At 40.9% G+C, this 72089-nt stretch overlaps 1 protein-coding gene across 3 annotated transcripts; it reads right to left on the reverse strand.

Annotated features, from left to right (window-relative positions):
* Positions 1-4397: 4397 nt before the first annotated feature.
* Positions 4398-41126, reverse strand: acox1 (acyl-CoA oxidase 1, palmitoyl). Of its 3 annotated transcripts, none has more exons than XM_039661669.2 (14): positions 40914-41126; positions 40212-40371; positions 37347-37507; positions 34806-34913; positions 34560-34679; positions 33301-33416; positions 32569-32738; positions 32208-32370; positions 31874-32064; positions 28531-28707; positions 28269-28374; positions 7501-7644; positions 5224-5430; positions 4398-5055 (listed from the first exon to the last, which is right to left on the reverse strand). In XM_039661669.2, the coding sequence occupies exons 1-14, from the start codon at positions 41020-41022 to the stop codon at positions 5005-5007; spliced, it is 1983 nt and encodes a 660-aa protein (XP_039517603.1). In that variant the 5' UTR covers positions 41023-41126; the 3' UTR covers positions 4398-5004. The 3 variants fall into 3 exon arrangements, with proteins under 3 accessions (XP_039517603.1, XP_039517602.1, XP_088990116.1); XM_039661668.2 differs by lacking the exon at positions 37347-37507 and adding an exon at positions 38825-38985; XM_089133990.1 differs by lacking the exon at positions 37347-37507 and having other exon boundaries at positions 40914-41054.
* Between the last annotated feature and the right edge of the window lie 30963 nt (positions 41127-72089).

Consider the following 72089-nt stretch of genomic DNA (forward strand, 5'->3'; position numbering starts at 1 on the left):
GTGCGTTGGATATTTACGCTTTTGCAAAAGCGTCCTATATGGCGCTTTGGGATGAGAACGGGCTCGATCATATAACACCGATTGTATCATCTCTACACTGGTTACCTATTAAGTTCCGTATCAATTACAAACTACTACTACTAACCTACAAAGCCCTAAATGGTTTAGCTCCTATGTACTTAACGGACCTTCTTTCGCCCTACAATCCACCGCGTTCCGTAAGATCACTAAATTCAAGGCTTCTGGTCATTCCTAGGATATCGAAGTCCACTAAAGGAGGGAGGGCGTTCTCGCATTTAGTTCCAAAACTCTGGAATAGCCTTCCCGATACAGTCCGAGGCTCTGACTCGCTGACACAGTTTAAAACTAGATTAAAGGCGCATCTCTTTAGTCAAGCATTCACATAATGCTTACCTTTTAGTCCTCTGTTATGCCATACGGAACCGTTTGCCACTGATACGCATTTCCGCGACAGTGGGGCTCGACAGCCTTAGTCAAACGGATCGGCGCGTATGGTTGGGTTGCGGAGAGTTCAGGTTACGGAGAGTTTGTGAGATAGTGGTTTCTAACACCGACTCCCGTATAATGGACATCATTATGAACATCAGCTATGCTAATTATTTCCCATCTGCCTTTCTGCTGTTATCTCGGGACGCTTGTCCCGAGAAAAATGGCGTTCGTCAGGTCCAGTTTTGTCTCCAGCCTCTCACGGGGATTTCGGATGCCCCAACGCCTGTGATGAGAGGACCAACGCCTGTGAAGAAACGACTCAACGCCTGCGATATGTTATGGCGCCGTTTTATACATAAACAATATTTATATTTAATATTTATATATAAACAATATGAATGTAAGCCAGAGGAGAACTGGCCCCCGACTGAGCCTGGGTTCTCCCAAGGTTTTTTCTCCATCCAATCTGATGGAGTTTTGGTTCCTTGCCACTGTCGCCTTGCTTTTGGCTTGCTTTTGGCTTGCTCAGTTGGGGTTATTTAGTGTTTAGCAATATTATTGATCTGTGTTGTACTACTTTCATGTTATCACTGTGAAGCTGCTTTGATACAATCTGTATTGTGAAAAGCGCTATATAAATAAATGTGACTTGACTTTTTGTTTGTTTTTGACTTAAACTTTGTTTAAGTCAAAAACTTTGTGTGTGGGGTGTGTGGTGTTGGGTGTGCGTGTGTGTGGGGTGTGTGTGGTGTTGGGTTGTGCGGTGTGTGTTCGTGTGTGTGGGGTGTGCCTTGTTTGATGTGAATGTGTGGGGCATTTGGTGTGTGTGGTGTGCATGTGTGTGCGTGTGGGGTGTGCGGTGTTGAGTATGCATTTGGGGTGTGTGGTGTGCAAAAGGTGCTTGGCCCCGCAATCACTGCTTGCAGTTATATTTGCTAGTCATGTATTTCTAGTCATTTCATTAACATGTGTGCCATGTGCCATATTCGTTGGCGATTGAGAGAAAATAATTATACTGTACTATTAAAATATCTACATTGAAAGAATGAAATTAATCACATAATTTTATAGTTCTCAACCTGGGTAATGTTTAGAGGTTACATCTAAATGCAATAAACAATTGGCCACTTATGGCAAAACTGAACCAGGAGCTAAACCTATCATTGATGCATGGCATAATGTTTTTCTTTCAACATATTGGACTATATAAAGAAATGACTATATAAAGTTTCCTTTTTTATTCCTCCTTTCATATTGTTTAATTATTGATGATATGTCACTCCCCCTTCCCTGTCAGTATGTTTGAGTGGATTTTATTTTATTTAAAGACAATAAAGAGTTGATCACATCACAAAAAACATTACAAAAAAACTGAACCAGGAGAACCATACATGGTTGAATGTAAAAATTATGGTTAAAATAATTAAATATAAAATATTTAGATGCGGATATAAATTGATTGATAAAAACAATGAAATTAAAGTTACTTAAAAAGATGGGAAACTCTGGCCTAAAGGCACTCACTTTCTATGATCTATGTACAAAAGTCTATGTGATTTCTATGTACAAAATAAAAAAATAGCCTTCACACTGTTACACAATTCTAGGTGTAATATTTATTTTTTGTATTATTGTTAAATAAAATTTAAATTGAATAAAATATAGAATTTTTCTGTGACTTATTTGTTCTTTTGTGTCTTGGTTTGGGTAAGATTAGGCTGGGATATGGCTCAGTTTTGGGGTTTGAAAGGGTGGTGTTGATATGGTTAACTTAGAATTGGTACCAATAATAAAACTAACTTTGTTTTGCAATCGTAGCAACCCAACACTTCAAGTACTGAAGCTGCTAGATCGTGAGCTCGTTTTTTCCCTGTGACATCCTCAAACTTTAAAAAAAAACCTTTTCTTTACTCCGATGTCAGTACATACCGGAGAAGAAATGACAGCTGTGCAGAGTTGCTGCAATCGGTGGTCTCATTCACCATAACTGCGACAAACTTGGTGTTGGTAATCTCTTTTTTGATGGAATCATTTAGCACCTCAGCAACAGCATTTATTAGATCGTTTTGGATTTTCCCCGATGTTCCCATAAAAATGATGGCCGTGGCAAAGTGGTGTCGCAAGTCAGCATAGAATTCTGATAGCAGAGACAACTTCAAGTAACCTTCAAGTAATTACCTAATTAATCGACTCATTCCCCTCGTCATGTCCACTAAAAGACAATTCTTGCTATCCCAAAAAGATGACACAATCAATTAGGCGTTTTAGTATACTACTATATGTCCCGGCTTTTATTCATTCTCTCGTTGTGCAGGCTTGTCTCTCGTCTCCGATGGTCATCCAAGCGGACCCTATTTCAATGATGTATTAGATTAAAAATGCTTATACTCGATAATTTAACATCTTATTTCAAATGAAGTACTATTATTCACTGTTTTATTTAACTGTTTAAGACAGTATATTGGGGTGTTTTAGATTACAATGCTTATAGTGAATTCAACATTTTGTTGAATTCACAATGATCAAGCACAATGATTTTGATTTCTTAAAACTATTTGTACCATTTCTTGCTCAGAAAGACTTTAGAATCGGCAACATTATCCAAATGCATTACTATCTCCTCATTAAGCTCAACATGTTAAAGTACTTTTTAAATTTAACATCTTATTTAATTCATATCTTATTTAAATCACTATTTATTTATATGCTTTATTCAAGCACAATGGTTTTCATTTATTAAAAAAGAATTTGCAACAAGTGACTAGCCAGGTAGACATACTGTATAACGCACACCTCATTAAGTTAAACACAATATTAAAAAGTACTTGTAAATACTTAATAAACTTTTTTGTCATCAATGCTATTTCTTTAAACGCTTTTCATTCTCTCCCGCAGACATTGCCGATCCATCCGAAATCATATCCGCGGATCGTCTGTTCATAATTTCATCATTCTGTAGATATTATTTTCAATAATAAAAACGTATTATTACTAAACACACCGGAACCACGCTGGGCCAAAAGGTCATAAACCCCCTATTTCCACCCTCATATCCTGTCATAAACACCTGTCAAAACCGAAATCATTATAAATCATTTTTTGACACAAGCTACCATATAATGTCTACTGACGCATAATTTGATAAAAAATCAAAAGTCTTCAATTCTGTATTACTAGTGTTTAGTAAAGAGCTAGAAGTGAAAAAAAAATACATTCTCTAAAAACATTCTTGGGTAAGTTTCAAGAAAAATCCTCCTCGCTCATCCAAAAACAAACTCCAGCAAATAAATTTTTCAGACACGACTGGAACTTAAAACGGCACAGGCTTCTGATATAGAACAGATTTTTGATATATAACAGATCTCTGCCTTTCAATTTAAAAGTATATTTTTGAATTTGTTGCACTTTTAAACACTTTGTTTGGAAGTTTTAGATTGTTACTTCATGCTGAGGACAGGTTCCCAAGTATAGAACATGTATTTAAAATAATACTAACAAAATGATTTAAAATTAATGCAATAAGTCTCCTGAGTATCCAGATTTCCATTAGATATATCCTTTAGATGTAACATTTTAAGGATTTTTATTTTAATTAATATATTTATTTATTTATTTTTAACATAAAGAGGACTTCTGTGTGTAGGACAGAAGGAAAGACAATACATTTTACAGTAGACCCAAGCTGTGCACTGTGCATTACCCTTAATAGGATAGTTCACCGAAAAATGAATATTTTGTCACACTTCACTTAGCATCATGATGTTCCAAAGCTAGATTTGAGATGAGATTTGTTTTAGCACGAGGAATACAACTTTCAGAGTTTACCATATTCTCTTAATGCATGTGTTTATAATTCATTTAACGTAAATATTCTAATTGTAATTAGAAATGAAAATTCCACTACCTAAATTCATGAATTAAAAATACTCTGCAAATTTACACAACTGTAAATGCTATAATTTTCCTTTATTAATGTAGCATAAGAATTGAAATAACAACAGTGTGAAAAAAATATAATCACAGATTCACTTCTATGTAAATGGTGGAAATCATTGCAATAGAACTACCAATACATTGATTTTGATTCTCGCTACAAAATTAAAAATTAAAACATTCCTGTCTATGGGTCTTATTAAGGCATGATTTTAAAGAGGATGTCTGAACTCAAATATTTACCGTAATTATTCAGTTAATAGCAGTCAGACTCAAGTTATTCAGTTAACATCACATCCTCTAGAGAGACAATTTAAGCAAATATTACATAAAAAACAAATAATCTATACAATTACAAAAAGTAATGAATGTGGATTCACTTCAATTATCATTTATTTTAATGCATAGAGAACCTACTTCTCTAAATAATTAGAATGCAGAATGGAACCATACCCATTTAAAATGAATCAAAAACAAAAAATAATCTCATCTCTGAGAGCAGAATCCTTACATGGGATGAATAGATTTTCTACAGTAGATGGCAAGGAAATCTAGGGCTGGTGAGAGCAAACGGCATTAATTGTGTTGGACACTCTTCCCTTTCTCCCATAAATGCACTGCTTACAATTTGGACTGTAGGGGCTTCAAGTACTTGTGGTATGACTCATGCACCTTAAGAAAAAAAAAAATGTATATGAGGTTCTTGTAATCTAATTTTCCAAAATAAAGTTAACTTACACAACACAATTTGCCATTACATTCTTCACCAGACATGATTATGATACATACTCATTTCTAAAATAACATTTTTCACAGATATCCAATGCACTATATACTCACCTCAGTATGGTTCAGAGGCGATTTCTTGGCCCACTCAAACATGTGCTCATAGACATTGCCATCATATCGCCCCAGAACAGAATTAAGCATCTCATCGCGGTAATCAAAGGCATCAACCAGAGCCACTGCATTGGGCCTTAGCTGAGAGAGGAGATCCTTCAGTCTCTGTGAGATCTGAGTCAGCTGAGGAACACTTAGCAGACCAGCCTGACAAAGAAGAAAAATATGATCAGGAACAGCTGTTACACCTAGAAGAGATATGCTAAACTGCTGGTATAGGAACAGCTGTCTCAATGTCCAGTGGCATACTGCAAATCTGTGGGACAACCCTGTGAACCACAAGACAGGGCCCAACCCTGTCAGCATTGTGTTATACAATTAGACAAAAATGCATTTATATCTTAGAGTCATCAAAAGTTTTTTGTCTGTTTTACCAGAATAGAAAGACTGTAAATGTGTTTATCTGCTTCAAATGAATGTTGTCAACTTTTTGGAGCACACTAGAATAAACAAACAATGCTCAAAGTTAGAACAGTTGGAATGCGTTTAAAAGATAAAAGCTCTAAAACTCCACGGTCATTGCTTTAGTTTTAGAGAAATCAATTTCAAAACCTCACCACCAGTTTGTTTGTCACAATACCAGTAATAATAACAACAATAATAGTTAAAGCTTAATTAGCACATATTTGTGCTAAAAGAAAAAGAAAAAAAGAAGAGTACAATACCAGGGGCCTATACCATGCAGCCGGTTTAGTGTAGCCTAATTGTTCAAAATCAGCCCGCCTGAGCTTTCATTTTCTCAAAGGCAGAGAAAGATAGCCACGCTCGGTTTACACTGATTGAAATTTCTAGCCACTGGGGGACCATACAGGCTAAAGGAACTCATATTAATGTTACAAAACCTCAGAAAGTGAAAATTTCATGTCAGGGGATGTTTAAGCACATGCTCCATGAACTCAGGATCAAAGCCTGAGTTGGAGAAAGTTGGTGATCAGTTTTATGGTACCAACAAAGCCTGTTCGGATTGGTTTAGATTTGTCAACTCAAGTTTGTCAACTTAGTTTGTTCAATTACCATTATGGTACAGGCCCCAGGGCTGTCAAACTCAGCTCCTGGAGGGCCACAATACAGAGTTGAGTTCCAACCCTGTTGAAACACACATACCTGTAGTTTTCAAATAACCCTGAATCAGGCAAGTTTTATTTATTTTTATTATTACAGGGATGCAAACACATGTAATTTATGGAATTACAGTAATGAGAAAAAAAAAGGTAGAAATTAAAAGTACATACTGTAATTCGAAGAAATAAGTGAGTGGCTAATCCTGCCTCTCTCTAGCATCAGCCACAGGTTTTCAGCCTTTCAGCTGAAATTGCAATCAGCAGTGTGTGAAAGGTACAAGGCTGAAATCTATTCTGTTTTGAATGTGTGGTTTACAGATTCGACAGCAATGTGTGTAAGCATTTGGACAAAGTGCTGTAAATCCACAGTGTTGTGCAGGTTATGGTTAAAGTCATGGGATAAGTGCGTAGATTTTTGAAAACTGTGTTTAAGCAATGAAAAACGAACTAGAGTTCGGTCCACATGAACTGAGCTGCGCAGACTGGAGTTTGAGTTCTTGCACATGTAGCTCAAGTTGTGCTCACTGTTGTTTAGCAATCGAAAAAAGTCAAAAAAGATAAATTCCTGACATTTACAATGCACATTAGCTTATAGTAAAATTTGTCTTTCGTTGCTATGCAACCGTGCACTGCGCTATTCAGAACGACAAAAGTTATTTAGTAGCTAATGGATTTCCACGACTGAAAAACCCTTGCTGTAGCTCTCCCACAAAATTTATTTACAGAGAAGATAAAAACACCCGGGTGTTTGGGTTGCATACCCATCCTTCACTTTGACTGAGCTTTTAATGTTATTACGAAAAGGTGAAGCTGATTGGTTGGTTCTTGTCACATGACCTGTGGTGGCCGCTTGTGGCATTCTGAAAAGTCAAGGTGTTTTCATCTCGCCCCACCTGGAAAAAAGAGCTTGTCGCTTCAATGATGAGCCCGCTTGCCGCACACCTACATTTGGAATAATGAACTTGAACGTGGAAAAGACACGATTATGCTGTTTGCATCCCTGGTTGTTAATGAATAAATCTTAACATTTCACAACATCTAAATTTCGATTAAATTAACTCTGCAGTCTCAGGTACAGTTTAATCAAAAGGTTACTCTAGGTTGATCAAAATATATGAACTAAATATGTCTTATAATATACTGTATGGTCTAGAACCTGTAAAAAGTCTCCAGTGTTCTGCGCGACTCCATGAAGGGCATAAAGCAGAGCCAAAGTGCTGAGCACAGAGTGGACAGCCGTATCCCCAATCTCACTCAGTTTAGCTTCAAACAGCTTCACTACCACATAATGACAATGAGCCTGTGGAGAGAGAATGAAAAGGAATTAGTCAAAACCAAAATCTTTAAAACAATCATTTCTGCAACGCTGAATCTGTACAAATCATCTATTATGAAATGATTTAATGGGTTTTGTATACTGAAGCAGTACATTAACTCTTCTGTTTAAAGGGATACTTCAGGATTTAGCATTAAGCTTTGTATTGGTAGGAAACCTGTAGTATTTTCAAATTACCGTGCTTTCCACTCTCATTATCCCCCTGAGACGAGAGATTTATGTATTTTTTTGTCTGGAAAAAATCCTCCAAATCATCATTTTGCGTCATCTGAGGATTTTTTGGCCAGAGGCTAAAGACTACAGTCAGTAGTAAGGGCTGTCCTGCATGTTCTCAACCCACCCATAGAGGGTGGGATCTCACTCACAGAATGTACACATAGTGTCAGCTAGTGTTGTCAAAAAACTCGGTACTTCGGTACCAAGTCGGTACTAAAAAAAAAAAATGTTACGGTACCAGCTTTTCTAGGTACCGAATACCAGGTTCATCCAGTTCTAGACGCGCTGTCTGAAAGGTGCACAGTCGCGTCCTCTTCATAACGCTGATATGGCTCTCTCTCTGAATCCACTTGTTTACACGTGTAACCTAGGTGAAGTTGAGCATTTTTTTAATGTAGTTTAAATATGGTACATACTATTTATGTTATGTTTGATGTAATTCACAGATATCAATATATGTGGACTGTTTCTTTAAAATTCAGTTTTGTTATTTTGTTTGGTTGAAATGTACTTGCTGGACAATGTGGCTTTTACAAGCAAGTTTGATCATTTCTTTTGGTTATTGGATAAGGGATTTCTAAAGCCCACCTCCTAGAGAGCTATTCGTGATGGTGATTGGTGGTTGCGAGAGAAAAAAAATTACAGGCTGAGTGAGGAGGTAAAAAGAAAAAAAAATCCAGATCGGACTGATTCGCCTAAATGGTGTTTGTTTGACTAACTAACCGTTAGTAAGTGATTTGTGACTAATTTATTTGACTGTTTAGGAGTAAGGTGTGAAAAAACTAATGTTTTGTTGATTTAAAAACGAAGACAGCATCTTTCAATTTTGCCGCGATGGGTGAGAGAGAGTGATATATGATCTCTTGGGACGAGACGGCAGTTTAGCGCTGCGTTTCTGAGGCAACTCGTTATAAAGACAGTCGTTTTAAAGCATGATGACTAACCAGATAGCGCTCTGAATCACCGTGAGGTTAAGAGTTCCTCTGGCTACGTGGGACACGCGGAGCCACAGACCATTTCACAAGAGCAGCCCAGAGCCAAAAACGGACAGCTTTGGGACTTACAGGTATTATTTATTTTATTGTTTGCTCTTTTAGAGTGAAGGGGCCAATTTTGAGTTTGCTTTAAAGGCCACAACACACCCAAGCAATGCTACAGGCCTGCAACGTGGGGGAAAACATGCACGTGAGACTGTGTGAAAATGTGTGTGTGTGTGTGTGTGTGTGTGGGCCCACGACTATTTTTGGTTTATCTGAGTAAGATGATCCCGTTGTCATTTGTTGATTTGAAGGGTTAATTTATGTAATTAAAATCAAACTACATAGGCAACTTGCCATTTGGAATATTGAAGTGATTTAATTTGTGACATTTTGGAGAGTGTTTTTATACTCTAGGGAAGTTGAAATTCTTCGTATTTGCATATTTTTTATTTTTATTCTATATTCAACGGACCTTTAATAAACTTTGTAGTTGTTTATAGTGAAAGAACAGAGTAATTTCATTATTTTGGGTTTGTGATTTAAATCGTGGTAGTAGTGTTGTTACATACTCATATTGAGGGTTTTATTTCTGTGCTTCAAATCAGTAAGAGGTTCGACTATTGTTAGTTGAGTTTAAAACAAGTTCCCAAAATTAGTCGAGAGACACAAAAATAAAAGAACCCGTGTGATCACTCTAAATATCTCCGGAAAGAAGAAACTTTTGTCTGAGTAGGGTGTTACATAAAATGGTGGCCCGTACGGGGAACTCAAATTTATTTTGTTGGTATCTTAACTAGTTTACCTCTTGCTGACTGTTTTGCAATTTAAGATGGATTCGTCTGGCTCTTGTGATTTCCAAGCAGAACTCACTAATTGGTGTGAAGAGGATCTGATTGATAAGACTCATGCCATATTGTTGGTAGGAGTGTCAACAGAGGTGGAAGTGGCACATATTGAGGATGTCACACAATCTGTAAAAGCTTGGGGAAAAGTGCGAGTAAGAGCTACCAAGGAAAGTTCCAGCCCATTTAAACAACTGGTGTTATGCGAGTGTCGTGAGATCATTAACCCTGAGCTTGTTCCCACTGAACTGTTGTCTTACGCACTTTTTCCGGCACTGTGTCTACACCTCAAGGGGAAGAAACATTGGAGGGCTGGGTTGATCAAGCCCGTATGATCATTGCTGAGTGAGTTTTCAGAAAAAGAGAAAAGACGAAGGGTAGTAGAGAGCCTAAAAGGGTCTGCACTCGAGATCATTAAGGCAGTACGATTCTCTAATCCTGAAGCTAGTGTTTTACAGGAGAGGATTTGTATTTTGCCTTTCGCCTTTTAAGACAATGCCCTGGGGAAGCCTTATCAGATTTTCTGCGTAGAGTAGACAAAGCACTAAACAAAGTTGTGCAGAAAGGTGGAGTGTCTCCACAAATGTTGGATCGAGTTAGGGTTGAGCAACTAATTCGAGGGGCTGTTGAGTCAGACCTAATGCTTCTGCAGCTGAGGCTTAGAGAGAGGAAAAATCACCCACCAAACTTTTTGACACTTTTGAATGAGGTCAGAGAAGCTGAGGAAAATAAAGCTGCAAGGCAGAAAATAAAAGCCACTGTAAAGTCTGTTCAGGGTCATGACGAAGGGAAACTTAGCTTTTCTGTGGTGAAAGAGTTAAAAGCAGACATCAAAGATCTGAGAGCCAGGCTAGTACAAGGGTCCCCAAATGTTTCAGCTGCTTCTGTGCTGCTGGAGTCTGGGTCTACTTCTTCAAAGACACATGTAGATACCCACCGTGATTTGGAGGTGCAATCTCTGAAAGATCAAATAAAGCAATTGCAGCAGAAGATTAGTGTTATGAGTGTAACTCATAGCCAGTCGCCTGAGCAAGTTCAGAGGCCATCCAACTCTTGGTCTATGACACCCAAAGGCAGGTTTAGACAGATCCAGGAAGACTTCTTCTGCTATCGATGCGGAGAAGATGGACACATCGCAACTAGGTGCCAAGCCCCTTAAAATTCGACAAAAGTGATCCAAAAGCTTGTTCGTTCACTAAAGAAGGCTAAAAGTGAAAGAAGTGAAACGGCAAATGACTGCAATAAGGCAGGAAAACCTGATTGTTTTTCAAAGAAAAGTCAGATTGATGCCTTAGAAATAGCATGTCTCCCTAAAGGATTGGTGGGACCTACCTCTACAGTGTCCCTGAAGCTCAATGGACACCCATGTAGAGCTCTTTTGGACAGTGGATCCCAAGTCACTATTGTGTTTGACTCTTGGTATTCTAAATACTTGCTTGATGTGCCAATTCAACCACTTCATGGATTATCTATATGGGGACTCAGTTCATCTAATTATCCTTACAAGGGATATATTGTGGTTGACGCTTCTTTCCCCACCTCCGGTACCAACGTGGAGGAAACCATTTCCATTCTAGCCTTGGTCTGTCCAGAGCCCCAAGGACCCCAATTAGTCCCAGTGATAATTTGGACAAATGCCAGTTTTTTCACAAGGTTGGCGGCGCTAACAGAAGAGACTGGTTCTTCCAGCATTGCTCACAGCTTTAGGATCAGTTCGCCTTATCAGGAGTTGTGTTGTCTGCAAAAACCTAAATCAAAAGAGAGTGCTGACTGTTCACAGGGAAGAGTAAAGTGGGTGGGACCCGGTTCTCTGACAGTACCTTCAAAAGGGGAGCTCCAAGCAATATGTCAAGTAGAGTGTGAGAAGCCCATACAAAAGGACATTTTCCTTGTGGAAACTTCTGCAGATGATCAGTTGCCTTCCTGACTGTTCATTCCCCCTGTGGTTTTACCTTTTCAAGAGGAAAATTTGAATCAACTTCGAGTACCAATACACAATGAGACCTCTAGAGACATCTTTCTTCCACCTGGGACTATAGTAGCGCAAGTGTAATCAACTGATACAGTGACTATTGCTCAGAAGAGTAACAATGTCCTTACCACTATTAATCCAGAATTGTTTCATTTTGGAAACTCCAGTGTTCCAGAAGAATGGAAGAAAAGGTTAAGTCAGAAATTGTCGGACAAAGGAAATGTGTTTTCCTTGGAGCAGAGGTCTCAAACTCGCGGCCCGCGGGCCGCAAATGATATTTTGTGGCCCCCTACTTGATTTTAAAGTTTAATGTTAGTGCGGCCCGCCATTGCGTTTGCCGCGTTTTTTTTATTATTAATATTTTTATCCCGTTTGGGCTACCATATATAGTCTCGTGACAGCTTACGGTGGGTTTGTTGTCAGTTGTCATAGACAACCACGAAGTACAAATATACTGCGCCTGGAAAAAATGAGCGCGTCGCTTCAATTATGAGGGCGCTTGATGCGCGCCTACATCTGAAACGTACGTACTTGAGCGTGCAAAATATGTGAGCGCGATATGTGAACAAGGCGAGCTACCACCACCAAATCAGGCCACAGCTCGCGAGCGACGTGTTGGATACCCCTGCTCTAAAACAATGTGAGAATAATCATTTTGAGCTTGTAATATGCGTTGTGTCTGAACGCGTTCAATGAAAGATATAGTTCATGATCTCGTTCATATTTTGGGCGAACGTGAACTGAACGTAGCCTACTGTATTACTGCCTGATGAAAGTTACAGTGAACTCGTTCATTCTAGTAGTGTCTGTGAACCGAGGAGCGAGGAGGCGTCGTAAGATCATTTAAAAGGCTTTTATGAGGTCGGTGAGGATGGGAAAATCTTACTGTGCAAACTTTGCCCGTCGACAAAATTATTGTTATCTGTGGTTGTATATGGGCTGTGGCAATAATAATACCATAATAATAAAAAAGAAGCTCGCAGCAACATATGGAAAAAAAGAACTAACTAGTCCATTTTAAAATTTGTGAACTGAACTTTGAACTAGTTCATGTAATGAACTTGGTCCAACAGGTTGATAAGAAGGTTTGCTTTGATATGTGCAAAGTCAGTAATTTTAGTAAAAAAGAGACAATATACATGTGTAGAAATAATTATTTGTATTTCAAAAGCAGTAATTGTTTTTCTAAGTATAATAAAAGGAAATATGCCTTTAGGAAAAAAAAGAAAAAAAACATTCAATATAATAGTGTTGTATAAAGAAAATAAAAAGCAAATTTGACTATCATCACGAAGATGTTGTGAAGAAGGATGTTCAAACAGTTCAGGAACAGTTCAAAAGAAACGTTAATAATAAAGATTGAGAAGATTGGATCAGTTGTGCTCCATTTTTGGAATACTTAAATACAATTTTTTTTTTTTTTTTTTGGAATACTTGATGCGGCCCGGCCTGACCCAGACTCTATCTCCAGCGGCCCCCAGTTAATTTGAGTTTGAGACCCCTGCCTTGGAGGAATGGGACGTAGGACTTGCCAAAGGGGTCGAACATCACATAAACCTGCATGATCCCAGACCTTTTAGAGAGAGGTCTCGTCGCCTTGCACCTGCAGACATTGAGGACGTTCGACGGCACATAAAATATCTACTTGCTGCAGGTATTATTACAGAATCGAGGAGCCCTTATGCATCTCCCATTGTTATAGCTCGCAAGAAGAATGGGACAGTGAGGATGTGTATTGATTATAGGACACTTAACCAACGAACAATTCCTGACCAGTACACCACCCCAATGATTGATGATGCCCTTGATTGTCTTGTGGGAAGCAAATGGTTCTCTGTCCTTGACCTTCGCAGTGGCTACTACCAGATAAAGATGGCAGAAGAAAGCAAAGAAAAGACCGCATTCATTTGTCCGCTGGGGTTCTATCAATTTGAACGCATGCCGCAGGGTATCACAGGAGCTCCAGCGACGTTTCAGCGGTTAATGGAGAGAGCAGTCGGAGACATGCACCTCCTGCAGGTCATTGTATATTTGGATGACATTATTGTATTTGGTCGGACGCTGGAAGAGCATGAAGAGCGGCTCATGAAGGTACTAGATCGGCTGGAAGAGACTGGGTTGAAAGTTTCAATTGATAAATGTCAGTTCTGTCAGACACAAGTTAAGTATGTGGGGCATATTGTTTCGGCTGCAGGAATATCACCTGATCCTGAAAAGGTGAAAGCAATTACCAGCTGGAAGATGCCAACAGACCTGAAAACCTTAAGATCCTTTCTGGGCTTCTGTGGGTTTTACCGCAGGTTCATTAAAAACTATTCTGCCATTGTGAGACCTCTGACAGAGCTGACAAGAGGGTACTTGCCTGCGAAGGGGAAAAAGAAGGTCAGATGTACTTCAGGGAAACTGACCCGTTTGGAGAACGTTGGGATCAAGAGTGCACAAATGCATTTGACAACATTATCCATTGTCTCACCCATGCTCCAGTCTTGGCCTTTGCTGATCCTGAAAAACCTTATATCCTTCATGTGGATGCCAGTTTAACGGGATTGGGGGCTGTACTAAATCAAGAGTATCCAGGAGGACTTAGACCGGTAGCCTATGCCAGTAGAAAATTGAATGCTGCTGAGAAGCGCTATCCAATTCACCAACTGGAATTTCTTGCGCTGAAGTGGGCTGTTGTGGACAAATTCCACGATTATCTGTATGGCGCTAAGTTCACTGTCCGAACATATAATAATCCCCTAACATATGTTTTGACGAGTGCTAAGTTAACTGCAACTGGCCATAGATGGTTAGCTGCTTTGGCTACCTATGACTTCAGTTTACAGTATAAACCAGGCAAGTATAATGTGGATGCTAATGTGTTATCCCGATACCCGACAAATGCAGTTGATTTGGATGGATGGAAAGAAGTATCCGAGTCAGCTGTGAAAGCCGTGTGTCAAATGACCAGTTGTTCAGAGATTTCCGTCAGGTTGATTGATCAACTTGGGGTCCCTCCACAGATCATTCCACAGCTATATGTGTGTCCTGTGCAACTTGGCCTTGATCAGATGGCTGGAGTTACAGTTGAGGAGTTTAAAGTTTACTTTCCATGCCGAAAAGTTCAGATCCAAATGTGGTATTGATGCAGAGGCAGGAGAAAAAACTAATGATCAAAAACCAGCTTCTATATCGGGTGACTAAAAATGATGATGGAAAGGAAAAAAATCACAGTTGGTGCTGCCTAGTACTTACCATCTTCAAGTGATGAAGTCTCTGCATGATGATAGTGGACACCTCGGAGTGCAAAAAACAACTGAACTTCTGAAAGATAGGTTCTACTGGCCTAAAATGACAAATGACATTGAGTTGTATGTGAGAACGTGTATTGGTGTATTGCCCGAAAGACTTTGCCTCAGAGATGTTCACCATTGAATAAAATCTCTAGCAACGGGCCCTTAGATTTGGTGTGCATTGACTTTCTTTCAATTGAGCCTGACTCAAGGGGAATCGCAAATGTTCTGATAGTGACTGATCATTTTACCAGATATGCCCAGGCATTCACTACAAAAGATCAGAAGGCCCTAAGGTTCTATGGGAAAAATATTTTGTACATTATGGTCTACCGGCCAGAATACACTCTGATCAAGGAAGGGACTTTGAAAGTCGTCTGATTAAAGAACTGTTCAGATTGTTGGGTATTCGAAAGTCCCGAACCTCCCCTTACCATCCACAGGGTGATCCTCAGCCTGAACGGTTTAACAGAACCTTGATCCAGCTCAAAAGAACCGTTGGAGCCAGCATATTAGTCAGTTGGTGCACGCATACAACTGCACTAAAAATGAGTCAACTGGATACTCGTCTTATTACCTTTTGTTTGGACGAGAAGCGAGACTGCCAGTTGATCTGTGTTTTGGCATGTCCCTGGATGAGGAAGCAGGAAAAACTAATTTGCAGTATGTCCAAAGAATGAAAGCTGAACTGCAAACAGCCTACCAGTTGGCTGCAGAAAGATCCCTGAAAAGCCATCAGAGAAATAAACGGTACTATGACAAAAAAATGAAACATCAGCACTTGGAAAAAGGTGACCGAGTTCTCATTAGGAATCTGGCTCTGACAGGAAAGCACAAGTTGCAGGATAAATGGAAATCTTTACCATATATCGTGACAGAGTCAAGTCAAGTCAAGTCACATTTATTTATATAGCGCTTTTCACAATACAGATTGTATCAAAGCAGCTTCACAGTGATAACATGAAAGTAGCACAACACAGATCAACAACATTGCTAAACACTAAATAACCCCAACTGGCAGTCTCGCAGAGCAACTTGAGAACTTACCAGTGTACAAACTAAAACCAGAGACAGGCATGGGAGGAGTGAAAACACTTCATAGGGATCATTTGCTACTCATTGGAGATAATGTGAGATTTCTGAAACCTGATACAGAAATAGAAGTGATAAAATCTCCAGTAACCCGAGCAAACACTGCAAAGAAAGAGCAGTTTAGAAGAGAGAAAGAAACTGGAAAAATGATTCTAAGTTTGGAGATGTCTTCTGAAGATGATGAAGAGAATTGGTACTATTATGAAAATCCTGATTGGATTAGTACATTGACTAAACCATTATCACTAGATTTCCCTGAGCCTGTAGTTGTAGAGGAGGAAGTTGTATCCCGTGCTGAAAACAATCATCCTCCTGAAGAACTGATGAGGGAAAATCCAAGAACAGAGATTGAGGAGGATAATTCCTCCTATGTAATTCCTGGCTCAAAAGAGAACCCGTTAATAGATGGTGAAGAGGGTCAGTGTAGACATTCTCCTATAAGAGAGATAAACATTATGGAAAGCCGTCCAAAACGAAAGGTGAAACCAGTTGTAAAGCTGAGCTATGATGAGTTGGGAGAGCCTTCAGATCAGCCGTTATCCATTGCTTATGGGGGGATGCTCATACGAGTTGAGGGGCTGTCTCAAAAGAGATATTCTTGTAGCACCGTTTGGTGTCATCCATTAGCACGATGTGCCTGTTGTGAAGAAACAAACCCCAATATATCCTCACCTACATTAACTACCAGACATAGTTAAGTCAGCCGTTAATAGCCTCATGAGGTCATGAGATTTTGAGAAGGGGAAGAGTGTAACCTAGTACATACTATTTATGTTATGTTTGATGTAATTCACAGATATCAATATGTGTGGACTGTTTCTTTAAAATTCAGTTTTGTTATTTTGTTTGGTTGAAATGTACTTGCTGGACAATGTGGCTTTTACAAGCAAGTTTGATAATTTCTTTTGGTTACTGGATAAGGGATTTCTAAAGCCCACCTCCTAGAGAGCTATTCGTGATGGTGATTGGTGGTTGCAAGAGAAAAAAAAAATGACAGGCTGAGTGAGGAGGTAAAAAGAAAAAAAAATTCAGATCGGATTGATTCGCCTAAATGGTGTTTGACTAACTAACCGTTAGTAAGTGATTTGTGACTAATTTATTTTACTGTTTAGGAGTAAGGTGTGAAAAAACTAATGTTTTGTTGATTTCAAAACGAAGACAGCATCTTTCAATTTTGCCGCGATGGGTGAGAGAGAGTGATATATGATCTCTTGGGACGAGACGGCAGTTTAGCGCTGCGTTTCTGAGGCAACTCGTTATAAAGACAGTCGTTTTAAAGCATGATGACTAATGTTAAGAAGACACAGCCAATGAACGTGCTCTACAGTCAACAAGCGCAATCTCCAGCCAATAAGCGCACTCTCCACTGTGTGTCGTCAGTCAGTGTGCATCCGTTGAAGAGATAATAGTTTCCTGAGGCTGACACAACGGTAAAACTTCTCCATAAAGTGGACATTCCTTTAGTGAGTCATTGAAAATAAGTAAGTGCGATTCTCTGTTCTTTATTGGTTGACTTTGTGTTAGTCAAGTGATGACTTGTTGGTTTATCATCGTCAGATTCACTTGCACGAGCAGTATAGTGATTCTCGTGTTCATCTTCTGTATTGCTGCTTAATGTTAATTCTTCCTTTAGTATTTAATGGATGTTTGTAGATAATACATTTATAGTATTTAGTATTGTACATTTGGATTATTGATTTCTTGCCAGTCGTCAGATTTACCGTGCCATTTGATAACGCAGCAACTATATAATGACCTTTCACTTACTTTATTCTGTGCGTTTCATGCGCCACTTTGTGGCACTACATGGTATTGCAATAATATTTGTTTAGTATATGTTATACTTTAAGGATATTATTTTATCTTGCAAATTGTTGAAAGTTATTGCGATTATTGTCTATTCATTGTTCTTTTTGTCATTCACAGACCACATTTCTACGTAAATGTCCACTAAATGAGACTGTTGAACAATAAATGCCCTGTGGTCTGACTGTGCTGTCATGTTTAAACAATTTCATTCAATCCTTGAACTGAATCCTGACTCAGATGTCTTGACCGACATACCAGTGCGAACACGCGCCCACCTGAACTAGTGCACACAATAGAATAAATCCCTCAGATTTTACATTGGTCCTTCGAGCCGGATCGTGTGTTTACACTGGACTAAGGATGTCAGAACCCCAGAACCCAGAATATCAGATCCAAGGTGCACGACCTAGACGTTCAGTTCGTCCGCCAGCATACCTCCAAGACTTTGAGGTCCAGTATCCAACGAATGCTCAAGTTACCATACCTTTCATACAGATAGCACAGCAGACACATGGGCGAGAAGATAAACAGTGGGAAGATACCTCAAATGCTTGCCTGCAAACCACCAGAGATTACAGCTCAGATGAGGGAGCTAAACGTGGAACACCTGATTCTTTAGAGGGAACAGGACCACAACGAGAGCCATGGTTTCTCATTAGAGACCAGTGGAGGGCACAAGATGACTATACTCACTCCTTACCTCCAGATATTCATAAGACAGTGCATGACATTGAAAAAGAAAACAGAGAGCTTCGTCAATCTCAATTATCAATGAAGGAGGAGATCAGACGACTGACAGAAATCATGCAAGACATGTTAACGAGGAGCCAGTCAAGTCAGAGGTCATCGCCTACAGCTAAACAGCAGTATCCATCCCAACCAACTCCAGTGCCCTCTCCTAGAACTATTTACAGGGAGTCAGAAACACCTGTCCCTAACCCAGCACCCCGTGCTCATCCAGTACCGACACCACGCATAATGCCAACTCCAAAGAGTACAAACCTTTATAGTACAGACAGGAATGCCCATCATACTCCTCCTCCAGTTCAACATCAGTACGCTGACACCCTTGCTACTGGTAGAGTTGCAGCCCAGGTTCCCTCCAGTACGCATGACCCCTACAGACATTACCTGGGTCGACAGCAGCCAGAGATGGATGGATCAGTCCCTACTCCCTCCATGCCCCCAGCGCATTATTCTGTCCAGCCTAATTGGTTACCCGCAGACCCACCAAGGTGGCAGATGGATGTGAATAGACAGGAGACAATCTATACCGTATTTCTCCCATCGAGATCCAGGTGAATTCACCCGCCTTAAGTTAGCCTTGAGTAATCTGTTGCCAGAGGATGCAACTGAACTCTTTAAGTACCAGGTTCTAGTTGACCACTTAAAGCTAACTGAAGCTCGCTTGATAGCAGACTCATTCTTGAACTCCCTTACTCCATACTCAGACACTATGGCAGCACTTACTGAGAGGTATGGGCGACCGCACCAACTTGCTCTAAATCGAATAGCTGCTGTAATGGACTCTCCGGACATCCATTCTGGAGATACTGCAGGCTTCGAACGCTTTGCTCTACAAATCCAGGCACTGGTAGGTCTCTTGAATACACTGGGCACAGAAGGAGAAGTTGAATTACGGTGTGGATCACATGTGGCTCGACTCCTGACTAAACTACCTCCAGAGTTGCGGTCATCCTTTACAAGGCATATGAGTTTTGAACCAGGAATTGTGTACACACTCCTTGACTTCGCTAAGTGGCTCAAGTTTGAATCATGGTGTCAAGACCATGAAAGCATTGGTGGAGACAAAGTTCACAGAGTCAAACAAAGAACAGACATCCGCAGGGATTCCAAGTTGAAATATCAACCAACCACAATACTCCATGGTGCAGATCAACCATCATTCTCAGTGCTGCCACAGCCAGCTAAAAGCGTAAATAAAAGCAATGCCTTCTGCCCTTACTGTGATGGTAAAGACCACTACCTGAGCCAGTGTACGTCCTTCCAAGCACTTTCCAAAGATCAAGTGACTGACTGGATAAAGACCAATCATAGATGTTGGAAGTGTGGACGCTCCCACCGAGCTGCGCAGTGTACTTTGAAGAAGCAATGTCGTCTGTGCAATGGAATACATTTGCAAATCCTCCATGATGTGAATGTTAAGCCAATGAAGGAGGGCACCTGCCTTGTCAGCTCTACCAATACACCGCTGTACTTGGACAGACCTGAAGGGTCCAATCGAGTCCTTCTTAAAGTCATTAGAGTTATCTTGCAACACAAGGGTCAGAGCTTTGACACATATGCTGTGCTCGATGACGGTTTAGAGCGCACCATCCTTCTATCATCAGCAGCTCAAAGACTAGGTCTCACAGGAAAGTCAGAGGACTTAGCCTTGAGGACTATAAGGCAGGACATAACAACACTCCATGGCACAGCAGTTTCCTTCAGGATCTCAACACCCTCTCAACCTAATAAGAGCTATCTCATCGAGAGAGCCTTTACAGCAGAACCCTTGAGCCTAGCGGAACATTCCTATCCGATTGCATCCCTTCAACAAAAATACAGTCATTTGAGAGGTCTACCACTTCAGCCAGTTCACAAAGCCAGCCCAATGCTGTTGATAGGAGCAGACCATTCTCACCTAATCACCCCGATAGAACCAGTCCGCCTTGGTCCACCAGGTGGTCCAGCAGCCATTAAGACACGTCTGGGTTGGACTCTGCAAGGTCCAGCACGAGTTCTTGAAGATAAATTGAAGTCACAGCAGTGTCTGCATATTACCATTAAACCTTCAATGGTGGAACTTTTTCAGAACGTCGAAAAACTCTGGCAGGCCGATATCTTACCCATAAGGTCCGAAGGGTTGCTCACAAGGTCAAAACAAGATCAAGAAGCTCTTACCCTTCTACAGAACCAGACCAGGAGAGTACTGGTTGATGGAGTTAGCCGATATGCTACTCCACTCCTTCGCAAGAAAGACATGCCTCTTCTTCAAGCTTCTAAAGAGGCTGTACTACCAAACCTAAGGAGTATAGAGAAGCGTCTGGAAAGGGACCCCATCAAAGCTGCTGCATATAAGGAGGAGATAGGTAAGCTAGAGGTCTCTGGGTATGCACGCAAACTCCTCCCTGAAGAAGTCAACACTGATGGTGAGTCATGGTTCATTCCTCACCATATGGTTCATCATAATGGAAAGAATCTTGTGGTTTTCAACTGTTCCTTCCAGTTTGGAGGCCACAGTTTGAATGACTACTTACTGCCTGGACCAGCGTTAGGGCCCTCCTTATTAGGCGTCCTGTTGCGCTTTCGTGAGCACAGAGTGGCAATAAGTGGTGACATCAAGGGGATGTTTCATCAGGTCTGCCTTCTGCCTGAAGATAAACACCTCCTCCATTTTGTGTGGCGGGACCTTGACAGAACTAAACTTCCTGATGTCTACGAGTGGCAGGTGTTACCCTTTGGCACCACTTGCCCTTCAACAGCACATCATAGACCACAGCAAGCCCGATGATGATGTCAGAGTCACAGTAGAGAAGAACTTCTATGTGGACAACTGCTTGCGGAGCCTTCAGTCACCTGAGGAAGCAAGACAACTGGTGGATAAACTCCGTCAAATCCTGGCCAGTGGTGGGTTTGACCTTCGGCAGTGGGCAAGTAATGTTCCAAGTGTGGTTGAGCACCTGCCAACAGACGCACGATCCAACAGTACAGAATTGTGGTTGTCGCAAGATCGGACTGAAATACAGGAATCCACACTGCGTTTAAAGTGGTACTGCCAATTAGACACCCTTGGGTATAAAACCCGACCAGTGAAGCCTGGACCACGTACCCTTCGTCACATCTACAGGGTGCTCGCAACTCAGTATGACCCACTCGGTTTCATCATCCCATTTACCACACCAGCTAAAGTCTTGGTACAAAGGTTGTGGGATAAACAGAGGGAATGGGATGATCCCAACCTGCCTGATGACCTTTTGAAGTCCTGGAATGACTGGGAAGAAGAGCTCCCTACCTTAGCCAGCATCTCCTTGCCTCGTTGTTTCGTATCCTCAGACACTGACCAGTTCCAGGTTACCCGACAGATACACATCTTTTGTGATGCTTCTGAGCAGGCTTATGGGTCTGTCTCATATCTGCACACAGAGAACGATAGTGGTCAAGTACAGGTTGCCTTCATCATGGCCAGATCTAAAGTCGCTCCTAAGTGAAGACATACCATACCTCGATTGGAGTTATGCGCAGCCCTGAATGGTGCTCAGCTAGCCAAACTGCTTAAGACTGAACTTACTGTAGAAATCAGCCAAGTGTTCATGTGGACAGATTCCACCACAGTACTCGCCTGGATCAACTCAGAATCATACCGATTCAAGGTATTTGTCGGTACAAGGATAGCGGAGATCCAAGAGCTCACAGCAGGGTGTACCTGGCGGTACGTTGACTCTGATAAGAACCCAGCCGATGATCTGACCCGGGGTAAAACACTTAAAGATCTGTCAGTGACCAACAGATGGAGTCAAGGGCCATCATTCCTCCTTGAACCTGAGTCATCATGGCCAATAACTCCTAATCTACAACCTCCGGAGGATAAAGCAGAGCATGGTAAGGGAATATTCTGTGGCATTTCAACAGAGATTAATCTCCCAAGCATTCCTGATTCTGCTACTTACAGTTCCTGGAAGGAGCTAGTAGAGGCAACAGCCCAGAACCTTAAAGGAACAGAACAGCTCTCAGCAGCAGATTATCTAGCTCCGGAATTGCTCATCCTCCAAAAATCCCAGAGGGACAGTTTCCCTGATGAGTACAGATTACTTAAAGATGGGAAACCTGTACAGTCAACCAGTCGGTTACTTACCCTTGCACCAGAATTTGATACGTCCAGTCAGCTTGTCAGAGTTGGTGGCCGACTGCAACGGGCTGAAGGACTGGAATCATCAGTAATCCACCCTATAGTTCTACATCCTCAGCATTTCAGCACTAAATTACTAATCCAGGATTACGACAGCAAGCTCTGCCACCCAGGACCCGATAGGGTTTTTGCAGGAATGAGGAGAAACTTTTGGGTATTGAGAGGACGTGAAGCCATACGCAAGCAGCAGCATCAATGTAAAGAGTGTCAAAAGTGGAAGAGCAAGCCAGTTGTTCCCAAAATGGCAGACCTACCTCAAGCCCGCTTGAGACTACATAAACCACCATTCTACAGTACTGGCATGGACTGTTTCGGACCATTTCAAATTAAAATCGGCAGACGCTGTGAGAAGAGGTGGGGAGTAATCTTTAAGTGCCTAACAACGAGAAGTATACATCTGGATCTTCTCACTTCTATGGATACAGATTCATTCCTGATGGCCTTAAGGAGGTTTGTAGCCCGGCGTGGCACACCATGAGTTAATCTCTGACCAGGGCACCAATTTCCGTGGAGGAGAAAGAGAGCTGCAAGAAGCATTTTCTTCCCTCAGCCCTCAACTACAACAACAGCTGGCCAAAAAGAAAATATCCTTCCACTTCAACCCACCAAATGCTCCACACTTTGGCGGAACCTGGGAAAGAGAGATTCGGTCTGTGAAAAATGCCCTACGCACCACCCTTGGCTCACAGGTTGTGACTGAAGAAGTGCTCCTGACAGTCCTAATTGAAGTTGAAGGCATTTTAAACAGTAAGCCACTAGGTTACACCTCAAGTAACATAGCTGACGTTGATCCTGTTACGCCTAACTACCTGCTCATGGGGCGGCCAGATAGTTCTTTACCACCAGTGGTCTATCCAGCTACTGAACTCATGGGGCGGCGGAGATGGAAGCAAAGCCAGGTATTGGCTGACCAGTTCTGGTCGAGTTTCATCCGTCACTACTTACCTTCACTACAGTCTCGTGGAAAGTGGCATTCCGAGGTTAAAAACATTTCCGCTGGAGATGTAGTTATGGTTGTAGACCCACAGGTCCCACGTGCTTTGTGGTTATTGGGCAAGGTTATAAAAACCTTCCCTGGTTCAGATGGATGTATTAGAGCAGCTGAGATCCAAATGAATGATAAGATCTACATGCGACCTGTTGCTCGTTTGATTCCCCTTCCTGCTTTCTCAGATGAAGATGTGTCCAGGACTTATCTCCTACAAATTGACTAAGCCTATAAAGAACAAATATGCTCCGCATATTTGGGGGCGGCAGTGTTAAGAAGACACAGCCAATGAACGTGCTCTACAGTCAACAAGCGCAATCTCCAGCCAATAAGCGCACTCTCCACTGTGTGTCATCAGTCAGTGTGCATCCGTTGAAGAGATAATAGTTTCCTGAGGCTGACACAACGGTAAAACTTCTCCATAAAGTGGACATTCCTTTAGTGAGTCATTGAAAATAAGTAAGTGCGATTCTCTGTTCTTTATTGGTTGACTTTGTGTTAGTCAAGTGATGACTTGTTGGTTTATCATCGTCAGATTCACTTGCACGAGCAGTATAGTGATTCTCGTGTTCATCTTCTGTATTGCTGCTTAATGTTAATTCTTCCTTTAGTATTTAATGGATGTTTGTAGATAATACATTTATAGTATTTAGTATTGTACATTTGGATTATTGATTTCTTGCCAGTCGTCAGATTTACCGTGCCATTTGATAACGCAGCAACTATATAATGACCTTTCACTTACTTTATTCTGTGCGTTTCATGCGCCACTTTGTGGCACTACATGGTATTGCAATAATATTTGTTTAGTATATGTTATACTTTAAGGATATTATTTTATCTTGCAAATTGTTGAAAGTTATTGCGATTATTGTCTATTCATTGTTCTTTTTGTCATTCACAGACCACATTTCTACGTAAATGTCCACTAAATGAGACTGTTGAACAATAAATTCCCTGTGGTCTGACTGTGCTGTCATGTTTAAATAATTTCATTCAATCCTTGAACTGAATCCTGACTCAGATGTCTTGACCGACATACCAGTGCGAACACGCACCCACCTGAACTAGTGCACACAATAGAATAAATCCCTCAGATTTTACAACTAACCAGATAGCGCTCTGAATCACCGTGAGGTTCAGAGTTCCTCTGGCTACGTGGGACACGCGGAGCCACAGACCATTTCACGAGAGCAGCCCAGAGAGCGAGACTATCGTTTGCCGAGCCAAAAACGGACAGCTTTGGGACTTACATGTATTATTTATTTTATTGTTTGCTCTTTTAGAGTGAAGGGGCCAATTTTGAGTTTGCTTTAAAGGCCACAACGCACCCAAGCAACGCTACAGGCCTGCAACGTGGGGGAAAACGTGCACGTGAGACTGTGTGAAAATGTGTGTGTGTGTGTGTGTGTGTGTGTGGGCCCACGACTATTTAGGGTGTTACACACGAAAGGAGGAAAGAGCCACATATGGAAATATTTTGGATTAGGCTAATGTCACGTTGCCATAAGAGGCCGATTACATGCATTCGCAATTTCAAATATAGGCGCGAGGCAAGCGCGCTCATAAAAAAAACTCGTTGCATAGCAACAACAGACGCCGCGTGAGAGCAAGCGCTTTGGAAAGAATAAGCACGCGCAAAAATATAATAAAAAACACACGCGATATGTGAACGGCCTCTAAAGTGCTTTCGGGGTAGTTTTACGAGTACATGAGCACAGTAGTATCCAACCAACACCAGAGTACTGGTATTAGTATCGATGCATCCATGTTTATGTCATTTAATGTCAGTGCCAGTTCTAGGTGTATTCTTGCCTTTATAACTCAGCAGGTTTAAAAAGCCTTTTTAAAATTAAATATGAATGCAGTTTTAGATTAAATAAAAGTACAGTCAAGTCAAATAAAACATGTTTTATCTCCTGTATAGTTTGGTAACGCTACAATAAGATAGCTACCATTCATCAACATTAAGTTAGTTCACATCAACACATTGAGTGAACAATATATTTTTACAACATTAATTAATGTTTGTAAATGTTATTTAATACAAACACTTGATTGTTCATGTTTGTTCACTTCATTCATTGTGCATTAAATAAATGTTAACGGATTAAAACTTTACAAACAACTTTAAAAATGTGTTAGTGTATACTATTGTTTATTTTAGGCCATTTTAGCTTATCTTTTTCTAAAGTGTTTATAATACAAATGTACAGTTCCCATACTTGTAACCGTGATAAACACTTAAATATATGTAAATTTAAACTAAGCTTTGGTACCGAAATTGGTACCGAGAACCGTGAATTTTTACTGGTATTGGTACCGAATACAAAAATTTTGGTACCGTGACAACACTAGTGTCAGCCATCTTTTTTTGGAAGCTAAGCTAGCATGCTCTTGTTCTATGGAGAAAGCTGTGTAGTAGGGGTTACCATCCTCTTTGTCCTGGACATGTCCGGCCGTCGAAATCGTACAAAATGTCCGGGATGCGATCAGCTTTTGCTTTCTGCAGTCATCATTCATTGTTTACATGCACACCTTTTGTTTCAATCTAACTGAATTAATTCCGATTGGTGAATCTGAATGTAGTGTTTACACAAACGCTAAACAAGTGATCGGTTGATGTGTGTTTTAACATTGCTAAGAAAATTTCCGCTCCTCCATGAGAGATACAAGACCGGTGCATCTCACAGGTGTCGCTCATTAGTAATCACGTCAGCGGCCTCCCGCCGTTCTCCCATGGCCCTCGGTCTTGGACCCATCACATTCAAGCACAAGTAAAGACTTGAGGAGATTTGGGGTTTCCCCTGTCATTTTAAAAACATTTTATACAGGGGCAATAGAAAGTACATTGACTTATGGCATCTCATAATGGTTTGGAAACTGTTCAGCGCAGGATTGTAAAGCCTTAAAGAGAGTGGTGCGTGCAGGAGAGCGAATAACTAGGAATGCTCTTCCATCAATGCAGGATATTTACATCCGGCGGAACAGAGTCAGGGCTGTGAAGATATACAAGGACGCCACTCACCCTGGAAATTTATTGATTAAATTTCTGCAATCAGGTAGACGCTTTCGTAGTCTGATGGCTAAAACGGAGAGGCTCAGGAGGAGCTTCTTTCCACAGGCCATCAGACTACTGAACTTGGACATAAAAAACATTACATTTTAAGGACTATGGCGACAAGATGGTTAATACATGGCACTGCACTTTTGCACTTTAAAAAACTACTTATCTTAATACTATTTAAATTTTTTTTTTTATATATATATTTAGGTACAGTTTTATTACACAGTCTATAGGGATACCAGACTTATCTTTCACTGCTTGTTGTATGAACTATAACTTGTATGTAACAAATAAACTTTGAACTTTTAGTCTCGTCCTGCTCGCCACAATAAACAATGAATGGCGACTGTAGAACACAAAAGCTGAATCCCGGACATTTTGGGCAGACCTGGGCAGACTCATCACAGAGACTCATTAGTAGCCTAGACTTGTTGTTTAACTACTGTGCTCTGTGCTCAGCAAAGCAATGGGCTCTATGCACGGCGTTATTTCCGGTGAAGGATTAAGGATGCTCGATAACTTCCACCGATCATAGAGTCCAATGCAATACCGAGAATTTATATTGAATTTTATACTCCATGGTTATACTAATGCAACGTTAGTCACAAAAACAGATAAAACAGACACCCCTCGTTGTGTTTATGCTTCTTTTTAAAATTATATTAAATAAACATAACTATATATAAAATTACATCTAAACGTATGTACGTTTCGTTTCAAAGACGGGAGGACAGTAAATATTGAAGACTCTGCCATAATCCCGTTTTCTCCGGTTTTCCTCCACTTTAATCTTCACAACCGGAAATGGACGAGCATCCTTACGTCAAATGCGGAACTTATGCGTGCATATAGCCCATTCTGTATTCTGGGAGTTGTCTTTCATCCACATAAGCCAAAAATAAATTTTCTGGCTTTTCTCAGTTTAGAAAGCTCCAAATTCAAAAATAATTTCACATTTCTTCTACATAAATGACCCATTTTAAATACACATTCATCTTTCCCGAGGTGAAGTATCCCTTTAAGAAAATTTGTTTTAACAGAGGGGTGACCAATCCTGGTCCTGGAGGGCCAACATCCTGCAAAATGTAACAACAATTTGTCTTAATAACATGCCTGCTTGCAAGTGTAGGGGTGGTCAATTGAAATTGATGGAGCACAAATCAATCAGATACCCCTTTAGCCCCCTCATGGTGCAGAGCCTGGTTATGACCAAAGCTTGCTATTGAAGTACATTAGACGGTTAAGATGCCTCAGAAGCTGTTCAACAAGTCAGCTGCCTAAGCTTTAGGGCACAGCCCATGTCGTAAAGACCTCTATCTTGGTTCAGGTTTGTGTAATTAGGGTTGGATCTAAATTCAGCAGGACAGTGGCCCTCCAGGACCAAGATTGGACACCCCCCTGTGTTGATTACTCAGAGGTTGTTTGTAAGAAGCCTCACATCAGATGCTCGGACAAGATCAATGGAACTGTTGTTCCAAGCATCCTCATTGCTCTTGCTGTGCTGTAGCTCTGCCTGGAGGTTCTTAGCTGCCATTTCAACTAACCTGTGAGCATTTTTCAAAAACATTCTTAGTCACTGTAAAAATTCTATGTGAGCAAGTTTTCAGCAGCACTGTTATCTATGGCACATTTTACAACCTGCCATAATATACCACAGAATCTATTACAATCTATTATACGTTTTTCTGGAACCCACTTACTTTGAAGCTCTGAATTTGTATGCCTCCACAAGGCTGGCCAGGTCATTAATACTGACAACAGTGGGACGGTAGGACACAGAATGGGGCTGTATTCTGTTCTGAGGTTCGTTCAGGTAAGAAACAATGCCCGTCAACTGCTGTCCTGCCCGTGCTTGTTTGTAGCTCTTCACCAAATACCTAATTAACAAAAGACATGTCAGATAATTAAAGTTGTACAAATAAATTATTCCATTGAGATACATGGTAAATCATCTCATTGAATATTTTGAACAACTTAATAATTTAAAAAAGCTGAAACTGAAAACAAATGATCTATACTTAAACACAACAACACTATACTGTTGTTACTGAGCTTTCCTGTAGCTCAAATAGTAGACAGTTGGCGCTTGCCAGGCCAAGGGCATGGGTTTGATTCCCAGGAAAAGCAAGAACTGATGAGAATAAATGTGTAGCTTGCAATGCAATGTAAGTTGCTTTAGATAAAAGTGTCTGCCAAATGCATAAATGTACTGTACATATATTTTATATGCATTATAAAACACCTTTTCAGCCAATTATTACTCAGCAGGATGTCTGTGAAAAATTGCATGACAAAATTTGTGAATATGGATTTTAACGACTCATAGGCTGTGCTGCACCAATTGCACAAATAATGGCGCGGGTGACTCTGACGTGCAACCAATGGAGCCCCACGTCAGAGCCCGCCAAGGGCGTGACCCGGTCTATAAAGGCCCCCGAATTTGCCATTATAGCAGATTTTACTCCTTCAGCAACAGTCTTCACGTCCCTGAACTTCTTACTGAGATCACCGTCGAATCAAGCCTTTCAGGTGAGCTGCCCCTCTCTCAGACTCGATTTTGCCTTATATCCTTTCAAGCTAACTTATCTTTTACAGATGCCTCGTTTCTGCTCCATGTGCGGAGGCTCGCTGCACAAGGCGGACCAACACGCGAGCTCCATTGTCTGTCTGGGAATTGGGAATCAGCCACACGGAGAATGCTCTCGCTGCGTGCGGATGTGCAGCCTGCGAAAGCATGCCTATCTCAGTGCTGCGCAATCGGCTAGCTTTCTCATGAGACAGCGACACCGCTTCATCGACGCTCGCCGCCCCCAGGAAAAAGCTGCCGTTGCAGCCAACGGCAACCTGAGGGCCTAGATTCTAGTGAACGCACGCCGGCCGCGTCCCCATGTGTTTCATTTTCTCCGGCCCGATCACCATCACCGGTCTTGTTCGTGGGAGAGCAGCGCCTCCCCTCCCACGTAGCGGGCCTCGTCTTTTCTCTCAACCCTGTCAACGCCTCTCAGTCTGTGACCAGTGATTCGGTTACTAGGACGAACTCTGATGCCGAAATGCTTTGGATTCTTACTAAGGGCGTCATGGACCTCGAGTTAGGATGGATATTGGACGGATGGTTCCTGTCGGGGCACCAACAGGCCCCTCGTCACAAACCGGCGCCATTTTTCCCCGAGTTCCACGAGGAGCTAGCCATGGGATCTTTACTTTCAGTGTAAAGATCCTTCGTGGATGGCGCAGCGGAAAAGAGCTAAGAGTTTTTGCCGCCCCTTGGCCGTTCATCTCTGCCCGAACACTGCTACTAGCTGGCAAACTAGGGCCACTCATCCTAATAAGGCCTGCCGTACCACCTCAGCCCTCGCTGGACTCCACTTCTGGTCAGGCAGCATCGACCCTTCACACGATGGCTGTGCTTCAGGTCTACCAGGCCAAACTCCTTCGTTCCATGGACGAGTCTGGCCTGGACCCTGAGGCCTTTCGGGACCTGAGGAGCGCTACGCTATCGGGAGAAACATGGCTAGCTTGGTCGTGCTCAAACGCCATCTGTGGCTCAACCTCACCGAGATTAAGGACGCCGACAGAACGAGGTTCCTTGACACCCCTGTCTCCAGCTCCGGCCTCTTCGGTCCAGCAGTAAAGGGGTTCTCTGAGAGGTACACAGCGGGCGTGGATGCACCCCATCCACGCTCAAGGTTTATGTGGCAGCCATCACAGCGCATCATGCTCCGGTGGCTGGTCACTATTTGGGCAGAAATGCTCCAGTGATAAGGTTTCTGAAGGCTGCTAAGAGGATTAACCCTTCTAGGCCCCCTTCGGTGCCTCTGTGGGACCTCTCCACGGTCCTTAGGGCCCTCAAGGGTCCACCATTTGAACCTCTCCAGTCGGTTGATCTGAAACTTGTTGAGGCTTTGGCATCTATCAAGCAAGTGAGGGATCTGCAGGCTCTATCCGTGAGCCCTGCATGTTTGCAGTGGGGCAGATGACTCCAAAGTCGTTCTAAAGCCCCAACATGTTTATATACCTAAGGTGCTCTCGACTCAGTTTAGAGCCCAAGTTATTACGTTGTTAGCCCTTCCGGATGATGGGGAGGCTAATCTTCTCTGCCCGATAAGGGGGCTGAGAATCTATCTGGACCGTTCTGCGTCTTTTAGACAGATGGAACAGTTGTTTGTCTGCTTTGGTGGCTGATCCAAGGGTGATCCAGTCACTAAGCAAAGACTTTCTAGTTGGATAGTGGACGCCATTTCTTTGGCTTATGCGTAAGTGGGTTAGGTTTGCCCCATTGGTGTTAAGGCCCATTCAACTAGAGGCATGGCCTCGTCGTGGGCTTGGTCATCTGGGTTTCCCATTTAAGATATTTGTGATGCGGCCGGCCGGTCCTCACCTTCCACATTTATGAAGTTCTATAATCTGCATGGTGCACCTTTGTGGAAAATAACAGTTGGTGGTTCAAGTATTATTGGCATCCCATCAAATGTAAAAAGAAAACTACAGTAATTTGAATTAAAGAGACTGATCACAAACTGTCAAAGGTATGAGCCTACATAACATTTTAACACCTTTCTTATTCTTTTTAATGGGTTTTGTGATGTACAAGTGATGACCTTCCATAACACACATTCACACAACAGACAGTCCAACCTTAGTAAAACAGAGATGCCAATCCTATCCTGTTTCTCAGTTAGGGCTGTCAAATTCGAATTTCGAATATTCATAGAATTGAAAATAAAAATCCACATTCTAATGCAAAAACAGTGTATTTGAATTTTAGGTGTGCATCAGGTAGCCTTATCAATTGTGCACAAAATGCGTTAAGAGTTGTTGTTACATTTTAATGTTTTTGTTAGCCTATCCAGTTAAATACACTAGATAGTGCATAAATAGAGAAGCTCAATGCGAAGAAGATCTTGGACTGCGTCCGAAATCTTAGGCAGCTAAGGGCAATTCCACCCAATTCACTCCATTAAGTCACAGACATATATCATAATCTAGCATAATATATTTTACTTATTCATTGCAACTTCAGTTAAATGTAAATAGGTGTTTTACCTAGCTGTCTGCAGCATCATAACTGTATTTTCTCCCTCATAAGTGCAGGTCGGTGTAAAGGTGACATAGATGTCAGGTAAACTGCTGCAGCGGGAGTAACCATGTCCACCACATGACATGCGACACACCTCAATGCCTGCATTCGTCGCCCAGGTGGTAAAAGCTTTTAGACCTGCAGATAGAGCATGCAGCTATAGAAAGAATAAAGAGAGGTAATAAAATAAATGTCAAAAATTAGATAAAACACACTCAAATTGAGCTACAAAACAGACAAGCATGTAAAAAAAGATAAAAACATGTATACAACTTTTTTTTATAACATTTTTCTGCATACTTCTGGCAGCTCACTGAAGTCACCCTGATTAATATCTCCTGAGATGCGATGGTATGTTTTACTCATGTATTGCCCCACAAAATGGAAGGCATAGGCAGTGGCCAGCAGAGGAAATAGTTTATACTGCTGGGTCTGATAGTCCAAGATCTGTGGCTCTGGTTCTCTTAAAGAAAAAAAATGAAAAGTTAATTTAAAATCACCTTCAAATATTTATTTATTTCTGTAATATTTGTTTGAGCAAAAGTCTAAAAGGAAAACCCAAGAGAGTGAGAGTGAGAGTGAGAGTGAGAGAGAGAGAGAGAGAGAGAGAGAGAGAGAGAGAGAGAGAGAGAGAGAGAGAGAGAGAGAGAGAGAGACCCACCCTGGGCGTAATTCAGACTGGTGTCGTACTGCACTGTAACGAATGGCAATGGTGCAGGACTTGGAGAGCGCTCGCGCTGACTCCCCCACTATCATAGAGCGAATAAACACCATAGTGCCATATGTGAGCTTATCACTAGGAGGCTTCACATATGTACCGTCTGGCTCAACCTATAGAAGAACACACCAAGTAAAGCAATTACATTTGAGAATACTCCAGTGGAAACAGAGTTTTCTTCATCATTTATTTATTTAGTTAAAGTGATACTCCACCATTAAAATTCTGTCATCATTTACTCCCCCTCAAATTGTTGCAAACCTGTATGAGTTTCTTCTTCTGCTGAACACAAAGGAAGATATTTTGAAGAACGATTGGAACCAAACGGTTGTTTGGCACCATTGACTTCCATAATAGAAAAAAATACTATGGAAGTCAATGGAGCCAAAGTTCCAATCGTTCAAAATATCTTCCTTTCTGTTCAGCAGAAGAAAAAAACTCATACAGGTTTGCAACAACTTGAGGGTCAGTAAATGATGACAAAAATCTTTAACACAACTGGCCAGCCTTGTGGAGGCATACAAATTCAGGGCTTCAAAGTAAGTGGGTTCCAGAAAAACGTATAATAGATTGTAATAGATTTTGTGGTATATTATGGCAGGCTGTAAAATGTGCCATAGATAAACACAACTGTTGTAACCTTTTTATCTTTCTGTGTGTGCAGGATATGCTCACCTTGGCATACTTCATCAGCATATTCTCACGTGGAATCCTGACATTTTCCAGTTTCAAGTAGCCATTATCAACCTCATCAAAGCCAAATTTGGGGCCAATATCACCGACCACCACACCTGTTCAATCACAACAAAAATGAAAACAATGGCTCAATTATTGAAGACTACATTCTGTGTACAAATCATATTGCTAGACAAAGGTCTAAGCATCTAAATATCAAGCTGTCAAGTTTTAAATAACAATTCATTTTGGACAGAATTACTTAAATAATAATATCTAAAAACAAAGTCTAATACAAGAAGATACTGCAGAAATACTAACAATTTAACAAAGAGTTTCAATCAGTTTTTCTTTAACTGCCGGGGTTTTTTTTAAAGTCTCGTTTGCATTTTTGTCAGTTACTATCACGTTTGTCATGTGGTATTGTCAAGTTTATATTTAGGCATTTGAGTAGAAAGAGCTATGGGTGTGATTTTTCTTTTCAGTTCACCAAATTAAGCAAATTTAATGGAGTGTTGGGTCCTTAGAGGGTTTTTTTTATATATATATACATTTGTAGAATTAGCAACTTTTGCCACCTGCAAATCCAACAAATCATCATGTATAAGTTATTGGACTGTTCTTTTATTAGTTGTTGCCGTAACAGTGTAACTTGGCTTCAAAATCCAATCATTTGAAACAATATTTTTAAAACTGCTTTATTGAATATGCTCTGTATAGGATGAATCAATAGGTTTTTGCTCCAATTGCACAGCGCAACAATTAACCAGAAAAACATTTGCATTTCATTGGTGTACGTATTGGTGTACAATTCAAATTTTTGGAAGGCAAGTGGTTGTAATATCTAATGCAAAGTGGCAAATAATTGTGATAAAATAAAGCAATCATTCCATAATCTGGTGACTGTGTAACTACAACTTCAGTCCTTCTAAACTAGGGGTGCCAAACTCATGGTGGTCCACATTCCTGCAGAGTTTAGTTCCCTGCTCCAACAAACAAACTACATGTAGTTTTCAAGTAATCCTAAAGAACTTGATTAGCTGGATAAGGTGAGTTTCATAAACTCTGCAGGACTGTGGCTCTCGAGGAACTGAGCTTGTCACCCCTGATCTAAACAGTCTTAAAGTCATATAATACCATACCAAAAAAAAAAAAAAAAAAAAAAAAAAACCAACCAAAACCTCACACATGCTTTATTCTGAATCTCTCTATATACCATCACAACTTTTAGGGATATACACCAACCCAAGATTCTGTACCTGGCAGTGGCATGTGTGTCTTCATACTGCGAATGGGTGTGATGAAGGCATGTAGGCCATGACACTTTCCCTGTGTGTACAGCTGAGCCAGGACTATAGCATGATTTGAGGTTTTACCCACTAGAAAGACAGAGTGTAAATTGTAAATTAATAATTAAAAAACACATAAATATTATGTAATCAGTTGTACACAGTACCATTTTATATTTGACATAAGATTCTTTGATTTGAGCAGGGCTTACTCACATCCACCAGGCCACCATTTAATAGAGGAGATTGTTGGACTGTTCAAAACAAACTCTTGGGTGGAAGGGTCGTAAGTAGCAGTGGTTTCAAGAGCACGAATATGTGTACCTAGAAAGATATTATACATGTGACATAGCACAGAGAACTGTAACTACATATTAAAGATTTACAAGTAAATAAAGGTTAAATTCCTGCATATTTCATGCAGTTTCAATGTCAAGTATTGCCTATTAATTAAACAAAGCTCTAATCCCCTTTGTGGTTCAGTATGTAACAGTATTCATAATCTTTAAGTTTAAAAATCCTAATAGCATTGTTAAGGGTAACCCTTGTAGGTGTTTGACAGCAAAGAAAATAGATACTCTTTACTCACTAATACTCAATTTTTTTGAAAACCTATTTTTTTCAGATTTTATAAAAAAAAAGTTTACTTTGAAAAAAGCATATCAGAAATAATAAATTACATAGTCAATTGGCTATCTTTATCAGACAAAAGCTAAACACACCTGTGGCATGATTCTAAAATGGATATCAAAAGTTGTTATGAAAATTCTTCCCAACACTGTTGCAAAAGTTTCCACAAATACACTTGTAGGTTGCTTTGTTTACACCTTTGTGCCTAGTTCATCCCAAATCAGTTAGATGGAATTCTTATATTAGGAGAATGTAATGTGCTGGCCATTGCTTTTGCTTCTGGGTGCCACTGACTCTCCAACAAAAGAACCTTAGACCATTAAGCTTCCAGCTCCATGTTTAGAAGTTAGTGTCGACAGTATCCAACAGCAGTGCCGCAGGGCCATATGGACCACCGAGGCAGCTGTATCAAGATGGAAGTTAATGCAAAGTGTTTAGCCTCAGTGAGGTTAGGGTTAGTGGTGGAGTAGGCAATTTGTCAGCTCTAACCAAACTTCTAGTCTGAGACTGCTGGCCTGGCACTGCTGTTTAGAAACTGCTGTCATGTACAGTGAGGAAAATACGTATTTGAACACCCTGCTATTTTGCAAGTTGTCCCACTTAGAAATCATGGAGGGTTCTGAAATTGTCATTGTAGGTGCATGTCCACTGTGAGAGACATAATCTAAGAAAAAAAAAATCCAGAAATCACAATGTATAATTTTTAACTATTTATTTGTATTATACAGCTGCAAATAAGTATTTGAACACCTAAGAAATCCAATGTCAATATTTGGTACAGTAGCCTTTGTTTTCAATTACAGAGGTCAAATGTTTCCTGTAGTTTTTCACCAGGTTTGCACACACTGCAGGAGGAATTTTGGCCCACTCCTCCACACAGATCTTCTCTAGATCAGTCAGGTTTCTGGGCTGTCACTGAGAAACACGAAGTTTGAGCTCCCTCTAAAGAGACTTTATTAGGGAAGGATGTTGTTCCCCAAAATCTCGCAATACATGGACCCGGTCATCCTCTTCTTAATACAGTGCAGTCGCCTGTAGGGATGGTGTTCTTGGGATGGTACTCATCATTCTTCTTCCTCCAAACACGGTTAGTGGAATTATGACCAAAAAGTTCTATTTTGGTCTCATCTGACCACATGACTTTCTCCCATGACTCCTTTGGATCATCCAAATCGTCATTAGCATTGATCATCCAAATCGTCATTGGCTTAAGACGGGCCCTGACATGTGCTGGTTTAAGCAGGGGAACCTTCCGTGCCATGCATGATTTCAAACCATGACGTCTTATTGTATTACCAACAGTAACCTTGGAAAGGGTGGTCCCAGCTCTTTTCAGGTCATTGACCAGCTCCTCCCGTGTAGTTCTGGGCTGATTTCTCACCTTTCTTAGGATCATTAAGACCCCACGAGGTTAGCTCTTGCATGGAGTGCCCAATACAATTTTGTCTCTAGTGTCTTTGGACAGCTCTTTAGTCTTGGCCATGTTAGTAGTTGGATTCTTACTGATTGTATGGGGTGGACAGGTGTCTTTATACAGCTAACAACCTCAAACAGGTGCATCTAATTTAGGATAGTAAATGGAGTGGAAGTGGACATTTTAGAGGCAGACTAACAGGTCTTTGAGGGTCAGAATTCTAGCTGATAGAGAGCTGTTCAAATACTTATTTGCAGCTGTATCATACAAATAAATAGTTAAAAAAATCATACATTGTGATTTCTGGGATTTCTTTTTTGTTTTGTTTTTTGATTATGTCTCTCACAGTGGACATGCACCTACGATGACAATTTCAGACCCCTCCATGATTTCTAAGTGGGAGAACTTGCAAAATAGCAGGGTGTTCAAATACTTATTTTCCTCACTGTATGGCTCTGCAGGTGGATATGTATTATCGATGTTTTACAATTAGGAACCGTTCTTTAGCTCAGTCTGTCTTTCTTTGATATTTACCCTTTTCTTGCCATTATGATAGCTATACAATACTGTCCACATAATGCAGTAACAGACAGGATGCAGTAACAACATTTCTACAAAATCTGGAAAACTGTATAAGATGACATTAGTGACCCAACAGAGTCCAGTGACTCAGTATAGTAATGTGCGTGCAGGTAGGTTGCCAGATTTGTTACCGTGCCCCATCTCAGTCTGCGCGTAGGTGCCAATAATCTCCAGGTTCCATGCTGGCATGAAGAAAGCTTCCAGTTGTTCAGGTGAGGATTGGTTCAACAGCGTCGGCAGGAACATGCCCAAGTGCAGATCAAGAGGCTCTGGACGCCCTCGGTGCACACAGCTTTGATAGGGCAAGGGTCAAAGTGAGCGGTGTATTTAAAGAAATTAAAAGTGCAAGAAAGAAATACAAAGGAAAGTATAAAGGTGGAATATTTATGGAGATAGTAGCCATAAAAATCAAACAAGGGGGTGTTAAGAATGAAAAGGAGAAATGTCAGAAGAATAGAGTAAGAATGTGGGTTTGTATGAATGTAGACGAATAGGGATGGGATTAAAGATGATGGACAGAAAATGACAAAAAAGGAGAAAAATCATTTTTAAGCAGGTCATGCAGATGCTGATTAAACATCAGATGTAATAATGATTAATGATTACACTATTGCAAATCAATAACAACAATAATATTTTACTGCTGTAAAAATAACTGCACAAACTGTATTCCTTAAAACAGAAGCTCTTCAGTGGTAATAATTACAATTTCAAAGAATGCATAAAAACATGCATAAGGTATAACAAGTTTAGTCAAATAGTTTTTTTTAAAGCAGTGGCACATTAAAAAAATGTATTTAGGCTGCATCCTTGTTTAGCTAGCAAAAGGCAAAACAGCATTTATGTTGCAGTCAAACTAAGGGGCCATTCATACAGGATTCTCTCGTGTTCAAAAACAGATAGAGCTGGATGTTGATATAGCTTTTCTACAATACCCGACAACACAATTGCGTCTTAAAAACATAACACTTATGGTATGAATAGATGAGAATAAGAAGAAAAAAAAAACACCTACAAAAGTGTCCATTTAATGCATGTGTATATAGAACATCAACTTAACCTCAGTCAGCTATTTCTATGTAAGAATCAGACAAAAATCAATATAGCACCAATCTACTTAACTAATTTTGTAGTACAAAATATTCTAAATAATGCATTTCATTTACACATATAACAGTACAAAACAGGATCAACTACTGTATAACAGGCACGTGACAGAATTCAAACTAAAAAGCTGGACCAGACTTGGCCATCAAAATAAACATTACAGGCAGTGGTTGACGTGCAATCCTTTTCCCCTAATACTTGTATGCTAATAATGTCAGGATGAAATTTGTTTTTGAAAAGTGGACTAATATATACAGGTCGGGATGGGAAATGTTTTAATGAAAGGTGAACACTAGGTTAAATCAGGTATTGAGTGACTATAGCCAGCTAACAATTCATTATACTCTAGGAAACCGAATATGACCATACTGAGCTGTCAACACCTGCAAGGGTCTGCTTAACTGTACTGTTATCTCTAAACCCCAAAAGGACAACACTTTCATTTTGGTCTAAATAAAGAAAGTACATTTGCCTTAATTGTCTGGAAGAGAGAGAGACTGACCGTGCCCGAGCTCTGTCTGAGCATAGGTGCCTAACATATGGAATGACTCGGCTAATGGGATCCATTTTTTGCGCTGTTCAGTAGTGCACTGGCTGTTTAAGGTGGGCATGAACATGACATAATGGACACCAAAGGGCTCGTGATACACACCCTTCGCAACACTGCAGGATGGAAGAGACATGTATAAAACTTCAACTTGAGATACATGCAGATATTTAGTTAAATAAATTTACAGTTTTATAAAGGATTATAAAGGAAATCAGTTTTATACAGAACTGATTTGAATGATTAATTAATTAACAGTCAACAGTGGCTGCACTGGTTGATGCTAACTCAACTATTTAAATTGTGCTAAATGTGTATTAAAAGTTAACTTTCAAGCATATCTGAATCATCTAAATGTGAATAATAACAAGTTTAATTTCCTTCTGCTAATTCAGTTTGAGAATATGGGTGGAGTTGGTAGCTCTAGCTTCAATTGCCTTTAACCCCCTTTTAATCAGATATCAGTTTACTCAGGCTATCTCTTTAAACACAATGGAACTTACCTTTGCCTTTGGTGAAAGATAACTAAATAATGTAATGTGACAAATGTTTTAATGCACATTTATAAGATTTCTATTCATTTAAAAAAAATAATAATAATAACTCAACTATTTAAATTGTGCTAAATGTGTATTAAAAGTTAACTTTCAAGCATATCTGAATCATCTAAATGTGAATAATAACAAGTTTAATTTCCTTCTGCTAATTCAGTTTGAGAATATGGGTGGAGTTGGTAGCTCTAGCTTCAATTGCCTTTAACACACTTTTAATCAGAGATCAGTTTACTCAGGCTATCTCTTTAAACACAGTGGAACTTACCTTTGCCTTTGGTGAAAGATAACTTAAATAATGTAATGTGACAAATGTTTTAATGCACATTTATAAGATTTCTATTCATTTAAAAAAAAATAATAATTAATAGAAAAATAACAGGACATTTTTACTCCAAATGTAAGAAAATGTATTCTTTCAGCAAATGTGGGCACTATAACGCAAAAAATCATCCATGACATGACATTTGATTACAGAGATGCGGAGACAAAGGTGGCAAAGACAGCAGGGCACTCGTGAAGGAGTAACTTACTTTCATATTTTTTAAGACCATGAATTTAAAGAGTGGAAAAATTGTAATTATAAGGAATGAGTAGACGAACATTTTGACTAGTCTGTTATCTGTTTTCTATCCTCTCAACATATTCCATGTAGGATGATTTCAGGTTGATTGAGGCACATTTTCCCAGGCATCTCAATGGCAAAATGTGTACCAATCAACCTGAATAATTCACCATACCATATATACAATAACTGAAAGAGTTTCTTGAATCGTGACAAATATGCATACCTCTTGTAGGAGTAAATCTCCTCTGGATCAGAGATACCATATTCCCTAAGTTTCAGAATCATCTGAGCACTTTTACGCACTGCTGCATCATATCTCTCACTGCGGGATAGGAAGTTCAGGTCTTCATGCTGAAAGTCTGGATCACTAATGACCAGAGACTCTAGGAAAGAAAAATAAAGCAATATAGGTTATACGTGACAAACTGTACACTGTATATAGGTTATTTTTTCCATTGGGTATTGAGAAATTCAAGAGGCTATATGTGCCAAATGTATGACACACAATAAAAAAAGAGAAAGAGAAAATAATGATAATGAAATGGAGGTCCCTGCAGAAACAAATTTGAAAATGTATTGTTGGGGAAAAGACAATAAATTATTTCGAGACATTTTTATGTTTCTTCCTTTATAAGGAATTATTTTTAAGAGGTGTTTATGTTAAGTTGTATAGTTAAGACAAATTTTCGATTTAAGTGTTGTATACGAAACAGGATAATGGACAAGACCTGACTGTAGATTCAAGCTCAGTGCAGGAGAACAATCTAGTTCATGAGTCAACCCAGCCACAGAAGGCACATAAAAACTAAAACATTCCATTACAATAGCTACTAAAGCTTTTTATTGTAAGAAAAATAATATATTATTATTAAAAAATAATTCAATAAATAAGGGCAGATATAAGATAAATCTGATCACAGCTGACCTATTTCTCTCCTCCTCCGAGTCTTTTCTACACCACCGTCCAGGATATTCGTAAGGATCTCCACGTTAAATGATGCATTTTCACGTTCACGGCTAATATCTGGATTCATTACTGTTCCGTTGGACTTTCTTAAGGACGACGTGCCTTCTGTTTTCTGTACTTTTATTGGTGTTGTGTAACGTTTCAACTATGGCCTAGTGGAGTTTGTTACTTCCTAGAAGGCGGGCAATTTCTACGTCAGTTGTGTGTTGGCCAATAGAGCTCTGATAACTCACCGGGCGTGACCCTCTCTAAACGCTCGACCGCTACCATAGATATCATATAAAGACTAGATGCCCTATTGGCTGCTGGGCACTGAGAAATGCGGCCGCCATCTTAAACCGGTCGTATTCCTATATTGTGTTGCATTGCAGCAGTAGATGCCAGAGCACTGTATCGCTCGGGAATTACTTTTCACAAGTAAGATTTAACATTACCTGACTAAAGTTTGTATTTCGTGAATAAAATATCCCATGTGTCCTGTATCATAGCTGCATGTATGACCTTTGCTGCAAAAAAACGTGCGTGAAAATCAGTTCTGTATTCAGTGAGATATGATTCATTAAAGGTCCCCACATGTTTGTTTTTTTTTATTATTCTATAATGTTTCCTGGGTTGCCCTTATAATGTTAGCATGTTTTTTTTAGATCAAAAATAGTCATCATTTAGAAATAAAAGGCATTTTTCCTAGCCTGATTTTCCTGCTAAGCACCCTCAAACAAAAGTGAAAGCACCCTCAGATTAAATTTTTATTAGTGTTATGTTTTCCACTGAAATAACATACATTAAACACTTAGGGTAAAGCACGTGTAAAGAGCACAGCCAACATTCAGGGATACGTTTCTTCTTCTGAGTTTTTATTATAGAGGAACACAACTAATAATTATAAGTGGCAGTGCCACCAACAGGCACAATGGGGAATATCAGTATTACATACATAACATTTCCTCCCCTCTTAAACAAGAACAAATAAAACATTACATTCTCAGTTAAACAAAAATTATACATTTATTTTATTTTTCTACTTTCCTAGAGGTAGAGGATAGACTGCCTCTTGCCTCGAGCCAGTTCGGGGATTATTCTGCCCCATGTCAGAACAGGCTCACTAATATAACTAAATTGCAATTCAATCCAGCAGAGGTATCACGTGGCTCTATAAGGTCAGACGGTTGGGCGGTTTAATAACTCTGGCTGGGTAACGTCTGACCTGTTCTAATGTAATGCTGAGTTTTCCATAGTCCGCCCGAGACTCCACAGATGCGTCCTTGCTAAGATCCCCTGTGGGTGATGCCGAAGAAGCATCATCTGCAGAGGTCCGTACAGGAACACACACATCACTGATCTCAGGTGGTTGTGTCACCTGAGTTCCAGCTGTTGGCTTCGCAATGGACAAGAGTTGATCAGTATGGCGTCGCCAATCCTCAGAAGCTCCAACATCAACAGTATACGATACTGGACCACTTTGAGCCGTCAACAAAAACAACAAGGCAGGAGACTCTCTTGTCGTTGGATGTGGTGTGTTGCGGTACGTCAGCAAGAATGTTTCCAGCCGTCTCTGAAGAGTAAAAGAGCCCTTAGACGTCTTCAGTGCTTGTTTTAGTGACAGGACAAACCTTTCAGCCTGCCCATTGGTTGCTGGATGATATGGGGCGGAACGGATATGTTTCACGTGGTTGGCCTTCAGGAAGGTTGCGAACTCTTGAGAAACAAATTGTGGTCCATTATCACTCAACAGGACTTCAGGCAGTCCATAATGGCTGAAGAGATTTCGCAAAACTTCAATTGTTCTTTCTGCAGTTGTAGATGCCATCAATTGTACCTCAGGCCACTTCGAATGAGCGTCAACCACAACTAGGTACATGTGACCTTCACATGGCCCAGCAAAATCTACATGTATGCGCTCCCATGGTTTGCTTGGCCACTCCCATGGGTGGAGGGGTGCCTGGGATGGCATTTTCTGTATTTGTTGACATGACTGACACATCTTTACACACAGTTCAATGTCAGCATCAATACCAGGCCACCACACATAACTGCGAGCAATTGCTTTCATTCGGACAATTCCTGGATGACCAGTGTGCAATTCCTCCAAAACTCTTTTCCGCAGCTTGAGGGGAACAACAACTCTCATGCCTCGCATTAAGCACCCGTGTTGGACGGACAGCTCGCTGTGTCTGGATATGAAAGGAGAGATTTCGTTATTACCAGTCAGGTTGACAGCTGGAGTCCCTTTTATGACCATTTCGACGACTGTAGACAAGGCTGGATCACTCATAATCTCACGTCGGATATCAGTGGCACTGACAGGGAGTTTCTCCATCTGTCCGAGGTAAAACAGCTCTACGGCATCCTTTTTCTCACTGTGTAACGGCAGACGGGAAAGGCCATCAGCATTTGCATGAAGCTCAGCTCTCTTGTACTCAATTGAATAGTTGTGGGCAGACAAAAGTAATGCCCACCTTTGCATCCGCGCTGCAGCCATAGACGGAATCCCTTTTTGCGGCCCAAAGATTGTAGTAAGGGGGCGGTGGTCTGTGAAAAGTGTGAATTTCTGTCCATAGAGATACTGGTGGAATTTTCTGACCCCAAACACTATGGCCAGAGCCTCACGCTCAATCTGTGCGTAATTCTGTTCTGCCTTGCTTAGTGTGCGCGATGCAAAGGCTATTGGCTTTTCTTCACCACCGGGTAACATGTGGGAAATGACGGCACCAATGCCATAGGGTGATGCATCGCATGCAAGCCGAATGGCATTTTGAGGATCATAGTGTGTCAAGACATTTTGTGACACCAGTTGTTCTTTTGCCTTTTTGAATGCAGCATCGCACTCTGCAGACCACTGCCAACGTTTCCCTTTACACAGCAAGGCGTTCAGAGGATTCGCTATGTTTGCCAGATTGGGTATGAATCTCCCGTAATAGTTTAACAGGCCGAGAAATGATCTCAGCTGTGTGGTGTTAGATGGAATTGGCGCATATGACAATTGCACTTACTTTCTGAGGTGACTTGTGCAAACCTTCCGCATCAATTATGTGACCAAGGTATTCCAGTGAGTCCTTGAAGAAGTCACATTTCTCTTTTTCAGCATGCAAGCCGAACTGCTCCAGTCGTCCAAGGACTGCATCCAGGTTTTCCAGGTGTTCAGCTTCAGTCCGCCCGGTAACCAGAATGTCATCCAGGTAACAATGGACATTAGGCAGACCTTGTAATACTTGATCCATAGCTCTCTGGAATGTGGCTGGAGCTGAAGCGATCCCGAACGGAAGGCGATTGTACTGGAATAGCCCTTTCTGTGTGGAAATTGTGAGGAACTTCCTGGACTCCTCCTCGACCCCCATTTGAAGGTAAGCATGTGACAAGTCCAATTTGCTGAAACATTGTCCTCCCGCTAATGAAGCGAACAGGTCCTCAATGCGCGGTAATGGATAGTGTTCAATGTGCAAGACAGGGTTTACAGTCACCTTAAAGTCACCACATATGCGCACATCTCCTTTTTTCTTTACGACAGGAACTATTGGAGTGGCCCATTCGCTGTACTGTACCGGTGTCAATACTCCAATTTCAGTGAGACGGTTCAGCTCCGCTTCGACTTTTGGACGAAGAGCATACGGAACGACTCTGGGCTGGCAAAACTTGGATTTGTATTCAGGTTTCAAAGTTATTTTAGCTTTGATGTTCTTCATTTCTCCCAACTGTTTAGAGAAAATAGCTACATGTTTCTGCAGCACAGCTTCTAGTGTCTTCAATTTGACTGTTTTTATTTCTTTCCAGTTCAGTTTGATCTGACGCAACCACTCTCTGCCATAGAGTGGTGGATAGTCCCCCTGCACGACATATAAAGGAAGAACAGCTGTCTGCTTGCCCATTTTCACATGCACATCAATTACACCTTCAGGACGCAAAGCTTGCCCAGTGTATGTCCGAAGAACAATGTCTGTTGAGCATAGGGGCAGGTGTTTCAATTTCCGATCATAAGTCTCTGATGAAATCAATGACACTGCTGCGCCCGTGTCCAGTTCCATTTCCAGTGGCATTCCTTCAATTTCTGGTTTCACAGTGATACTGGACTTTTCTCCTGGCTGTGACAGTTTATACAGAGCTAAATCACAGTCTGTGTCATCATCATTGGACACTGCATCAGCATCAAGACGGTGTACATTTCTTTTTTTTTATTTGTCCTTTCTGTTTAAAAGATGCTTTCATTTGCCGTGCAGCTTTTGCGATATTTCCACTCTTTGTTTTCCTGTCATCATTAACGTTACTTTTCCTGCAAACGCGACTGATATGGCCCTTTTTTCCACAAGCATTACAGTTTTTGTCTTTAAACCAACAGTCATCTTCACTATGGTTATTCTTTCCACATCGTTTGCATTTGTTTGCAGTCTTACTCTGTGATAGAGACAGCGCATTTACCGTCAGTGATCCGCTGAGTTGGTGTGCTTCACGTGACGCCGTTTCCATGGAGACCGCTAACTCTACCGCTCTCTGAAACGTCAGCGCAGACTCCGTCAACAAGCGTTTTTGAGTAGCCTCGCTCTTCAGGCCACACACAAATCTATCGCGAAGTGCATCATCCAAATGTCCCCCAAATTCACAGTGTTCTGACAATCCTCTTAGCACTGCAACATACTGTGTCACCGACTCGTTCTCCTGATTCCGCCGGTGGAAACGAAAACGCTCCGCGATGACCAGGGGCTTCGGAGAGAAGTGCTGCTGTAGTGTGTCAGTGATGCTTTTGAAGCTTTTCTCTCCCGGTTTGTCCGGCGCGATGAGACTTCGGAGTAGACCATAAGTTTTTCCTCCGATCACGCTGAGTAACACGGGCACTTTCTTGTCGGCCTCAATACTGTTAGCTTCTATGAAGTGTTCAAATCGTTCAAGTCAAGTCAAGACAAGTCACATTTATTTATATAGCGCTTTTCACAATACAGATTGTATCAAAGCAGCTTCACAGTGATAACATGTAAGTAGCACAACACAGATCAACAACATTGCTAAACACTAAATAACCCCAACTGAGCAAGCTCAAAGCAAGCCAAAAGCAAGGCGACAGTGGCAAGGAACCAAACTCCATCAGATTGGATGGAGAAAAAACCTTGGGAGAACCCAGGCTCAGTCGGGGGCCAGTTCTCCTCTGGCTTACATTCATATTGTTTAAATATAAATATTAAATATAATTATTGTTTATGAATCAAACAGCGCCATAACATATCGCTGGCGTTGAGTCTTCTCAGCACAGGAGTTGAGTCGTCTCATCACAGGCGTTGGGGCATCCAAAATCCCCGTGAGAGGCTGGACACAAAACTGGACCTGACGAACGCCATTTTTCTCGGGACAAGCGTCCCGAGATAACAGCAGAAAGGCAGATGGGAAATAATTAGCATAGCTGATGTTCATAATGATTTCCGTTATAACTCACAAACTCTCCGTAACCCGAACTCTCCGCAACCCAACCATAAAATCGGTGTTATATGATCATATTTTCTTGACCTAGTAAGAACTCTAGCAGCTGCATTTTGTACTAACTGTAGCTTGTTTATTGAGGATGCAGGACAACCGGCTAATAAAGCATTACAGTAATCTAGTCTCGAGGTCATGAATGCGTGAACTAATTTTTCTGCATCAGAAATAGATAGCATGTTACGTAGCTTAGCAATGTTTCTAAGGTGGAAAAAGGCTGTTCTTGTAACATATGAAATATGATTTTCGAACGACAAGTTGCGGTCTAGTATAACACCCAGGTCTTTTACTGTTGTGGATAAAGTAACAGGACATCCGTCTATATTAAAGTTGTATTGTGAGAGGTTTTGTGAGTAGTTTTTTGGACCAATAAGTAATACCTCCGTTTTATCTGAATTTAATAGCAGGAAATTACGCGTCATCCAGCATTTTATATCTTTGAGACACTCTGTCATTTTAGATGAGTTAGTGTTTTCATCTGGTCGTGATGAAATATATAATTGAGTGTCGTCAGCGTAACAGTGGAAATTAATTCCATGTTTTCTTATAATATTACCAAGTGGCAGCATATATATTGAGAATAGCAGAGGGCCTAAAACCGATCCTTGCGGTACTCCATAGTCTACTGACGTTATCTTTGATTTTTTCCCATTTAAACAGACAAAATGAGAACGGTCCGATAAGTACGATCTAAACCAGCTTAATGCCTGTCCCTGGACACCGGTGAAGTTTTGTAGTCGATCCAAGAGTATTATATGATCTATAGTGTCGAACGCAGCGCTAAGATCAAGTAGGACTAGTATTGAGATACAGCCTTGGTCAGAAGCTAAAAGTAAATCATTTGTAATTTTAACTAGCGCAGTTTCTGTACTATGATGCGGTCTGAATCCTGACTGGAATTTTTCATAGATATCATTTTCTTGCAAAAAAGAGCACAATTGAGCGGACACTACTTTTTCAAGTATTTTGGACATAAATGGAAGATTTGAAATGGGTCTGTAATTTGCCAAGTTATTTGGATCTAATTGCGGTTTCTTAATGAGCGGTTTTATTACAGCCAGCTTGTATATTTTTGGGACATGACCTAAAGATAAAGACGAGTTAATAATATTGAGGAGAGGCTCTTCCACTGCAGGTAATAGTTCTTTCAGTAGTTTAGTGGGTATTGGATCTAATAAACAAGTTGTTGGTTTAGATGCAATGATAAGTTTATTTAGCTCCTCCTGTCCTATCGTTGTAAAGCGGTTTAGTTGTTCTAGAGGGTCCATAATTGAAGCTGAATCATAAGACACCATAGCGGATTGTACATTTATAATTTTGTTTCGGATGCTTTCTATTTTCGCATTGAAGTAATTCATAAAATCATTACTACTAAACTGTAAAGGTATATTTTGCTCTGGTGATGTCTGTTTATTTGTTAGTCTAGCCACGGTGTTAAATAAAAACCTTGGATTATTTTGGTTATTTTCGATTAGTTTGCGGAGATGCTCAGCCCTGGCTGTTTTTAGTGTCTTTTTATAACGTGACATACTGTCTTTCCACGCGATTCTAAAGACCTCTAAATTAGTTTGTTTCCATTTACGCTCTAAGTTGCGAGTTTCTCTCTTGATAGCATGCGTAGCACTGTTGTACCATGGTGCTTTAATTTTCTCTCGAACCTTTTTTAATCTAATTGGCGCAACAATATCTAATGTACTAGTAAGAATGGTGCTTAAACTGCTAGTCATTTCCTCTAATTCATCTGTTTGTTTGGGTTCACTTAGCAGCTTAGATGGATCAGGTAAGCTATTTGAAAATCCATCTATAGTGGTTGGAAGGATTGTTCTGCCTGGTCTATAACGTGGCGCAACATGACATATTTCAGCAGTACGTATTATGCAAGTCACCATGTAATGATCAGTGACATCATCGCTTTGCGGTATAATATCTATATCAGTTGGATCGGTTCCATATGATATAATTAAATCTAGTGTATGATTTAGACGATGAGTGGGACCACTGACGTTTTGTTTGACCCCAAAGGAGTTTAATAAATCTGTAAACGCAGCCCCTAACGCATCATTTGTATTATCTACGTGTATGTTAAAATCTCCAGCAATTATTGCTTTATCGACATTTACCAATAGATCCGAGAGAAAGTCTGCGAACTCTTTTAGGAATTCAGCATATGGCCCTGGAGGTCTATATACAGTAGCCAGGGCTAGAGATAATATAGATTTCCTTCTTACATCTAAGAGCGTAACATTTAGCACAAGTACTTCAAATGAATTAAACCTGTGACCTGTTTTCTGAGTAATATTAAAAATATCTTTATAGATTGTTGCAACACCGCCGCCATGACCGATCAGACGAGGCTCATGTTTATAACAGTATCCTGGCGGAGTAGATTCGTTTAGACCGAAATACTCATTTGGTTTAAGCCAGGTTTCAGTAAGGCACAGAACATCGAAGTTATTGTCTGTGACCATTTCATTTACAATAACCGCCTTAGGTGTGAGCGATCTAATGTTTAGGAGACCTAGCTTTAGAAATTGTTTCAATGTAAGTGGTCCACGGTTCGACACTTTCATCAAAACTTTACATGTGGCCAATGGTAGCAGCCATCCTCTTCGCTAACCTAGATCACTTTACTAAACTAGGCAAGTGTTTACAAAATTGTCACTTTTTCGCACATACCAGTGTGATCAGTCTTCTTGGCTGATCCCTGGAGCGTACGATCACACCAGTGTGATTAGAACGGTCAGTGCATCACATGATCCACTGCTAAATTCAAATGTGCTTCCCCGCGTTGGCTGGCGCTGAGCCAGAGACGGGCGCACTCAGTGCTGCTGTCATATTCACGGACGCAATTTCCTATGGCAGGGGACGGACGGCCCCCTAAAAATTTGCACCCTAAACTCCTGCTTGGCCCTCTAAAAATTTGTGATTAATGTATACATATTGAGAATATAATACAAATTGTAGCCTTTAGTACAAAGCTAAGCCTTCAGAGGGGAAGAGAAAGTGATGAAGAGACTGAGGAAAAAAGAAAGAATGATTGAGATGAGGAGAGATTTTGACAAATAATCTACTGCCCACTGACATGGTTTTAAACCAACTTCCTATCCTTTTTTTTTTGGTCTTCAAACGTCTTGAAAATGCAAATATCAGATAACTAAAAAATGTGAAGCCCCTACCAACCTCAAATTTAGGACTTCTTTGATTATAAAGCCCTGTCTACGGCCCTGTATTAGGCATACAAACAATAATAAATGTGTAGCCTAGACATATTGTGAATGCATTTAATAAACTTAATTACCCAACTTCAGCTAAAGCTCAAGCTTTAGCAATAAACTCGTCTGAGAAAAAATTATTCATAGGCAAAATCAACCTATATCAGTTGACCCTATGTTTACTTTCTTCACTGACAGAAAAATGAAAAGCCTATATCAGTCAAAGCTCAGTTAGGAGTTAAATTTAAACTTAAATTTAGCTTATCCTTACATTTTTTTTGTTTTTTGGGGGCGTGTTAGAGTGGGATTTTGTTAGGTGGTCCTCAGAAAAAAAATGGAAGATAAAGTGGTCCTCGGGTTGAAAAAGTTTGAAAAACACTGGTTTACACCGATTGAAAATTCTAGACACGAGGGTACCAAATACAGTCTAGGGGAACTCATATTAACGTTAAAAAACATCAGAAAATTAAAGCTGCAAGCAGCGATGGGCGGGCCCTCGCACCTGTAGCGCGTCGGGGTCTGAGGCGGCTGCGTTGCATTTTCTGCAGCTCAGCCTGTGCATTTGCTATGCTGCACTTAAAGGTCACTTCCTGTTGCCAGCAGGTGGCGCTATGACTGTGGGTGAATGTCGGCATGTAGATTTGTTCAGGGCGGGACTCTTGTCAAATGTGTAAAATTTCGTGCAGATCTGGGCATTTACAGCCAAGTTACTACAACTTCCTGTTTCATGGCGAATCATTGACGCCACGAACACGCCCATCGACGAAAATGCGCAGATAGCACAACTTTACATCGTCAATGCCTTTAGAAGGCACAGCAGAAATTTGAATTCGATCCGACTAAATCCCTAGGAGGAGTTCATTAAAGTACTGAGTGTGTAAATCGTCCCAAAATGGGCGCCAAATTCAAAATGGCCAACTTCCTGTTGAGTTTAGGGTATGGGTTCTTGAGGCTTTTTTGTGTGTCTTGATATGATACACGTCCCCACCAAATTTCGTGTTTGTAGGTTGAACGTGGACGAGGGGCTAATTTTTTCCAATTTTCTAGGTGGCGCTAGGGAGCCATTTTGCCACGCCCATCCGCGAAACCCACAAAATACGAAATTTTTCACCAGTCCTGACATGCGTGCCAAATTTGGTGAGTTTTTGAGCATGTTGAGGCCCCGAAAATGGCGCTTACTTTGCAGAAAAAAGAAAAAAGAAATTAAAGCTGCAAGCAGCGATGGGCGGGCCCTCGCACCTGTAGCACGTCGGGGTCTGAGGCGGCCGTGTTGCATTTTCTGCAGCTCAGCCAGTGCGGATGTGCATTTGCTACGCTGCTTCGTTAAAGGTCACTTCCTGTTGCCAGGAGGTGGCGCTATGACTGTGGGTGAATGTCGGCATGTAGATTTGTTCAGGGCGGGACTCTTGTCAAAAGTGTTAAATTTCGTGCAGATCTGGGCATTTACAGCCAAGTTACTACAACTTCCTGTTTCATGGCGAATCATCGACGCCACGGACACACCCATCGACGAAAACGCGCAGATAGCACAACTTTACATCGTCAATGCCTTTAGAAGGTACAGCAGAAATTTGAAGTTGATCCGACTAAATCCCTAGGAGGAGTTCGTTAAAGTACGGAGTGTGTAAATCTTCCCAGATCGGTCGCCAAATTCAAAATGGCGGACTTCCTGTCGAGTTTAGGGTATGGGTTCTTGAGGCTTTTTTGTGCGTCTGGTCATGGTAGATGCACCACAGAAATTTCGTACATGTCGGTCAAACAAGCGGCGGGGGCTGCTTCATTAAAGGACACTTCCTGTTGCCAGCAGATGGCGCTATGACTGTGAGTGAATATCGGCATGTAGATTTGTTCAGGGCGGGACTCTTGTCAAATGTGTAAAATTTTGTGCAGATCTGGGCATTTACAGCCAAGTTACTACAACTTCCTGTTTCATGGCGAATCTTCGACGCCACGGACACGCCCATCGACGAAAACGCGCAGATAGAACAACTTTACATCGTCAATGCCTTTAGAAGGCACAGCAGAAATGTGAAATCGATCTGACTAAATCCCTGGGAGGAGTTAGTTAAAGTACGTAATGAGTAAATCATCCAAAAATGTTGGTAAAATTCGAAATGGCCGACTTCCTGTTGAGTTTAGGGCATCACTCCAAGAGACTTTTTTGTGCGTCTGGATATGGTAGATGTACCACAGAAATTTCGTACATTTCGGTCAAACATGCGGCGGGGGCTGCTTCGTTAAAGGTCACTTCCTGTTGCCAGCAGGTGGCGCTATGACTGTGAGTGAATGTCGGTGTGTAGATTTGTTCAGGGCGGGACTCTTGTCAAATGTGTAAAATTTGGTGCAGATCTGGGCATTTACAGCCAACTTACTACAACTTCCTGTTTCATGGCGAATCATCGACGCCACGGACACGCCCATTGACGAAAACGCGCAGATAGCACAACTTTACATTGTCAATCCCTAAGGCACAGCCAAAATTTGAAGTCGATCCGACTAAATCCCTAGGAGGAGTTCGTTAAAGTACGTAATGAGTAAATCATCCAAAAATGGCGGTAAAATTAGAAATGGCCAACTTCCTGTTGAGTTCAGGGCATCGCTCCAAGAGACTTTTCTGTGCATCTTGATATGATAAACGTCCCCACCAAATTTCGTGTTTGTAGGTTGAACGTGGACGAGGGGCTAATTTTTTCCAATTTTCTAGGTGGCGCTAGGGAGCCATTTTGCCACGCCCATCCGCGAAACCCACAAAATACGAAATTTTTCACCAGTCCTGACATGCGTGCCAAATTTGGTGAGTTTTTGAGCATGATGAGGCCCCGAAAATGCCGCTTACTTTGCAGAAAAAAGAAAAAAGAAAAAAGAATTAAAGCTGCAAGCAGCGATGGGCGGGCCCTCGCACCTGTAGCGCATTGGGGTGTGAGGCGGTGTTGCATATTCTGCGGCTCAGCCGTTGCGGCTGTGAATTTGGTTCGCTGCTTCATTAAAGGTCACTTCCTATTTCCAGCAGGTGGCGCTATGACTGTGGGTGAATGTCGGCATGTAGATTTGTTCAGGGCGGGACTCTTGTCAAATGTGTAAAATTTTGTGCAGATCTGGGCATTTACAGCCAAGTTACTACAACTTCCTGTTTCATGGCGAATCATCGACGCCACGGACACGCCCATTGACGAAAACGCGCAGATAGCACAACTTTACATCGTCAATGCCTTTAGAAAGCACAGCAGAAATGTGAAGTCGATCCGACTAAAGCCCTAGGAGGAGTTAGCTAAAGTACGTAATGAGTAAATCATCCAAAAATGGCGGTAAAATTCGAAATGGCTGACTTCCTGTTGAGTTTAGGGCATCGCTCCAAGAGACTTTTCAGTGCGTCTGGACATGGTAGATGTGCCACAGAAATTTCGTACATGTCGGTCAAACATGCGACGGGGGCTGCTTCGTTAAATGTCACTTCCTGTTGCCAGCAGATGGCGCTATGACTATGGGTGAATATCGGCATGGAGATTTGTTCAGGGCGGGACTCTTGTCAAATGTGTAAAATTTCGTGCAGATCTGAGCATTTACAGCCAAGTTACTACAACTTCCTGTTTTATGGCGAATCTTCGACGCCACGGACACGCCCATCGACGAAAACGCGCAGATAGCACAACTTTACATCGTCAATGCCTTTAGAAGGCACAGCAGAAATTTGAAGTCGATCTGACTAAATCCCTAGGAGGAGTTCGTTAAAGTACGGAGTGTGTAAATCGTCCAAAAATGGCCGCCAAATTCAAAATGGCGGACTTCCTGTCGATTTTAGGGTATGGGTTCTTGAGGCTTTTTTGTGCGTCTTGATATGATACACGTCCCCACCAAATTTCGTGCATGTAGGTTGAACGTGGACGAGGGGCTAATTATTTCCAATTTTCTAGGTGGCGCTAGCGAGCCATTTTGCCCCACCCATCCGCGAAACCCACAAAATACGAAATTTTTCACCAGTCCTGACATGAGTGCCAAATTTGGTGAGTTTTTGAGCATGTTGCGGCCCCGAAAATGGCGCCTACTTTGCAGAAAAAAAAAAAATAAATAAAATTAAAGCTGCAAGCAGCGATGGGCGGGCCCTCGCACCTGTAGCACGTCGGGGTCTGAGGCAGCCGTGTTGCATTTTCTGCAGCTCAGCCAGTGCAGATGTGCATTTGCTACGCTGCTTCGTTAAAGGTCACTTCCTGTTGCCAGGAGGTGGTGCTATGACTGTGGGTGAATGTCGGCATGTAGATTTGTTCAGGGCGGGACTCTTGTCAAACGTGTTAAATTTCGTGCGGATCTGGGCATTTACAGCCAAGTTACTACAACTTCCTGTTTCATGGCGAATCATCGACGCCACGGACACACCCATCGACGAAAACGCGCAGATAGCACAACTTTACATCGTCAATGCCTTTAGAAGGTACAGCAGAAATTTGAAGTTGATCCGACTAAATCCCTAGGAGGAGTTTGTTAAAGTACGGAGTGTGTAAATCTTCCCAAATGGGTGGCCAAATTCAAAATGGCGGACTTCCTGTCGAGTTTAGGGTATGGGTTCTTGAGGCTTTTTTGTGCGTCTAGTCATGGTAGATGCACCACAGAAATTTCGTACATGTCGGTCAAACAAGCGGCGGGGGCTGCTTCATTAAATGTCACTTCCTGTTGCCAGCAGATGGCGCTATGACTGTGGGTGAATATCGGCATGTAGATTTGTTCAGGGCGGGACTCTTGTCAAATGTGTAAAATTTCGTGCAGATCTGGGCATTTACAGCCAAGTTACTACAACTTCCTGTTTCATGGCGAATCATCGACGCCACGGACACGTCCATCGACGAAAACGCGCAGATAGCACAACTTTACATCGTCAATGCCTTTAGAAAGTACAGCAGAAATTTGAAGTTGATCCCACTAAATCCCTAGGAGGAGTTCGTTAAAGTACGGAGTGTGTAAATCGTCCCAAATCGGTCGCCAAATTCAAAATGGCGGACTTCCTGTCGAGTTTAGGGTATGGGTTCTTGAGGCTTTTTTGTGCGTCTGGTCATGGTAGAAGTACCACAGAAATTTCGTACATGTCGGTCAAACAAGCGGCGGGGGCTGCTTCGTTAAAGGACACTTCCTGTTACCAGAAGGTGGCGCTATGACTGTGGGTGAATGTCGGCATTGTAGATTTGTTCAGGGCGGGACTCTTGTCAAATGTGTAAAATTTTGTGCAGATCTGGGCATTTACAGCCAAGTTACTACAACTTCCTGTTTCATGGCGAATCTTCGACGCCACGGACACGCCCATCGACGAAAACGCGCAGATAGCACAACTTTACATCGTCAATGCCTTTAGAAGGCACAGCAGAAATTTGAAGTCGATCCGACTAAATCCCTAGGAGGAGTTAGTTAAAGTACGGAGTCTGTAAATCGTCCAAAAATGGCCGCCAAATTCAAAATGGCGGACCTCCTGTCGAGTTTAGGGTATGGGTTCTTGAGGCTTTTTTGTGCGTCTTGATATGATACACGTCCCCACCAAATTTCGTGCATGTAGGTTGAACGTGGACGAGGGGCTAATTTTTTCCAATTTTCTAGGTGGCGCTAGCGAGCCATTTTGCCCCGCCCATCCGCGAAACCCACAAAATACTAAATTTTTCACCAGTCCTGACATGCGTGCCAAATTTGGTGAGTTTTTGAGCATGTTGCGGCCCCGAAAATGGCACTTACTTTGCAGAAAAAAGAAAAAAAAAAAAATAACCCTAACAGTTTCAATAGGGTCCTCGCACTGTTAGTGCTCGGGCCCTAAATATAGCTGCGAGCAGCGATGGCGGGCCCAAGCCGGTGGCACCGCAACCCCGGTTCCTTTAGTTACTTAAAGGCACCGGGGTGGCGGTGCCGAAGGCTTTGGCCCTTTCATGATTAAATGTTAAAACGGCTTGCCATAGTCTGTCATTTTGACTAGTCACAATTATGTTACAGATATCTTAAATGATAATACAAACTATCCAAAATGTAATTACGACTAGACAGAAAGACATTGTTGATATCTACAATGTTAATTTCCGGATAGGCAAACTTAGCTTTTAAATGTTAAAAGGGCTTGCCATACACGGACGTAGGCTCAGAGAGAGTCTCACCATATTCAAACCAAAATATCTGACTTCCTCTTGGTCTGAGCTAATGACTATGAATTAGAAAGTTGTCTGGCTTGAGGAGTACAATGTATATAACGATTTTTGTAACTGTAGATTTTGTCAAAAGGTGGCGCTATTTAGTCCCTGCACCATGCCCGTTTCTGAAACTTTGCACATGTCTACTGGCTAATAAATGTGATGTGTCTGTTGAGTTTCATGCAATTTCAAGCATGCTAAGAGTCTCAAAAGCATCCTAAAATAATTTCAAAGTTTGAAGCTTTGCCACGGCAACAGTTTAAAAGATATCAAGAATCCATTCACAGGTCTACATCTACCGTATGTTTACATTATACAGATGAAGTTTTTCATCTGTTTTTCATCATTATACAGATGAAGTTTTTCATCTGTTTACATTATACAGATGAAGTTTTTCATTCATATTATTACATGCAAGCGTGTTTGATTTATGGACCAAGTTTTTGGACCCCGTTCCAGGGGGCGCTGTCTAGCCCCCCTGCCACGCCTAGGTACCATCTTCAGCCCGGGCCTGATGGCTGTGGGATATGACCTGTGTGCAAAGTTTTAAGAGTTTTCAAACCCGTTAAGGGCCTCAAAAGCCATTAAGAGTCTCAAAATCATCAAAAAAAAAAGAATTTTAAAGTTTGATGCGTTGCCACGGCAACAGTATCAAAGATATCAAGAATCCATTCACAGGTCTTCATCTGCCATGTATTTACATTATACAGATGAAGTTTGAAGCAAATCGGGTAAAAATAAGAGGTTGATTTCAAAGCATTTTGAAAGTGACACACTTCCTGCTGCCAGTTGGTGGCGCTATAACTTTGACTCGAACTAGTCACATCCATGTGATCGTCCTCTTACAGCGAACACACTGATGAAGTTTCATCAAGATATGTTAATGTATGCTGAAGTTATAACACACTTCCTGTTTCACGTTTCTCGCCATAATTTCGTTTCCTCGCCACGGCCAAACCGTTTGAGATATCAAAAATCCCCTCACAAACTTTCATCCTCAATGTCTTGACTTCTTGCACACCGAGTTTGGTTGTGATTGGTAAACACATGCGTTGTAATTTGATGTATTTCTCCTAGGAAAACTATTCAAACAACCCATAATTCTCAACTTCCATTTTAATTGTCGTAAAACTTAGAGCACGAAAGTTGTTTGGCCTGATGTGATCTATAATTGTACCGAGTTTCATATTAATTCACGCAAGTGTGTTTGATTTATGGACAAATGTTCGAATCCCAGTCCAGGGGGCGCTGTCGAGCCGCCCTGCCACGCCCGATGACCAGCTTCAGCCCGGCCCTGATGGCCATGGGTTCTGACCCGTGTGCAAAGTTTCAAGAGTTTTAGAGGATGTTAAGGCCCCCGAAAATGCCAGAGAAGTCGCACACAGCAAATAAAGGGTTAAAATTAACCTAACAGGCGCCCCTCCTCTCACTCACACAGAGAGACACTGAGAGACTGGCAAAATTCTAAGATTTTCTCTACATTCAAACAAAGATATCTGACTTTCTGTGGGTCCTAGCTAATGAGTGTCAATTAGAAAGTTGTCCGGCTCGAGGAGTACAATATACATACCGATTTTTGTAACTCTAGTTAAAACTAACAACCCCACTTTTGTCAAAAGGTGGTGCTACTGAGCCCTCACCACGCCCGTTTCTGAAACTTTGCACATGTCTACTGGCTAATAAATGTGATGTGTCTGTCGAGTTTCATGCGATTTGAAGCATGCTAAGGGTCTCAAAAGCATCCTAAAAGAATGGTAAAGTTTGATGCGTTGCCACGGCAACAGTTTAAAAGATATCAAGAATCCATTCACAGGTCTACATCTGCCTTATATTTACATTATACAGATTAAGTTTGAAGCAAATCGGGTAAAAATAAAAGGGTGATTTCAAAGCATTTTGAAAGTGACACACTTCCTGCTGCCAGTTGGTGGCGCTATAACTTTGACTCACAATAGTCACATCCATGTGATCGTCCTCTTACAGCGAACACACTGCTGAAGTTTCATCAAGATCAGTTAATGTATGCTGAAGTTATAACACACTTCCTGTTTCACGTTTCTCGCCATAATTTCGTTTCCTCGCCACGGCCAAACCGTTCGAGATATCAAAAATCCCCTCGCAAACTTTCATCCTCAATGCCTTGACTTCATGCTGACCGAGTTTCGTGCCGTGTGTTTGAATTCTCTAGGAGGAGTATTGCACATTCCATTGCGAGCGTTTTACAAACAAACCTCAATAGCCGACTTCCTGTTGGGCTGGGGTAAAAAGTAAGAGTGTGAGGTATAGATGAAACGATGAGATCAACATGTGTACCGAGTTTCATATTATTACATTCAAGCGTGTTTGATTTATGGACCAAGTGTTCGGACCCCGTTCCAGGGGGCGCTGTCTAGCCCCCCTGCCACACCCAGGTACCATCTTCAGCCCGGCTCTGATGGCTGTGGGATCTGACCTGTGTGCAAAGTTTCAAGAGTTTTCAAACCCGTTAAGGGCCCCAAAAGCCGCTAAGAGTCTCAAAATCATCAAAAAAAAGAATTTTAAAGTTTGATGCGTTGCCACGGCAACAGTATCAAAGATATCAAGAATCCATTCACAGGTCTTCATCTGCTATGTATTTACATTATACAGATTAAGTTTGAAGCAAATCGGGTAAAAATAAGAGGGTGATTTCAAAGCATTTTGAAAGTGACACACTTCCTGCTGCCAGTTGGTGGCGCTATAACTTTGACTCACAATATTCACATCCATGTGATCGTCCTCTTACAGCAAACAAACTGCTGAAGTTTCATCAAGATCAGTTAATGTATGCTGAAGTTCTGACACACTTCCTGTTTCGTGATTCTCGCCATAATTTCGTTTCCTCGCCATGGCCAAACCGTTCGAGATATCAAAAATCCCCTCGCAAACTTTCATCCTCAATGCCTTGACTTCATGCTGACCGAGTTTCGTGCCGTGTGTTTGAATTCTCTAGGAGGAGTAATTCAAATTCCATTGCGAGTGTTTTATGAACAACCCTAAATAACCGACTTCCTGTTGGGCTGGGGTAAAAAGTAATAGTTTGAGGTATATATGAACGATGAGATCTATATGTGCACCGAGTTTCATATTATTACATGCAAGCGTGTTTGATTTATGGACCAAGTTTTCGGACCCCGTTCCAGGGGGCGCTGTCTAGCCCCCCTGCCACGCCCGTGTACCATCTTCAGCCCGGCCCTGATGGCCGCGGATTCTGACCCGTGTGCAAAGTTTCAAGAGTTTTTGAGCATGTTAAGGGCCCCAAAAGTGCCCAAATAGTCGTATAAATAATAATAATAAATATAGCTGCGAGCAGCGATTGCGGGCCCAAGCCGGTGGCACCGCAACCCCGATGCCTTTAGTTACCCAAAGGCACCGGGATGGTGGTACCGCCGGCTTTGGCCCTTTATCGCTGCTCACAGCTATATTTATATTTAATATAAATCCGGTGGCACCGCCACCTTGGTGCCTTTAGGGTTATTCTGTATGACGTGCAAAAACGTAACCCCCACTTTGACTGTCGAAAAGAAGTGTATTGTAGAGCTTGCATAAATGCGGACTCGATGCGCTGTGCGCTGTAACTCCATGTGGCTTTAAGCGCATCATTCTCCACTCGGGATGCGCATAAGCGTTTTGTGCCACACTGTACTGAGCCTTTCATATCATAATGCAATGACAGATTATTAATTGCCTTTCTTGTTCTGTTCTATCTATTATGTGTTGATAAAAGATAGGACAGAGCACTAAAAACCTCAAACAAAGCACTAAAAACTTAAGCTGTTTGCTGTGTAGTCTGAGAATGAGCTGTTTGATTTGCACCCTCTTCCTCTTCACTGTCCTCCATAAAAAACAGCTATTCAGGTCCATGTTGTTCTAGAAAGTTTGTATGTTGCTGCCTCATTTAACATCTCTGCTATACATTTAAAATAATTATCTAAAATAATTTATCTTTTTGATTTTTGTTATCTTGTTTTTCATGAATGTATTTTACAACAATACAAAGAGCAATGTGTATTTACCACTAATATAGTTTGTAATGGCTTTTTTTGTCATAGATTATAATCATATATTTTTTTGGATTTGTTATTTATCTTTATAATGAAGTTGTCTGTATTAAGTAGATCGTGTTTAACACACAGTGATTTATCAGTTCAACACATAGTTATAGAAATTCTACTTTATCTAAAAAAAACCTGCACTTTATACACACACACACACACACACACACACACACATACATAAATACATGTAAATAAAAATACAAAAAGAAACATCAAATGTGTTTTTAGTCAGAGTATTATTTTATACAGAAACAAATATTTGTAATTCAGAAAAGAATGAAGTTAGTGTTTTAAAATCTTAAGGAAAACAAATATATTGAAATATAGCACAAGAATTTTAAATTCATTCAGCTTCAATTACAAATACAATCTTACTTTTATTTAAAGCAAACTATACATTTAAAAGATGGGGGTTATATGCCTATTTTGTCATTTAAAAAAAATACAAAATTGTTATGCAAAAAGACAAGGACTTAGAGACAAGGACTTATAGGAAAAATCGCAGCCAGCCACACTGTGTGGTTCAAACATACATAAACACAGACAACAGCCCCCCCCTCCCCCCCCCCACACACACACACATGCACACACACACAAACACAGACAACAGCCCTCCCCTCCCTACACAGACACACACACCCACACAGAGAGAGAGAGAGAGAGAGAGAGAGAGAGAGTGAATCGCAGGGGAAATAAATCCATTCAAACTACAATATCTTACTTTCTGTTGCTCAGAGCGAATGACTTTAAATTGGAAAGTTGATCGACTTGACGAGAACAATATACGTGGAAAGTTTTGTAACTGTAGGTAAAATGAGCAAAGTTATAACACACTTTATGTGTCCTTTTTTAGTCATAAAATTCATTTCCTCGTCACGGCCAGACCGTTCGAGATATCAAAAATCCGTCCGGAATTGAGCATCCTCAATGTCTTGACTTCATGCACACCGAGTTTGGTTGTGATTGGTAAACACATGCGTTGTAATTTGATGTATTTCTCCTAGGAGAATTATTCAAACAACCCATAATTCCCAACTTCCTTCTTAAAACTTAGAGCACGAAAGTTGTTTGGCCTGATGTGATCTTTAATTGTACCGAGTTTCATATTAATTCATGCAAGTGTGTTTGATTTATGGACAAATTTTCGAATCCCAGTCCAGGGGGCGCTGTCGAGCCGCCCTGCCACACCCGGTTACCAGCTTCTGCCCGGCCCTGATGGCCATGGGTTCTGACCCGTGTGCAAAGTTTCAAGAGTTTTAGAGGATGTTAAGGCCCCCGAAAATGCCAGAGAAGTTGCACACAGCAAATAAAGGGTTAAAATTAACCTGACAGGCGCCCCTCCTCTCACTCACACAGAGAGACACTGAGAGACTGGCAAAATTCTGAGATTTTCTCTACATTCAAACAAACATATCTGAGTTTCTGTGGGTCCTAGCTAATGAGTGTCAATTAGAAAGTTGTCCGGCTCGAGGAGTACAATATACATACTGATTTTTGTAACTGTAGATAAAACTAACAACCCCACTTTTGTCAAAAGGTGGCGCTACTGAGCCCTCACCACACCTGTTTCTGAAACGTTGCACATGTCTAATGGCTAATAAATGTGATGTGTCTGTCGAGTTTCATGCAATTTGAAGCATGCTAAGAGTCTCAAAAGCATCCTAAAAGAATGGTAAAGTTTGATGCGTTGCCACGGCAACAGTTTCAAAGATATCAAGAATCCATTTACAGGTCTTCATCTGCCATGTATTTGCATTATACAGATGAAGTTTGAAGCAAATCGAGTTAAAATTAGAGGGTGATTTCAAAGCATTTTGAAAATGACACACTTCCTGCTGCCAGTTGGTGGCGCTATAACTTTGACTCACAATAGTCACATCCATGTGATCGTCCTCTTACAGCGAACACACTGCTGAAGTTTCATCAAGATCGGTTGATGTGTGCTGAAGTTATGATACACTTCCTGTTTCACGTTTCTCGCCATAATTTTGTTTCCTCGCCACGGCCAAACCGTTCGAGATATCAAAAATCCCCTCGCAAACTTTCATCCTCAATGTCTTGACTTCACGCTGACCGAGTTTCGTCGAATTTGGATCAAAGCTCTAGGAGGAGTATTAAAAATTCCATTGCGAGTGTTTTACGAACAACCCTAAATAGCCGACTTCCTGTTGGGCTGGGGTAAAAAGTAAAAGCGCGAGGTATAGATGAAACGATGAGATCAACATGTGTACCGAGTTTCATATTATTACATGCAAGCGTGTTTGATTTATGGACCAAGTGTTCGGACCCCGTTCCAGGGGGCGCTGTCGAGCCCCCCTGCCACGCCCGGGTACCAGCTTCAGCCCGGCCCTGATGGCCGCGGGTTCTGACCCGTGTGCAAAGTTTCAAGAGTTTTCGAGCATGTTAAGGGCCCCAAAAGTGCCCGAATAGTCGTTAGAAAAATAAAAGAAAATATAGCTGCGAGCAGCGATGGCGGGCCCAAGCCGGTGGCACCGCAACCCCGGTTCCTTTAGTTACCTAAAGGCACCGGGGTGGCGGTGTCGCAGGCTTTGGCCCTTTCATGATTAAATGATTAAATGTTAAAACAGCTTGCCATACTCTATCTGTCATTTCGACTACTCACAATTACATTACAGATATCTATTAAATGATAATACAAACTATCCAAAATGAAATTACGACTAGTCAGAAAGACGTTGATATCTACAATGTTAGTTCCGGATAGGCAAACTTAGCTTTTAAATGTTGAAAGGGCTTGCCATACAGGGACGTAAGCTCAGAGAGAGGCTCACCATATTCAATCCAAAATATCTGACTTCCCCTTGGTCCGAGCTAATGACTATGAATTAGAAAGTTGTCCGGCTTGAGGAGTAAAATCTATATACGATTTTTGTAACTGTAGATAAAACTAACAACCCCACTTTTGTCAAAAGGTGGCGCTATTTAGTCCCTGCACCATGCCCGTTTCTGAAACTTTGCACATGTCTACTGGCTAATAAATGTGTCTGTTGAGTTTCATGCATTTTGAAGCATGCTAAGGGTCTCAAAAGCATCCTAAAAGCATCCTAAAAGAAGGGTAAAGTTTGATGCGTTGCCACGGCAACAGTTTAAAAGATATCAAGAATCCATTCACAGGTCTACATCTGCCGTATGTTTACATTATACAGATGAAGTTTGGAGCAAATCGGGTAAAAATAAAAGGGTGAGTTCAAAGCATTTTGAAAGTTACACATTTCCTGCTACCAGTTGGTGGCGCTATAACTTTGACTCACAATAGTCACATCCATGTGATCGTCCTCTTACAGCGAACACACTGCTGAAGTTTCATCAAGATCAGTTAATGTATGCTGAAGTTATAATACACTTCCTGTTTCACATTTCTCGCCATAATTTCGTTTCCTCGCCATGGCCAAACCGTTCGAGATATCAAAAATCCCGTCGCAAACTTTCCTCCTCAATGCCTTGACTTCATGCTGACCGAGTTTCCTGCCATGTGTTTGAATTCTCTAGGAGGATTATTGCACATTCCATTGCGAGCGTTTTACAAACAAACCTCAATAGCCGACTTCCTGTTGGGCTGGGGTAAAAGTAAGAGTGTGAGGTAGAAATGAAACGATGAGATCAACATGTGTACCGAGTTTCATATTATTACATGCAAGCGTGTTTGATTTATGGACCAAGTTTTCGGACCCCGTTCCAGGGGGCGCTGTCTAGCCCCCCTGCCACACCCAGGTACCATCTTCAGCCCGGCTCTGAGGGCTGTGGGATATGACCTTTGTGCAAAGTTTCAAGAGTTTTCAAACCCGTTAAGGGCCCCAAAAGCCGATAAGAGTCTCAAAATCATCAAAAAAAAAGAATTTTAAAGTTTGATGCATTGCCACAGCAACAGTATCAAAGATATCAAGAATCCATTCACAGGTCTTCATCTGCTATGTGTTTACATTATACAGATTAAGTTTGAAGCAAATCGGGTAAAAAGAAGAGGGTGATTTCAAAGCATTTTGAAAGTGACACAGTTCCTGCTGCCAGTTGGTGGCGCTATAACTTTGACTCACAATAGTCACATCCATGTGATCGTCCTCTTACAGCGAACAAACTGCTGAAGTTTCATCAAGATCAGTTAATGTATGCTGAAGTTCTGACACACTTCCTGTTTCACGATTCTCGCCATTATTTCGTTTCCTCGCCACGGCCAAACCGTTCGAGATATCAAAAATCCCCACACAAACTTTCATCCTCAATGTCTTGACTTCACGCTGACCGAGTTTCGTGCTGTGTGTTTGAATTCTCTAGGAGGAGTATTGCACATTCCATTGCGAGTGTTTTATGAACAACCCTAAATAACCGACTTCCTGTTGGGCTGGGGTAAAAAGTAATAGTTTGAGGTATATATGAACGATGAGATCTATATGTGCACCGAGTTTCATATTATTACATGCAAGCGTGTTTGATTTATGGACCAAGTTTTCGGACCCCGTTCCAGGGGGCGCTGTCTAGCCCCCCTGCCACGCCCGGGTACCATCTTCAGCCCGGCCCTGATGGCCGCGGATTCTGACCCGTGTGCAAAGTTTCAAGAGTTTTTGAGCATGTTAAGGGCCCCAAAAGTGCCCGAATAGTCGTATAAATAATAATAATAATAATAAATATAGCTGCGAGCAGCGATGGCGGGCCCAAGCCGGTGGCACCGCAACCCCGGCTCCTATAGTTACCTAAAGGCACCCGTGTGGCGGTGCCGAAGGCTTTGGCCCTTTCATGATTAAATGTTAAAACGGCTTGCCATACTCTGTCATTTCGACTAGTCACAATTATGTTACAGATATCTTAAATGATAATACAAACTATCCAAAATGTAATTACGACTAGACAGAAAGACATTGTTGATATCTACAATGTTAATTCCGGACAGGCAAACTTAGCTTTTAAATGTTAAAAGGGCTTGCCATACACGGACGTAGGCTCAGAGAGAGTCTCACCATATTCAAACCAAAATATCTGACTTCCTCTTGGTCTGAGCTAATGACTATAAATTAGAAAGTTGTCTGGCTTGAGGAGTACAATGTGTATAACGATTTTTGTAACTGTAGATAAAAATAACAACCCCACTTTTGTCAAAAGGTGGCGCTATTTAGTCCCTGCACCATGCCCGTTTCTGAAACTTTGCACATGTCTACTGGCTAATAAATGTGATGTGTCTGTTGAGTTTCATGCGATTTGAAGCATGCGAAGGGTCTCAAAAGCATCCTAAAATAATGGTAAAGTTTGATGCGTTGCCACGGCAACAGTTTAAAAGATATCAAGAATCCATTCACAGGTCTACATCTGCCGTATATTTACATTATACAGATTAAGTTTGAAGCAAATCGGGTAAAAATAAAAGGGTGATTTCAAAGCATTTTGAAAGTGACACACTTCTTGCTGCCAGTTGGTGGCGCTATAACTTTGACTCACAATAGTCACATCCATTTGATCGTGCTCTTACAGCGAACACACTGCTGAAGTTTCATCAAGATCAGTTAATGTATGCTGAAGTTATAACACACTTCCTGTTTCACGTTTCTCGACATAATTTCGTTTCCTCGCCACGGCCAAACCGTTCGAGATATCAAAAATCCCCTCGCAAACTTTCATCCTCAATGCCTTGACTTCATGCTGACCGAGTTTCGTGCCGTGTGTTTGAATTCTCTAGGAGGAGTATTGCACATTCCATTGCGAGCGTTTTACAAACAAACCTCAATAGCCGACTTCCTGTTGGGCTGGGGTAAAAAGTAAGAGTGTGAGGTATAGATGAAACGATGAGATCAACATGTGTACCGAGTTTCATATTATTACATTCAAGCGTGTTTGATTTATGGACCAAGTGTTCGGACCCCGTTCCAGGGGGCGCTGTCTAGCCCCCCTGCCACACCCAGGTACCATCTTCAGCCCGGCTCTGATGGCTGTGGGATCTGACCTGTGTGCAAAGTTTCAAGAGTTTTCAAACCCGTTAAAGGCCCCAAAAGCCGCTAAGAGTCTCAAAATCATCAAAAAAAGGAATTTTAAAGTTTGATGCGTTGCCACGGCAACAGTATCAAAGATATCAAGAATCCATTCACAGGTCTTCATCTGCTATATATTTACATTATACAGATTAAGTTTGAAGCAAATCGGGTAAAAATAAGAGGGTGATTTCAAAGCATTTTGAAAGTGACACACTTCCTGCTGCCAGTTGGTGGCGCTATAACTTTGACTCACAATATTCACATCCATGTGATCGTCCTCTTACATCAAACAAACTGCTGAAGTTTCATCAAGATCAGTTAATGTATGCTGAAGTTCTGACACACTTCCTGTTTCACGATTCTCGCCATAATTTCGTTTCCTCGCCACAGCCAAACCGTTCGAGATATCAAAAATCCCCTCGCAAACTTTCATCCTCAATGCCTTGACTTCATGCTGACCGAGTTTCGTGCCGTGTGTTTGAATTCTCTAGGAGGAGTACTTCAAATTCCATTGCGAGTGTTTTATGAACAACCCTAAATAACCGACTTCCTGTTGGGCTGGGGTAAAAAGTAAAAGCAGGAGGTATAGATGAAACGATGAGATCAACATGTGTACCGAGTTTCATATTATTACATGCAAGCGTGTTTGATTTATGGACCAAGTGTTCGGACCCCGTTCCAGGGGGCGCTGTCTAGCCCCCCTGCCACGCCCGGGTACCATCTTCAGCCCGGCCCTGATGGCCGCGGGTTCTGACCCGTGTGCAAAGTTTCAAGAGTTTTTGAGCATGTTAAGGGCCCCAAAAGTGCCCGAATAGTCGTATAAATAATAATAATAATAATAATAATAATAATCCTAAGGAAAACAATAGGGCCTTCGCCCTTTCAGGGCTTGGGCCCTAATAATCCTTAGGAAAACAATAGGGCCTTCGCCCTTTCAGGGCTTGGGCCCTAAATATAGCTGCGAGCAGCGATGAAGGGCCCAAGCCGGTGGCACCGCAACCCCGGTTCCTTAGTTACCTAAAAGCACCAGGGTGGCCATGCCACTGGCTTTGGCCCTTCATCGCGGATCACAGCTATATATATATATATATATATATACTGTATATATACATATATATATATGAAGCCGTCGGCACCGCCACCCTGGTGCCTTTAGGTTTATTGTGCACGACATGCAAAATGTAACCCTGCTTTGACTGATGCAAGCTCTACAGCACAGTTTATAGTAAGAAAGAATATAGTAAGAAAGAAAAGTAAGCTGTTACTCTGAGATGGTTTGGGAAACAAACATTAATCATGTCGCATTGGTTTTAGTTACTTGTCCTCGAACAGAGCCCTAATCTGTTTATATTTCAGTTACACATTCTACATTGATTAAAAAAGAAAAATCAAATGTGTTTTTAATTCATACAGAAATAAAATATTTATAATTCAGCTGAGAATAAAGTTAGTTCAAATTTTAAGAAAAACAAATATATGATCTGAAATATAGCACATTCATTTTTAAATTCATTCAGGTTCAATTACCAAAAATACAATCTTAATTTAATTTAAAGCAAATAATAAATCTAAAATATATGGGTTATATGCATATTTTGTAAAAAAAGAAAAAAAAAGAAAGAAAGATATATATCCAAAAACACAAGGCCTTAAACTTTAACAAGGGTGCAACTCTTATCACTACAACAAACATAGTCACACACACAAGTCAAGTCACTTACATTTTATATGCAATATTGACTTTTTAGATGCAATATTGACTTTTTTCTGTTTCAGCAGAGAAAATAGTTAAACAAAGATCACAGCGACCCATCGCGCATCTCAAAGCAATGTGTTTTCTCATTACTGAATGATTCAGCATTTTGAATCCATGACTCGTTCATTAAGACGGTCATCTGGCGACACCTTATGGTGATTTAGGGTTATGTTTAAAAGTATCGTTCTTTACAGCGATTTTTAATTGACTCCTGTTAAACCAATCTCGTAACATTATTGTGTAACCGATTTAATTTGATCAGCCTTACCTAGGGTAACAGCCCTATAGTGTCTTATTATTCTAAATTATTGAATTTATTGATCAAATTTACTAATGAAAAATGAAGCATACATTTATTAAGACTAGGCTGCCCTGCAGATATTAGGCTACAATATGCAGATTTAAATATACCATTTATCAAATAATCTGTTTATTTTTAGGTTACACATTACATTGTTTAAAAAATAAAAATCAAATGTGACCCGCTCTGGCGAAATGAGTCGGAAGTTGCAACCTTCCATTTTAAGATATGGGCCGATTATGTGGAAAAACCATGAAATAAAAAAAAAAAAAAAAAAATTCAAAGAACAGACATTCAAAAATAATCTCACAGGGTTTCGTAGTCGAGATAATTGAGTAAAGGTATTTAAATAACGATTAAAGTTGTCAAAGCTTTAAATTCGCTGAAATAAACATTGCTCTTCTCAACTCCCCTCGTCACCTCTGAGCATTTCCCGGGTATCCCCTGAAACGTTGAACTCACTGGAGGCTTCTAACCTAAACTGCGTGAGTATATTTATCTGCAAGAAGAATATAGCCTATGTAAGGCTGTAACGATCGCGACACTCAGATCCACGAACCTGTGTCGCGGTGTGAGAAGACAGAATCACGACACCGACACGTCCCTTCAACTCCCGAAGTTATCCTTCACGTCCAGACCCAATGCTAGCTACAACATCTTTAAATTACTAGGCTATTAGTATTATTTGAAGTTAACATTATAAAATACGTAGACTTACACCACAAAACTTAAATTATTACTAATTTTTTTTTTAAATTGGGCAATTTCAGCATTATGGAGGAGATCCAATTCCCAGATAATTAAATATTTTAATAAATTGGCCTATGTGAACCACACTGCACAAACCAAAAGTAATACTCACCCGATGAAGAAGGGTTGACTCTCTCCAGAACATAAAATCTTTATTTTATTTTCCGTGTTCGCATTTATGAGGAAAAACAATCCGAACGTGACCGTTCTCTGGAAGCAGCACTAAAACTTTCACATAGCTTAAACATGCAAGCACAAAGCCTTTCTTTAAAGTAAATTTCGTTTTAAAATAATTATCTTAATTTAAATCAATGTTTCATCAACCAATTACTAGGATTTAATAATAAGAAATAAATTGCAGACAATAGGCTAGGCCTAATCACGACGCGGAGACGCGCGGCACGTGAACTGAAGCTTGTCTCATGAACCGAAAGTCAGCGTATAAGGTATCCTCACAGACATATATATTGAAATGTCTACTTTTAAACACAACCATTCAAAATGAAAGAAAACAGACTGCTCTCTGCTTATGTGGGCTAATCCGTATGAAAACTGAATTTCTCTCTGACTCCTCTTTAATCTTTCTGATTTTAGAACATTTTTGTAAAAGTGACTTTTTAATTATTTATTTCAAAAAAATTAAAAATAAGTTGAGTTTCAGCCTCGTTAAATTGCATTTATATATGTTAATCTATTTGGTCAAATTAAGCTATATAAAATAAATAGTTTATCCCTTAAAATGCTATGGATTTTGAAAGATATCAAAAAAAAAAAAAAAAAAAAACGGGCAAAAAAACTTTAAAAGCGATTTTCTTAGGTTTTCAATTGGAAAAAAAAGGGCAGACGACCAGAATTCAAATCTGTATATCGTTACAACCATTCAAGGTATGACCAAGGTATCATTTGAAAGCTTACAGTGTCCTCTTTCCATTAATATCAAAATCTCAATTTTTAAATTTGGGTCACTGTGACTAATTTTGCTGGATCAGGTCGGTCACAAATGTGTTTTTTTATTGTAGTATTATTTTATACAGAAATACATTATAATTATATATAATATACAAAATATAACCGTGGGCGCGATTAAACAGTGTTACAATAAAACTCAACATTGTGTTTTTTAAAAATAAATTCAAATAATACAAATCCCGAAATTGCGCTAATTTTAAAATTAAACTAAAACTCATGGCTGCACAAGCATTCATAACTGTGCGCGCCAACAGCGAGGAACCAGCAGAACAGAGTGAACGTTCATTCTGTTTAGTTCAATCCTACTTAATAGGAATTTATTTAAAATGCTCGCTCTACTCCACAACATTAATGTCTTGTGCGGATATCTGTATTTTGACTTTCGGTTTTAAGTAAGCGATTTAAAAGTTCCCGAGTCCCAGCGGAGTCACACGTTGATTAACCGGTGGGAATATACACAATAGGCCTACCTGATATTGAACACAAGAGGGCAGTATAGCACTACGTATGACTCAGATTATTTTTTCTTCTTCTGAATTTTAAAACCATTATGGCTGTTTTTGAACGTAAACATAATTCTTAAATGAAAAAAGGGAAAAACTGGTTTAATTATAATATTTGTATAATTTAATTTAGAAACAAATAATGTATAATTACATTTTTAGAAGATATGAGGCTTTTAGTGTTTACTGTTTACTTTTTTGACATTACTTTAATCTTTTGCCAAAGTTGCACATGCCTACTGGCTAATAAATGTGATGTATCTGTCGAGCTATCTGTATCTATCTGTTTCAAGCAATTTCAAGCATGCTAAGAGTCCCAAAAGTATCAAAAAAGAATGTTAAAGTTTGATTTTTTGCCACAGCAACAGTATCAAAGATATCAAGAATCCATTCACAGGTCTACATCTGCTGTATTTTTACATTATACAGATGAAGTTTGAAGCAAATCGGTTAAAAATAAGAGGGTGATATCAAAGCAGTTTGAAAGTGACACACTTCCTGCTGCCAGTTGGTGGCGCTATAACTCTGACTCACAATAGTCACATCCACGTGATCGTCCTCTTACAGCGAACACACTGCTGAAGTTTCATCAAGATCAGTTAATCTATGCTGAAGTTATGACACACTTCCTGTTTCACGTTTCTCGCCATAATTTTGTTTCCTCGCCACGGCCAAACCGTTCGAGATATCAAAAATCCCCTCGCAAACTTTCATCCTCAATGCCTTGACTTCATGCTGACCGAGTTTCGTGCCGTGTGTTTGAATTCTCTAGGAGGAGTATTGCACATTCCATTGCGAGCGTTTTACAAACAAACCTCAATAGCCGACTTCCTGTTTGGCTGGGGTAAAAAGTAAGAGCGTGAGGTATAGATGAAACGATGAGATCAACATGTGTACCGAGTTTCATATTATTACATGCAAGCGTGTTTGATTTATGGACCAAGTGTTCGGACCCCGTTCCAGGGGGCGCTGTCTAGCCCCCCTGCCACACCCAGGTACCATCTTCAGCCCGGCTCTGATGGCTGTGGGATCTGACCTGTGTGCAAAGTTTCAAGAGTTTTCAAACCCGTTAAGGGCCCCAAAAGCCGCTAAGAGTCTCAAAATCATAAAAAAAAAGAATTTTAAAGTTTGATGCGTTGCCACGGCAACAGTATCAAAGATATCAAGAATCCATTCACAGGTCTTCTTCTGCTATGTATTTACATTATACAGATTAAGTTTGAAGCACATCGGGAAAAAATAAAAGGGTGAGTTCAAAGCATTTTGAAAGTGACACACTTCCTGCTACCAGTTGGTGGCGCTATAACTCTGACTCACAATAGTCACATCCATGTGATCGTCCTCTTACAGCGAACACACTGCTGAAGTTTCATCAAGATCAGTTAATGTATGCTGAAGTTATAACACACTTCCTGTTTCACGTTTCTCGCCATAATTTCGTTTCCTCGCCATGGCCAAACCGTTCGAGATATCAAAAATCCCCTCGCAAACTTTCATCGTCAATGCCTTGACTTCATGCTGACCGAGTTTCGTGCCGTGTGTTTGAATTCTCTAGGAGTAGTACTTCAAATTCCATTGCGAGTGTTTTATGAACAACCCTAAGTAACCGACTTCCTGTTGGGCTGGGGTAAAAAGTAATAGTATGAGGTATATATGAACGATGAGATCTATATGTGCACCGAGTTTCATATTATTACATGCAAGCGTGTTTGATTTATGGACCAAGTTTTCGGACCCCGTTCCAGGGGGCGCTGTCTAGCCCCCCTGCCACGCCCGGGTACCATCTTCAGCCCGGCCCTGATGGCCGCGGGTTCTGACCCGTGTGCTAAGTTTCAAGAGTTTTTGAGCATGTTAAGGGCCCCAAAAGTGCCCGAATAGTCGTATAAATAATAATAATAATAAATATAGCTGCGAGCAGCGATGGCGGGCCCAAGCCGGTGGCACCGCAACCCCGGTTCCTTTAGTTACCTAAAGGCACCG

This window comes from Pimephales promelas, chromosome 8 (assembly GCF_988280905.1).
Source record: "Pimephales promelas chromosome 8, fPimPro1.hap1.1, whole genome shotgun sequence".
Lineage (NCBI taxonomy): Eukaryota > Metazoa > Chordata > Actinopteri > Cypriniformes > Leuciscidae > Pimephales > Pimephales promelas.

Coding starts and splice junctions, on each gene's coding strand:
- acox1 (XM_039661669.2), bottom strand. CDS start 41,022: ATGAATCCAGATATTAGCCGTGAACGTGAAAATGCATCATTTAACGTG. Junction 32,065..32,207: donor ACTTCAGTGAGCTGCCAGAA/GTATGCAGAAAA, acceptor TTCTTTCTATAG/CTGCATGCTCTATCTGCAGG. Junction 28,375..28,530: donor TACAAATTCAGAGCTTCAAA/GTAAGTGGGTTC, acceptor AAATGCTCACAG/GTTAGTTGAAATGGCAGCTA.